Below are 72089 nucleotides of genomic sequence, written 5' to 3'. Positions count from 1 at the left end.
AAAGTCCTTAGCTCCATTTCTTCATCCAGCAAGCCACAAAGTTGGTCCAAACAACACTTTATTCCAGAATAGTCAATAATACAGCAATGTCTAAGAATCCACCCTCAATACTCGAATTGAGGGGGTATTTATACAAAAGATATTTACAAAAATATCTCATAACAGAGTGAGATATATTCTAGTGATGACTAATTATTTTTACAGAAAAATAGAGACACTTAGTCTCGAAGATAGGAGAAAGGTGAACTGATGTTGTGTTGTTCCTATTCTTGCTAAATGTGCTAGAGGTAGGCCCTTTTATTTTTCTTGTTGTTGTCCTATTTAGTAACTTTGTGTTGGCTGCCCTGTTTTGACCAATAATTTTCACCTGTTATGATACACTTAGACTTGTTTGACCCCTTTTCATCTTTGTTTACCTTTATTTATCTTACCACAGCAAATAGCCCAAAATTTACATTTTACTGAGGACAAATTTACAAAATTTCCAACATGTCTTCCCACCATTTTTGCTCTGGAAATCTATGTTTCTGAAGTTTCTTGAGAGTCTCATCAGTTTCTGTATATCTGAAAAAATTAGGCTGGAGTTGGAACAAGTGCTTTACCTCATGTTCAATATAGAATAATTTCTCTAAGATGTCATAGAGAACTCGGCCTGTGGGAAGTTCTTTTGTTCTTGATGCACTTGTTGATGAACTAGCTTGATCTCCAGCATACTTATTCATTTTATCTACATAATCAATGTGCTTAATTAACCTGTTATTGATGACCAAAGGACTTGGTAGCCCTTTATTCTGTAAGACAGTGAACTTCTCCACAAAAGAATTGATTTCCACATGCATATATTGACATCTTCTCTCTAGATTCTGCATCAAAGTTCTCTTAGTTAACACCCTTTAGATTTCCAAAATAGTTTATGTCTTGTGTGGGATGCCAAGTGCTTCCAGTTGTTCCTTATTTTTGGTATTCAAAAAATGTAATACTGGTTGGCTTGTTCAGGCATCTGTCCTAACTATGCTTTTGTCTGTTGAATTGGTCCATGTGCTGCTTTTACTAAGTCCATTTGCTCATAGATCGCTTGGATGGATGGCCAAACATCATTCATAGATTGAGTGATGTTGGTCCACAGGATTTTCTAGATCTTTGCCGGAGGCTTGTCAAAAGTGAGATCCCTTTCTAATGCTTTAATTTTGTTTTCTAATGCTTTGATCTCCCTTGCTTTTTCCACAACATTTATCTTTGAAATATTATAATCTGTTTCCATTGTAGCCTCATGTCTTCCATTACCTTTATTAGCTATTTTGTGCTTAAATTGGTGTTGTTGTCTATTGTTGTTTCTGTTGTTGATGTACCTGTGACCACCTCTGCTGTGGCTACTAGGTTGTTCGGAGCTAATGTTGTTCCAAGTGTAGAAGGGACTGCTGTAGGGACTATGGGAATTACTTCAGGAGGCTGAGAGGTCGACTCTCCCTACCTGTCCTTCAATGCCTTTTTTAATGCCTACTCTGTATCATTCAATCTTTCATTGAGTTTAAAGATTAGCTCCATCATTTCTTCTTCAAATTTCTGTTTGATAACCTCAACAGTCTGTGGATGCTTTGAAGGAGGCAGCTTTAGCTATTTCCACAAGGCAGAAATGTCTTCTACTTTTTTCTTAATTAATGCTTCTACATCTTTCACATCTTTGGGATCATGTCCCAATCTAATGATGATTTCTTCTAGTGATTTTATTCTGTTATCCTTGGCTAGGGAGGAAGCTTTCTCTAAGTGGAGTTGAGCAGCTGTATTATCTAAGGAATTTTGTAGCTTGTGGGCCATCATTGCTTTGTCAGCCAGTGTGGAATAAACCATTTCTCCAGTCTCCTTCTGAAGTTCAATTTGGTCCATAGAATGAATATCTTTGGCTAGGACCTCCAAGTTTGTTTTGATGTAATCTGCTACCGATTAGGGTTGCTGCACCTTTGTCTTAAAATAACTCATTAACATTTTTCCTTCTTTAATATCATAAGCTGACATTAATCTCTGTTGGTTTGTGGGGGCCATCTTCAGATACTGATTATAAATTTGAAGCCTTACTGTATCATTCTTGGCTTTTATCTTTGTAAATTTCTTCTTAATGTCTGAGGCCTATTTACTTTGTGGCCTGGTGGATGACACTTCTACATTGTGGTGTATTTCTAGCTCTTGCCTTTGTGAGCTAGTTGAGGTTCCTCCCAATGTGGGAGTTTGCTGGCTCACTGCTCTTTCTTCTCTATGGCTATCTATAGTGTCTTTCATCATTTCCACTTCTAACAGAGGGTTCAGTCTTTGTCTTTTAGTACCAGGCTGTTCCATGGGTCCACTGGCAGGGGTAGTGGTTTCCATGTCCCTGTTTTTGCCTCTTTTCCTCATTTAGAGGATTTTGTAAGGCTGGGCTTTCTGATATATTGGTTTGAGCTAGATGAGTTGGCCCTTGACCCTGTTCTTTGGAAATTCCAGGGTGATCTGTCATTGTGGGTTGTTATGTAGTACATATTTCCTTGCCTTTGGTTGTTCCTATGGCTAGTATGTTGATTTTCTATGTAAGTTGTTGAGAAGTTCCGACAGAAGATATACCACTTTATGATTGTTGAGGTAGCTTGAATGATACCTGTGTTAAAGAGGAAAACCGTACAATGGCAAGTTGGTTGACAGGCTGCGAAGCTCGTGCTATAGTCTCTTGGCTAGATGGTAGGCTGAATGTTCGAACAATTGACTGGATATTAGTTTTCATGGGAGCACAGTATGCAGAGAATAATAATGAAAATGACATTTTATCGTTATATTTAAGGAAATTCAGGTTGGCAATACTTTTTGCATTTGTTGGGCGGATGACGTAAGCTGGATGTGACATCTTGTCATTACTCGGAGGGTGGTAAGCAGTTTCGATCGCACCGCTTTTGAGGCTAGGTGGTTTTGGGCCGGTGACAAGTGAACATATTGAGCGAGTGATGATTGGCAGAGGTACGGCAGAAAACTGCCTGGTGATTGCGAGTTAAGGCGCGGTCACCAGGGGGTCTCGATATCGCCGTCAACCATTGGATGAAAAGGCTATGATCAGATGGCTAATGGGCATGGGACATGGCATGGATTCAACGCAGCAGGCCTAACACAATAAACAACAATTTAATCGTATTGGGGGCATTTTGATTAGTTGAGGGTAGGTTATTAATTAACTAAGAGAGTTAACTAATCCCTTTGCGCAGCGGGGAGTTAGAGTTCTTAATGAATTATGGGTTAATTCATTAATCCCCTTTTAAACATTAGTTATGGTTGTATTCAACCGGGGTGGGATATATTAAAAATTTGGGTTTTATGTATAATTAAATAATACGGGAAGGGTTCTATGGTGCGGGAGTTATATAATACTAGTTATGAATTAATATGAAAAATGTAATGGAAAGGGCTAAGCAAAAACATTGAAGTATATATTCAAACTTAGGCTAAAGTGGAAAAAGGGGTCTTTTTAGAGATATCGTGCATTATTTCTAAGAACAGCTTTATGAAATGAAATGAATGATTTATGGGTGATATTACGTACTTAGGCCTCTAAATCATTGGGCCGAGGGTCCGGTCCCTCATGAAGTTAGAGAAATGCTATGAGCACCTTTGATTTTTAAAGACCTTGATACTTAGGGAAAATTAGTGAATGATTAGGGAAAAATGCAAAGGGGAGTTAGTTATTTAACCTTGTTTTTACTTGAACTGCATCAAGTAAAATGTCTGCCTTACACTTGTGATAAAAGTAAAGGTTAACACATTTAGAGACATGATTCATCACAAGTAAGTCTGCAACATCATCTACCTACCCTACCTACTTTAGCCTAACATTTTTTCTTCTTTATTAGGGTGCATCTGAACTGGAAAACCCTTATCACACTTTTTCTTTTACATATAGAAATCTATCTAAGTCTAACCTTCTTACAACCAAGGGCTCAAATTACACTGTTGAGCTCCTTTTGATTTACTCTACTTATCTACTTATCTACCAAGATTATAGTGTTTGGTCAGATTTTATTCTCTATCTCTACAACATGAAATTGAGAAATGAATGAGCCAAGTATAAACAGTTTGACTCTTCATGAATTGTGGCATAAATGACAAGCTTCACACAACTGTTTATTACAGAAAATGATAAAGTAGTGACATTTAGACTTGCACACTTTCATGGTCTATTTTCGTTTGGGGTTCATTTCTTCTCATTTTTTGACCATTTTATTCTTTTCACCCTTTGATTTTTCTTTTAGTGTATACCCTCTTCACATTCTTTTTTATTTTTATTTTTGAAAATATGGAAAACCTTTGCAACAAGAAAAGGTATGAACATATTACAGAGCTCATCAAGTCAATCATGAATTATGACACCTATTAGTATAGGAGCATAACAGATGTGATAGGAGGACTTGCATCCGGTTCAAATAAACTAGTAGATAGAACATTTTATTGAAGTTGGTTCCTTGGATTGTAGTGTTGAGTCCTTTCTTTTTCCTCAATATGATGACGTTGCCATGTGAATGCATCTTTTTGACAATTTTTCACTTTCCCTTTCAGTTATTTACCACTTATCCCTATACCACTACATTCCCATTTTGAAATACAAAACCATCAAAGATAAATAAATAAGAAATAAGGTAAAATTCAATGTGCTCTCAATTCTATACATTTTTCTTTGTAAATTTGATTCTATTTGCATGAGTTATGGAATTTGACCCTTTTTGCAACCTCACTAACATTCTATAGTTAAATCTAAGGTTGAAATATATCCCATGGGAGATCAATCAACCAAATCACATGCGAAGGTGAAAAATTATTCCTACATGGATTTCAACCTATTAGTTGCAAGCACAAGAATCCTAGTTGACCATAATCTCAAAGTGAAACATGTGGTCAAATAGTGACATGGAGCATTTGCATATACTAGGCATCATAACATAGTAACAAGCAAGGTTAAATCCTTATCAAGTGACTAAGATCATGAATAATTTGAAGAAAATGTTGTGTTTGTCACATGATTCCCTTCATAGACAAAAAAATCATGTGAGAAGAAGTCTTAATAGATTTTCTAGTCTAAGATGTTGATCTGTAGAGCTAGCCATTAACAATAAATCTTAGTTAAGTAGATAATTCAAAAATATATACAAATGTTGATTAAGGAATCAAACTATAGTTTTGAATGTTGAAGGTTTCTCAACATGCTTGGATATGATCATTACTTCTCAATATGGTTGAAGTTCATGCACTTTTCAGTTAATACAATCCTTTTATGTGGTTATGTCTTCAGAATGAAATATCATTTTTATTCAATAGTTTCCTAATTTTTCCATTTTTCGTGCACCGTACGAGGGCCCCGTGATGAGTTAAAGTGTATTTCAAGTTTTCTTTATGTTTCATTTATTCAATATTGACTAATTTCCTTTATTCATCTTTTGAGAAAGATTTCTTTCAAGTACTTTGTTTAGATTCTCTATTTTGTAGGCACTGTCTTTAGATTCTCCTTTATGCTCATTTCATTTTTGTTCTTCTTTATATGAACAACTTCAATAAATCACTAAAAACAACAAAATATTTATTAGTTGTTACCTAATTTAAGTATTTTACTTATACATTTAAATACTCTATAATTTATAGGTAATGTGTAGAGGTGAATGACTCTAAAATCTAAACATGCAAATCAATAATGTTAGTTTTCTTTGATCTCATAGCTAGATGTGATTTCAATTCAATTTCTTAGAATAATATTATGTTTATTTTCATAGAATAAGTTGTCTTTGTTTTTTCTTAGCATAGAATTCATTTTCTTCCTTAGAATCAAAGTTTTAAATGTTTTCTTGAACACAATTTTCAATTGAGTTTTCATAAAATAGGTTTTATGACTTTCATAGAATAGACATATCTCTTGTTAATTAGAATCTAATTTAAGGAGTTTTTCAGAGAATATACCTAGGAAGAGATTTTAAAAATATTGCATAACATCAGTTTAGAATAATCTTTTATAACATACGAATTTAGCATAAGAAGTTTATTAGTTTCATAGTATAAGAATCTAGTTATCTTTCATAGCATATGATTGATTTCATAGAACAATGTTGGATTTATTCTTCATATATTAGAATTTTTACATTCATTTCAAATAGATTAAAATTTCATTGCTTTCTAGTTTAGAATTCATTGCTTTCCATATATCAAATTCTATTGCCTCTATAGAAGCTTGTATCTTGCATTCTTATGATAAGAAAGTGTGTGTTCCCATTTTAGATATACTCATGATTAGGATTTTATTTTAGTCTTGCAATATTTTTTGATAGGTTAGATTTATTTTTAAGTTGAAATTCAATTTCCAAGCATATATTGTGCAAGTGTGCTTCACAAGTGTACGAACTTGGATGGATAACTTAATGCAAAGTAATTTAACTCATAATTAAATTACCCAACATTTTTGGTGCCATTATTGGGGAAGTATAAATAGGTATTTACTTTCAATTTAGAATGTCTTTTGACTTACATAAATTTATTTGGGAGAAGCAAGAAGAGAGGTAAGAACCTGCAAATCATGATTGTCGAGTTCTTTCTATCCAAATCCATTGCAATTGTGTCTCATTATAGTTGCATTCATTTATATATGAGTAGTTAAAATTCATGTTAAAAATAATTTAGGATGCATGTATAGGGAACAATATTCTAGGGGTTTATTGATTAGAGGATGTATTTAAATTCCATCATCACCAACCACCCCCACTAGACAATGTGGTGTTGTAAGAGACACATCATCATTTATATCATCCATTCCATCTTTTGCAACTAAAATAAGGCTTTCCAAGGTATATATATTAGAAATTAAACCTAGATAATGACGAACTTCATCTATGAAAGAAGGGGCAAAATAAACTAAATCTACAACTATAGGAGTCATCTTCCTCTCTTCAATAGGCGAACAACTTGTTAGAAAAGAATTAGAAGTAACTAGAAAAGAAGAAGAAGAAGAGGAAAAGAAGAAAAATTTCCTAAAGAGCCATTAATAGAATAATCAAAGGAACCATAGGAAGACAATCTAGGTGAGGAACCATATATAAAACTATTCCCATGTCATAGCGACGGTGGTGTCCCGAGCATGTATCATTGAAATAAGCCCATGGAAACTATAAGTCGACTTAAAGCATGATTATGATCCTTTGTTTGGGTTTCATAGGATCAAAATCACATTCAAGGGTTTTCTCATAAACTTTTGGAGAATATGTCTTAAGATGCACATAAAAATCATAAATAACACTTAAATTCCTAAACCTCCACATGCATGTAATAAATAAGTGGGGAACCTCATTCATAGAATTGATAGATTTTTCCCCAAGCCAAGCCCTGAATGCATCTCTCAATGAAGCACTAAAACAAAAATATTTAGGCTTAAATTATTTCTAGATAATATTACACACTTGAAAAATATAATTGCAATATAGAAAAATGTGCAAGTGGCATTCCTTGGCAAGTTTACACAAGGGGCATCTGTTTGGCCTTGACCATCCCCATTTTAGTGCATAATCCCATGTAAGGAATTTTCCACTTAATCCTAGTTAAGATGTGATTTTTTATTTTAATGGATCACCCACACCCGATATAACTTTCCACCACCACACCTTATCTACACTAAAAAGTTATTTTCTCGCATATTTTTATGTAAGCTATGTTGTGAAGTTGCTTTTATGAGGATTTTTTAACCAACAAAGCTAGACAATGATTGCATGTCTGATGTATGCTCATATTGATAATATCAAATCCATAAGCATCATCCATTCCTTTGCAACATCATCCTTGAGCCCAAGAGCTACAACTAACTTCCAACCATTTTTCCCTCTTTTTTTAGGGGTTGTAGCCTAAGTATTGGCTAAACAAATAACATTTTGATGTCCAAGCACTTCAATCAAGGGATCCAAAAGGGAAAATAAATTTCTTACATCTTACCAAGGTTCATGCCTAATTCTACCTTTCCTTCCATCACCCACATGCTAAGATATTCATTTTCTAACCAAGAGAAATGTCCTCACTAGTTCTTTACACAAATTTGAAACTATAGAATATTTGTTTAGGAGCTATAAACACACACCCATAGACATCCCTAAAAAGTTTATTGATTGAAAAAATAGAAACCATAGGGAGGATTCCTGAGTAAGTCTCCATGCATTCATACTAGATAAATATCTAGAAACTAAATTCATTTATTTGATTCCCCGTCCTCCCAGCTCCTTCGTAGCTACAACATGAGGCCATTGAACAAGGGAAATACCCTTTCTGTTGCCACCTCCATGCTACAGGAAATGTAAACAATATTTCCTTATCAAAGTAACCACTCCTTTAGAAACAAATAGAATAGTTGTCTAATATGTTGTTATATACTCCATTATTGACTTCAAACACATAAGATAGCCGACATGAGAGAGAATGTGATTAGGCTAGTTAGAGATACAAGACTCTACATTTTTCACAAGCAATAACCAATCCACCATTTAATACTTATTTTGCTTAGTATAAGTCCACGAATATCATAAGCCATCCTCTAAAGAATTTGTAGTGAGGGGCATAGTTTTCGTAGTCAAAGTGATTGAGGCCTCAAAAAATCCATTTGATATCATTCATGATTTTTTAATATTGATTTCCATGCCTGTGTCTTTTCAAGGAGATCTAGAGAGCTCCTAAAGAAATAAAAATTCATTCTATTTCCCAAAATGAAATTAAGGACATCATCCACAAATAGTAAATGGTAGGCTATATTTCACTCATAGGTTATGATACTATGGAGAATCCCCCAGATTTAAGATCTTCCAACAATATACACATAGCATTCACTATCAAGAAAAGATGGGGAGAAAGGGAAAAAATTTGGTGTAGATCTGTAGAATATTTTAAAAGCCTCGAAGGGTATCCATTAATCAACACAAGAAATTAAATATATTAAATGCAACTCATAATACAATTGTAAAATTATAGAGAAAAACCCATCTAAATAAGAACCAAGTAAAGAAAGGTCAAATCCACTTGATCACAAGCCTTGGAAATATCAAGTTTAAAGATTGCTACCATCAAATTTGACACTTTGACAGAATGAAAAACATCTTGTTCTAGGATTATGACATTGTAAATATTTGTATTTGGAAGGAAGCTAAATTACTCCTTAGAGATGAGAGAGTTGAGGATCAACTTCAATCTTCTTGCAATAAGATTTGATATGAATTTATAGATGAGATTTATTGAAGTAATATGTATGTAAACTATGAATATGTACCTTCATGAGACTTTAGAATGAGACATAATACTCTGGAATTGAAGAAACCTAGAACCTTACAAGAAGCTTGTGACTCTTGAATGACTAAGAGTAAATTATCCTTGATCAAATCATAAAAACCCATATAGAATTCTATTGAAAGGCCATTAGGACCCAAATACCTCAATTTCTACATAGATTTGAGTGTTTCATATAATTTCTACTCAAATACGTCCTCTACTAGAATATCATTCATATTTCTAGTGACCACATTAGGAAATTTTGTGACAACTTGGAGAATTTCGTGAATGGGGTAGCCTTGAGGGGCTTTGAAAAGAGCATGAAAATATTAAACTAGTAATTCTATGTTTTCATTTAAGTAAAGGAGAGAAGTCCCCTTCGAGTTTATTATAATCCAAATAGTGTTTCCCTACTTCTTTGAGTTCACATATTGATGAAAAAGTTTAAAAATATTGTCTCCAAAATAAAGCCAAATGGTCATGTTTTTCGACCACCATCACTTATCTTCTTACAAAGGGACATGATAATTTTTGGATTCCAAGGCCTTAAGAGTATCAAAAAAATCATTTGTGATAGGAGAAGTCTCCACCAAATACTATATTTAACCATCATGTTCTTCACTTCAGCAAGTCCATCTTGTTTTATGGAATAATACTCCATATCCCAAGCATTGGAGACCTATTTAACTTTGGCCAAATTATCCACTAGTTGAAACATCAAGGAAGAGAAGGATTAATAATTTATATGACCCTAATTAGAGGATATGAAATACTAATAATACTCCTCTTCCATTCAAGGAGGGTTGAATCAAAATGGAATAGACTACCCCCCACCCCATCACAAGGCTAACCGAAATAAAGAAGTATGAGTTTGTGATCAAATAAACCTCCAACGTCCATTAATGATTTAAAATAGAGACCTTTTATCATAAAGGATTTAGAGACCCAAAATCCATCTAGCATCCCAAAGATTGACTCATGCCTAGAATGGCATTTTTAGCATGCTGGATGAATTTTAATTAGCTCCAAATCCATTGGGAGATTATTGACTAGATACTCGACAAAAAAACAACATTGAATGTCCATACAATTATTTTCTCCTGAAATTTTTTTGAGGGACATGGTGAAGTTTACATCCCTTCCGATAATTGTGCACAAGTCTACAGGAGCCCTTGCCTTTGCCTATTCTAGCCAAATAGTCTCACAGTTGGAATAAAAGCCATACACATTGAGAATGGACAAGGGAAAGGAAAAATAATTGAGGGTCAAGTTGGATAAGATGTTAGAGGATAAGTGGGAATAGTAAATGTTTTTACACTCTATGATCCAACCGCTAAGCAAGATTTTTGAAATACCGCCCAAATCTAAATGATGAAATGACTAATTTTGTAGTAGCCACTCAAACAAGGATCTTGTTTTCTATCTAGAGAACAATGTTTCCTATAGAATTATGATATATGGCTTATTTGATGAAAAAATACCTCTTGATAGCTAGCCTTTTATACGAACCCCCAATATCCCTCGAATTAAAAGAAGGAATCATAATAATTCACCATTAGATAGGGTTATGTGTTCTCTAAGTGCCCTTGAAATGGAAAATTATTTCCCTTTTATAATCTCCAACTTGACCTACTCCTAAGCATTATGTAAGATGTACTTCCTTCCTATTTTGTTGGCCAAGGGAAAATAAAATGTTAAACAAACATAAAGTATAGGAATTTCACTTAACGTTTACCCTAGGCATAGAACATATGATTTCTTGTCTTCTTGGGCACATGGAGAGGAGTATGAGTAGTGTAGAAGGCTTGGTAAGGTGAAGAAAAGCGACTTTGAGGTAGAAATAATCAGATGAGCATGCATAAGAGGGACAGGAGAATAAGACAAGCTAGTAGGGAGATGCAACCCATTGCAGAGGGAAATGGAGGAAGTTCTCACACCATAAAAGGAAGGAAATTGAGTTTAAAGGAGGATTAGAAGAAGAAAAAAAACCATATAAATCAAAGGGAATCCATCTAAACTCATATCTCATGGAGAATACCATGGCACCACAATGTGTAGCAGATATTTTGAACAAGACAAAAATGAAACTTCTCCACGAATATCTATTGACAAGGTATGAGGGGGGTACGCCAACCTAAAGGGACCTACAATCAAGAAATTTCACTAAATATGTACAAATTTATGGCATCTAAAACAACTAAAAGCATGATTCTATTTATAATCCTTTTGATGCCATTAAAAACATCCATAACTAGCTCCAAATATACCACTAGGCCACGCCTTAAACTGACATCAATTTGAATATATCAAATCGGTCGATCTTCCCTTCTTTTTTATCCTTATTCAACATGACAAATGAACCAAAATTGTTTCCAAGGTATTTAAAGATATCCAAATACCAAAAATGTAATGGAACCAATGGAAAATGGAGCAAAACCTAAGCTCATTGATGAGCTCCCTAACTTGGTTGAAGGCAATAGTCTAGGGTTTTAGCAGCATGCCATGTTTGTCCCAATTATAGCATTAGGATTGAATCTAAGCACAATTCATTGTAAAGTGAAAGAAAAAGGAGATATAACCCCTAATCAGAATATGAAAGGTGGATATATACCCAAGGATAGGATCCTAGAAACTAGGAACACATGATTAAAGCATTGAGGCCTTGAAATATTTGATCCTAAATTTGCCGACCAAGATTTCCATGATGAAATCCATAATTTCCTCAATATCTATATCCATTACAATGACAATATTCATTAAATCATAGCACATACAAATACATTTTCCCTTACTTTTGGAGTGTTTCCTTCTTGATGGTGTACAAAAATAATCCACTTTAGTCTGCGAATGACAAACAACCCTGAAATAAAAATGGTTGTCAAACAGTGTAGATCTGCAACAATTTATAGAAACAAAACCTGCCAAAGCCCTGATCTATGCAACAGATAGTTAAACAACAAAATTGAATAGTAAAATAAGCACAAATAACTCCAATAATCCAATGGAAACAAGATATATAAAGAATATATTTTATTAAACAACATCTCTGAAGGAAACAAATAATGTTACCAGTCCCCCTCTATGGGATGGGTTCTTGGCTATCCTCAATGTCTTCATATTTTGTAGATTCTCTCTCCTCTATAATGTGTATAAACCAGCAAACACAATGTTTGAGTTCAATGAGAACTCAAATGAAAAAGAAGATGGTGTGCTACAATGATAATAATCAGAGATGCAACAATGAAAAATAATCGAAAGTGAATAATGAATGTAAAACCCTTGTATTTATGGAAAAAGATTAGGTTATTGTTGAATAGTGGGAAATAATAAAATATTATTAACCAAATTCTAGAATTAACCATTTCGAATATTTAATTATATTTACTTAGAGGCAAAGAGTATTTAAAATTTTATTTAAAAATAATAAATAAATAAATTATTTATTTATCATCTCAAGAAATATGGTTAAGGAATAATAAAAAAATAATGATTTATTTAATTATTCCTAAGGGATTTGGTCAAACTTGACAAAGAATAATAAATAATTAATGATTAATTAATTATTCCTAGAAAAAATAATATAATTAATGAGTTATCTATTTATTTCTCATAATTGGGCCAAATGTGATAAGGAATATTAATTAAACAATGGTTTAATTAATTATTCCTCGAATATAATTAAATAAATATTGATTTATTTAATTATTCTTCATGGGTTTAATTATAAATAGCTTAACAAATGTCGTTTATTAAGTAATTTCTCAGAGTGAAAGCAATTGTACTATGGTAAAATTGGCCCTACATAGTGTACTTCGATCCATCTAGTGAAGTATGTTAGATTATCATTTTTTGTGATAACATATTTCCCCCCAATGTACGAGTGTTAGGAGCAAAACATATTACCGAAGTACGTTGTAAGGACACAATCACTACATAACATAGTGGAGTCGGAGATAGAGAGAGAGAGAGAGAGAGAGAGGGAGAGAGAGAGAATCAATGTTTGAGGGGCAGGTGGTATGCAAAGTACAAGCATCGCATATCAATCAATTTGATTTTAAGAGGCGACAAAGTGACCCTTCATGGAAAACTGGCTTCTAGGTGAAGTTTCAAATCATCAAAAATGAAGAAATACCCATTATAGTACCCGATGAGATATTTTCAATGGTGATTATGGTTCATTAAACTAAGCTACAGTTTGTTTGCAATGCATGACAAAAAAACTTTGAGTTTTCGTATAAAAGGGTGCTTTCTGATTTGAGAGGAGAAGAAGGCCCTAAATCTTGTGGAGATCATAGCGGACAATTCAATCATTGGAATCAGGGTCTACGACTTTCAATCAAGTGGGCTTACTTGTTTAATGATGGCCTTGATGTTTCTTGGAACGATGGTTTGTGGGGAAGAATTAAGGGAAGAGGAAAATGAGAATTAACTACTAGAAGAGTTCTAGAATCATCCTCACCGACTAATTCAAACATGGGGACTATGTGGTAAAGGTGATATGGCATAGAGTATAATACTTGAAGATATGGTATCAAATATCTGTGATATGCAATGTGAATATGGCTCACCGGAGTTGCCAGTAGGACAAACTATCCAAGGAATGGGAGGATAGTCTACCATACCTAGATCTGATGGTGATTTAGGCTGAGACTTATGTTAATCAATTGAAGAAGATGCCCAAGGGAAAGCCATCATGCCCCCAAGCATGGGATACTGCTCACAAACATATGTGATGGAGGGGACTGATCTGGTATACAAAGGTGGGAATGATGCCCCTCGGTAGGAGGGTTCTCTATCAATCCAATTAGTCCATCCAGCCAGAAGGATGAATATTTCTACTGGTGGGCATTCTTAGTTCCATCAAGCAAGCAGACACTCATCAAATCAAGTGCCAAAGGTTATAGTTTGAGCTCATCAAGCAAGCATTGGTGTGGGTGATATTTTCTTCATCGAAAGGTACAGATCATAGTTGAGATATGCCAACTTCATTCCCCGATCTACCATAGCTAGTACGTCTCAGTGGTATCGCCATTCATGGGTCTGCTCTTACTACTATTGTGGAGTGCCATTATGTTTTGAGATCTCAAAAAAAGGGATTCAAGAATCTTACCCCAACTTTGCATGAGATCCTTCAAAGGATGATAAGGATATGTAGGGGCCTACGTGCCCCCAGTATGCTGTGGGTGTACTAAATGTATTTAGAGTGGGGATAAAACTTCTTTGTTCGCAAATATGGTAGGGAGTACGCACAATGGTGCATATCATCCCAAGGGTAATCATGGGTAGACACAGATTCCATGATGTGCTCATTAGAATGGAAGATGGGCAGATCGGAGGAAGACTAGCTACATTATGTGGCGACTGTAATTGGTGCATCATCATGAGAAAGCAGGTTCACATAGGCATCATCTGAAATGGTAGATCATGAGCTAGTAGATGGAGAATCTACCGATGTTGAGAACTTGGTTTTCGATGAAGGAGGTTCGATACAAGTGCACGCAAAAAACATCAGAAGGGTTTTCTTGTGAGGAATTGAAGGATGAAAATAGGTAAATGATATGGATCATGGAGTCCACCATCTCAACATCTGGGGGAGGGATCATGAGGGTGGGACTAGAGTCCCCCTGTTCTGGTGTACTAGCCGTACAAGAATCCACATGTAGAGGAGTAGGTGATCCACTACGACTGGCCTTGTATTTGTAAACTGATTGAAGGTAATCACAAAATTCATCAAGACAAGGGAAACAATGGGAATAATTCCCATAATGATCGTGCAAGGCATAAGGTTGATTTGTGCACAACATTTTGAGTTTCTTGGCTAGTCCCGCTAAGGTAGCTTAGAATTCAGGGATATTTGACTCATGGAACATTTCATGAACCGAAGGTTTGAGATGAGGAATTTTAGGATAGTGATTGGTGGCATGCCCAAAAACCTCACTCAAAGCTCATAGAGGTGTCAGATTTGGAGCTCTCGGGGTTGGAGGAGCTTGGGTAGCCTTGTCCTTAGGTTCTTTCCTCTGCGATTTTCCACCCTGTCCAGATGCTTTTGCAACAGTAGTGGGTTCCTTTTGAGGGTGTGGTGGAACTTGAGTAGTGACAGGGGTCGTAGGGACTAGTTGAAGTGGGTTCAAAGCATGATAGGGTCTGATCTTGCGAGGTGTAATGCTTGTTGGGGCATCAATGTCCCAGACTAGGATCCCAAAAGTCATATTAGGGAGAATCAATGAAGCCATGATAAGGAAAAAAATATTCCATGAGGAGGAAACAATAAATGTATTTGTTGTGTAGGATAATTTCCCCACGGAACAAATCTTGGATGGTTAAGACCTGGAGTAACAGTTCATAGTGGGAACAAAGGAGAAGCACCCACAGAAGGAGGAGGTCCTAGGGGGGTGGACTGGATGGCTTAGTTGATATTGTAACAGTAGGGTGCTGATGAGTTGGTTGTTCATCAGAGGTACCAAATTGCTTTTGAGTAGCCTGTGACGCTTGTAACATGTAAACACTCAAAGAGCTAGGCTCAGAGATAGGAGGGGGGGGTGGGACTAGGGAAAGCACCTAATAATAAGGAATATTGTAGACTCTAGGTGAAACACTAGTGAGAGGGGTAGAAGACTATTTGTTGGACATCAATGAGATAATGGACTTAAGGGAGGTAGAGGATGACAACTCATAGTATGTCAACTGATCAATAGTGATGATCTTCCCTTCATGAGGAAATTATATTTTGCGGAAAACTATAGAGCAACATCTAACATGGCGTATGCGTAACTACGACCCAATAGAATGTTGTAATCTAAAGGGAAATCAATAACCTCAATGTCTACATGAATAGTCTTGCCAGCAAGAGTCACTAGACAATTGCAGTAAATGTTGAGAGGCTAGGAGGAGTGAGTGTCCAAAGCATACAAAGTGATGGTGGATGGGGATAGTTCAGATGATTTGAGTTGCTTCCAAATAGTAGGGGACATCACGCAGGTGGATGCACCTTCTTCAATAATGCATCAGGAGATGATGGCATTGCGGACTTTGACTGGTATTTGGAAAGCAGTGGATGGAGGTAATGGAGGATGTTCTAACATATCAACAGGAAATACAATCAAATGATCATCTGAACGATATACTACACACAAATAAATTAATATATTTTTCTTTTGATATGGGCATGACTGGACGACTTCCAGCATCGACATGGTAGGAGGATTTTGTGCCCATTCATCTACTATACTTTATGTATGGGTAGCTCAGTTAAAAGGCATGTTACGATGTAATGGTCCCTTGGGGATCTTAGGAATTGACTCAAATTTAGGTTGAGGGATCTATAGTGGACCATTTAGAATCATTAGGGGATCAATAGATTCTTTGGTTTTGGACTCAGCGGCGGATGAAGTTGATGGCTTGTCATATTAATGCGACCGTGTTCGCAAGTTGATATCAGAGGTATTGATATTGTCAAAATTCATCATGAGGATTTGGTAATCACTACGACTAGAAGGTTGGGGAGGGTGGGCTACTTGACCATGCCGAGGTTGAGCAACAAAAAATCCTTGTTGAGGGAAAGGATTTGTGAGCATGACCGATTGAGATGGCGTAAGATTCTGAGGCAGATGTTGCATGGGTGATTAACCTATGGAAGTTGCTTGGGCTTCCCAGATTTGGTGCATATGGGGTAAGAGGAGACACCCATGAGTATAATGGTCATGTACAACACAACATGCATAAGGCTTGTTCATATGAATAGCCTTTTCTTGCTTGGGTTGGTCACCCTGCTATTGGTTGTTGGTGTTAGGTTGGATACCCTAGGGTTGATTAGGTTGATTACCTTGATTACCTTGGTAACCCTTGTTACCCTTCCCCTTATTTTTTTTCTTCAAAGCTTAGTCATTGGTGGCACTCTGCTGTGAAAACATCTAACCTTGGGGGGGTGGTAGCTGCAAGGGCTGAGGATGCATGAGAGGCTGTGAGGCTAACACCTGGGAGGTTGGAGTGCTCAACAGTGCATAGGTATAAGATGGTGAAGGGGAAATGTTCTGGTAGAGAGGTTGAGCACTATCTTTCCCTAACATCTGTTGACGTGGTTGGGTAAATGTATAAGAGGTGGTTTATCCTTAATATAATTTGCTGGCAAGAGGGGCATAAGCGTTGGAGGAACTAATGCCCCCCTATTGATATCCATAACCTTGTTGAGTATATGGTGAAGGATTTGAAATAGATCCAGTGATACCATTGATGACGTGATATGCCCTGAGTAAATCAAGTCATATCTCAGAGCAGTCTGCAGAGTTTCTTCCTCTATCTAAGGAAAGCGAGATGTGCGATCTTGAGAAATACACACTAAAAGAGTCTTAAGAAACCAATTGAGGTAGAGATGACCTTCGAAGGGTGGAGAATGAAAAATTCTCCTCCTTCTACACCATTCCTGGACATGATCAGAAAGACGAGTGGCAGAGGACTGACGGAATGTAGCTAAGAGCTTTGTATTGGTGTCATATTGGAGAGGTAATTGAAAGTATCAACGGAATGCTTTAGAAAGTGTCATGAAAGTGGAATGAGAGGCAGAAGGCTGGTCGACATACCAATTCATGGCATCTACAATGAACGTGCATTGGAACAAGTGAAGACGAATGGAATCATCGGTGATGGAATTGGATGAACAATAGATATCGAAGCAGCAGACACGATTGGTGGGGTCTTCTCCAGAATTACCCTCAGACATGGGAATGTCGGAGGGAATCTTAGTCGGCATAGCTAGCCAACCAACATTGAGGTGTATAGGGTCATTAATCAAATGGCTTAGATCTAGGACGCTTAACCCAACAATCAAAGGTAGCATTGGAGCTGTCAGAATGCTTCCTATAATGGTTATTCTAGATGTGACCACTGGGGTAAAACTAGATCCAACACTAGGTTGGTTTCCTACACCTACAGTGCATCCTAACATGATGATAGTATATGGTCAAGGAGGCTTCGAATCGGATGAGGAATGAGATGAAACAGAACAAGAATCGGTATGGGCACTCTAGGCACAATTATCTAGAACCCTACGGGGAGGAGTAATATGTCTAAGAGAAAACTAGGGATGAAAGCCTAAGAGTGTCCATGACAAACACCTTGGTGGTGGAATGGTTGTAAGACAAAAGTGACATGGAAATGGTAAATGGATATTAGCAAGATGTTTTGTCCCTCTTTGTGGAGATACATTAATTAAGTCTTAGTTTGGCAGTGTAAACCAAGTGCCCTTCGCTTAATGCCTACCTGTGTGTGTAAGTGTGTTTATTAACTAAGCCCTGATCATGTTTGAAAAACGATAAAGATTTCTGAAATAAATTGAAATCAAAAACACAAAATGAATAGAAAATCAACTCTCTAAACCCCACCCAAACTGGGTTTGCAAACACTATGCTGGTTTGTGTTGAAATCAACTGAAAAAATATGAAAAAGGGTAAGATATCTAAGCATCAATGTGATTGGGATCAAAGGACACTATGCTACTGGAAAGTGGCCCAACAACAACAAAAAACTAGGGAGGAAAATTGGTCCAAAAAAACAGCGATATAGGTGTGAAAGCTAGGGAAAACAATGGGACCCTAAGGCAAATGACCAAACTAGATTTAAATTGAACTTTGAATAGAAACAACCTACATTTGAAGATCTGAAATAGGAAGCTATAAATCTGGAAAATATGGCTGAAAGCTCTACAAAAACTTAGAATTCTTACTCAACTAAACTCCTCCTATAAAGGTGGAGGCATACTAAAAGCCCTAAGGGGTGAAATTCCACTTTGACGAGCATAACATAATAGATCAAGGCATAAGAGAGCAAAGGTAGTGGTCCATCAACCCAGGTTTAGGGTTATATCACACCTTTTGGGCCAAAAAGTGTGCATTGCACCTACAGATCACACTTTTGGGGCAGAAAAGTGTGACTTCTACTCCTCAGTTCTTGGGTAGCAAGTCTCAGAAAAATTTGTCATCTCTGTCATAGCTAGTTCCTGTGACCTGTGGAAATCTGAGGTTAGAATGCTAGTAAACGACATTAACAGACTGAAAGATAAAAACCCTAAGCTGAAAACTGAAGGCCACCTAGGTTTTGGAATCAGAATTAAAAACACAGTGGAGTCACCAATTTTTATCAATATTCAGAAAATCATCAATGGAGTCATCAATTTGTTGGAGTGTTCCCTTCGTTGATGCAGGAGAATAAGGCTTGAAGATGAATTCGAGGAATTATTCCAAAAGTACAAAAAATATTACAAGCAAAGGAGTGGGATCCTTTAGCCATCAATTTCCATGTTTTTCTAGTTAATCATAGACTTAGAATATAGGATTTGATCATGATGTAATAAATTTTAGTGAGTCAGCTATAGTGGAGATTCTTGAGGAAAGTGTCTCACACGACAGATAGGGTCAATAAATTTTAGCCTTTGAATTAGGATTTGGTTGTTAGGATGAACTAGTACTTATGTAATTTTCACACTATTGTAAGAGGATTTTGACTGTTGAAGAAATTTGGCTTTTCAGGAGCAAATCCGGTCAATTGGGGAAAATTAGTCTCTATGTATGTGAATGAGAAATTCCTATCAAATCCCGAAGGATAATTTCCTTCGAAACCTCTGTGTTTATAGCAAAATTTGAAGTTATTTGGTGTTTTGTGAGATTGAATGAAATTGGGTTGACTGTGTCAAATTTTGTGTTTTAATTGTTTCTCATGAATTCTGAGTGTGTTGAGCGGATGTTCGAGATCAATGGAGGAAGACCAAGGATGCAGCGGCATGAAGATTGAATTTGGACCATTATATCTTCGTTAAGATAGATCTACGGTGTTCGGCGAGGAAGTTACTTGATAGTTAACGAGTAGAAGCAGGTTGGAGAAACCCACAAGTGGATTTTGGACAGAGGAAAGGTTGTAAACGGTAATTCCCCATTGGCCCCGATTCCACACACACAATGACAGGTAACAGTGAGGTGAGAGAGGAAAACCGCTGTTCAGGTGGATTTGGAGTGTGCAAGTTAACCAGCTGAAATACATGTGAGCCGTTAGATTTGGTGGAGCAGAATCAACGGTTGACAGACGTGGAGCAAGTTTCAAAGTTGGGAAGTGGTGTGATCATCGGATCTTGAATCAATCAATAGTGAAGAAATGCTGATGCATTTTTAGTAGGACGGACTTCAAACTTTATTGAACTGTGGTTTATGTTACTGTCAGGCTTGGATTAGTGGAAGTTTAGTAGAACTCTACGATTTTTGGAAGGGTCTGCTAACTTAGTGGAAGCTCTAAAGTTGTCAGTGGATGACAGGGAGCCCATTGGACCAACAATTACACCTGCAACTAAAGGTAGAAGACATAACCTCTCAATTTGATAGATTAACACTCCTGCCTGTAGCCAGACCACCATCATTAGTGGTATCAGAGCGACCTGTTGACACTAAATTTAATCTCAGAAGGAAGAGAAGGAAATCCAATATGGCTTTCAGAGTTGGAAGAGGACAAGGACGTGGTATAAGAGGACGTCCAATTGCAAATGTTGATGTGATGGAAGCTATGAAACAGATGCAGGCTAGATTAGAAGCATTAATAGCGGGGAGAAATATAGATGATTGAGATGTTAGTGAGCCTAAGGTTGAAATTGACGAAGAGGGGGAAACTATAGTAGTTACTCCTGAGATGAGATTCTTCCAATCAGTGTTGAGATCCACAACTAGCCCAAAAACTGAGGTTTCAATATATGAAGGAGGATTGAATCTAGAAGAATTGATAGACTAGATTAATGGTATGGAGAAATTCTTTGATTATGAAGAAACAGAAGATGAGAAGAAAGTAAAGTTTGCTGTCACCAAGCTAAAAGGACATGCAACACTTTGGTGGGATGGAGTGCAGGAAGAAAGAAATATTCTTGGCAAGCAACCAATCTAAAATTGGAATAGGATGGTAGCAAAGCTAAGAGGTAAGTTTGTGCTAAGTAATTATCAGCAAACCTTGTTGAGATAGATGAAGAATCTTAGACAGAGGTCTATGACAGTGAGAGAATATACAAAGGAATTCTATAAGGTAAGATAAGAGATGGACAAACTTAGGATATAGATGAGGAGGTGGCTAGATATGTGAATGGTCTTAGAATGGACATTCAAGATGAGATAAGTATATTGTCTCCTAAAATAGTAGAAGAAGATTATGAGATGGTACTGAAAGCTAAAGAAAAACTCATGAGGAAGAGGTACTTTCCAAGGAAAAGGAATTCAAGGTGGTAGAGGAAGATCTACAGCACCTAGAGATGGAGCTAGCAGCAGCTCAAACCAACATGCAACGATAGGAGGTGATGCAGGTGGCAAAGGGAGTTTCTATAGAGGAAGATGAGACAAAGGAAGAGGAAGAGAATTTAGATGTTACAGGTATAACAAGCTGGGACATAGAGCTTTTGAGTGCCTGGACAATGTAGGAACAAGTCAAAGGAATGGAATTGTTGCTCAAGTTGAGGAAGAAGTAGCAGTAGTGACAGAAGAAGAAGATGTACCAAAGAGAGGAGAATCTTTGGTAGTCAGTAAAGTTTTGCTCAAGCGAGCAAAGAAGATAGTTGAACCATCACAAAGGAAGAATTTGTTCATAAGGGTGTAAGGTTCAAGGGAAATGCTATCAGATGATTATTGATAGCGACAGCATTGATAAGTTGGTCTCTACAGAAGTGGTAGAGAAATTGTAGTTGAAGACAATGAGACATCCAACACCTTACAAGGTGTCATTGTTACAAAACGAACATTAGTTGTTAGTGAATGAACAGTATGAAGTGGAGTTGCAGTTGCGAAAATATAAGGATAAAATTGTATGTGATGTGATGCCTATGGATGTGTGTCACATATTGCTTGGGAGACCTTGGCACAGAGGAGCTATGCATGATTGGAAAAGAAACACCTACAAGTTTGGTAAAGATGATGTCAATCATTGTTGCCTATGAAAGAAGAGGATGCATCAAGAAAGAAGACTGATCCAAAAACTCTATTACTAAGAGGGAAGGAATACTTACAGCAAATTGAAGAAAATGAGGTAAATTTTGTTGTAATTTGCAAGCCCAAGGTAATAATGACTTCTACTAAAGGTTCTAATTTACCCATTGAAATTCAAGAAACGTTAGACAACTATTGTGATATCATTGTTGATGATTTGCCTAATGAGTTACCACCCATTAGAAGAATTAGCCATCATATAGATTTGATTCCTGGAAAAAATCTACCAAACAAAGTAGCTTACAGAATGACTCCCATAGAAAATGAAGAGGTTAGAAAGCAGGTTCAGGAACTACTTGACAAAAGACTGATCAGAGAAAGTTTGAGTCCTTGTGTAGTACCAACAGTGTTGAGTCCAAAGAAAGATGGAGGCTGGAGAATGTGTATTGATTCAAGAGACATCAATAAAATCACAATCAAATATAGATTTTCTTTACCTAGAATTGAAGATTTGATGGATTGTTTGAGTGGAGCAAAGTATTTTACAAAACTAGATCTTAAGAGTGGGTATCATTAGATAAGGATAACAGAAGGGGATGAGTGGAAAAAAGCTTTTAAGGCAAATGAATGAGGTTCTTAAGGAGTTTATTGGTAAATTCGCAATAGTGTATCTAGACGATATATTAGTTTACAGTAGGTCTAAGTAGGAGCACATGAGATATCTAAATTATGTCTTACAAAGGTTACAGCAAGAGAAATTATTACTGAATTTGAAGAAATATTCATTCATGAAGAGAAATTAGTGTATTTGGGTTTTGTTATTTCCATTGAAGGATTGAACATGGATCCAAAGAAGATCAAGGCAATCATGGAGTGGCCTTCACTAAAAAGTATCTTTGAGGTAAGAAGTATTAATGGTATTGCTAGTTTTTACAGGAAATTCATAAAGAATTTTAGTAAGATCAATGCTCCTATTGTTGAGACTATAAAGAAGGATAAACAACCATTTAGATGGACTGTTGAAGAAGAAGATAAATGAAAAACCTATTTTGATTCTACCTTATTTTAGTAAACCTTTCCAATTGAAATGTGATACCAGTGGAGAAGCTATTGGAGGTGTTTTAAGTCAGGAAGATAGACCTATAGCTTATTTTAGTGAAAATATGAATGATTCAAAGAAGAAGTATTGTTCTTATGATAAAGAGTTTTTTGCAATTGTGCAGTCATTGAAGAAGTCGAGAAATTATCTAATGTCAAAAGAGTTCATATTTTATTTAGATAACCATGCATTGTAGTATATTATGCAACATAAGAAACATGCCAAATGGGTAGAGTATCTTCAAGGCTTCCATTTTGTCTTGAAGCATATAAATGGCCAATCAAATGAAGTTGCAGATGCTTTATGTAGGAGAAATACATTATTTCAAGAGAGTCAAATTCAAGTGTTTGGTTTTGATTTTCTCAAAGAATTGTTTGAGATAGATTTAGATTTTAAAGCAGCATTTGAAGTTTGTAAGAATCTTTTTTTGATGGATAGGAATAAATGATTGGATTATTTCTTACAAGATGGATTGTTGTTTAAGAGAAATCAACTGTGCATACCAAATTGTTCTATGAGGGAGAACTTAATAAAAGAGAACATAATGGTCAACTTGCAAGACAATTTTGGTATAGATAAGACTTATGAGCAGTTGAACAGATTTTATTTATGGCTGAAAATGCGATCTGAAGTGGAAAAGCATGTGAAAACATGCAAAGTCTATCAATATGCAAAGGGAAGAATCCAAAACACAAGTTTGTATGTTCCATTACCAATTCCAAATAGGCCTTGGGATATGGCAAGTATGTATTTTGTTTTGGGCTTACCAAAGATTCAAAGAGGAAATGATTCAATTTTTGTTGTAGTGGACATATTTTTTTTAAAAATGGCACATCTTATTCCATGTTATAAAACTAGTGATGCTACTCACACTGCTAATTTTTTTTCAAGGAGATTGTAAGATTGCAAGGGTTGCCTAAGAATATTGTCCTAGATAGGGATTCCAAAGTTGTTGGACATTTCTGGAGGACACTATGGAAAAGGATGGGAATTAAACTGAGTTTCAGATTTTCCTATCATCCACAGACTAATGGACAGACTGAAGTTGTGAAAAGGAGTGTAGGTAATCTTTTAAGGAGTCTTACTGGAAAAAATCCAGAGCAGTGGGATCAAGTATTTTCATAGGATGAGTATGCATATAATGACTCACCTAATAGGAGTACAGGGCAAAGTCCATTCCATATAGTTTATGGAATGCATCTAGGAGGAGTGTCTGAGTTAAGAAACTTGGGAAAAGATGAGATGAGAAGTGCAAAAGGAGAAAATTTTTCTTCAGAAATACAATCAATACATGAACAAGTGAAACAACAACTACAGGATAGCAACATCAAGTACAAAAACAAAGTAGGCATGAGAAGAAGAGAAGTGAACTTTGAGGTTAGAGATTTGGTTTTAGCACACCTAAGGAAGGAAAGATTTCCAAAGAGGGAGTATAGCAGATTGAAGTTCAAGAAAATTGGACCATACAGAGTATTAAGGAAATTTTTCGTGAATGCATATGAAATTGAACTACCCCATGATGTTGGAATATCTCCAATTTTCAATGTTGCTGATTTGTACAAATATGAAGGTTAAATTGCAAATGATATAGAAGAAGACCAAGAGACACAAGAAATTGACTAGGTAAAACAATTACCTACAGCAAAGGAATTACAGCCAGAAAAGATTTTAGACAAGAAAGTGTTTAGGAAAACCATAGGAGAGGAATACTTTTAGTATTTGGTCAAATGGAAGGATCAACCAATTACTGAAGCTACTTTGGTAACAAAAGACATGCTACAAAATTGGGCAGTTCTGTAGGAGCCCATGGAGAATTTTGTCCACAAGAATTTGACACAGGAGCATAAGGCTTGAAGACGAATTCAAGGAATTATTCCAAAAATACAAAAAATATTACAAGCAAGGGAGTGGGATACTTTAGACATCACTTTCCATGTTTTTCTAGTTGAGAATAGAGCTAGAATATAGGATTTCATCATGATGAAATAAATTTTAGTTAGTTAGCTGCAGTGGAGATTCCCAAGGAAAATGTCTCGCAAGACAGATAGAATCAATAAATTTTAGCCTTCCAATTAGGATCTGGTTGTTAAGATGAAGCAATACTTATGTAATTTTCACACTATTATAAGAGGATTTTGACTGTTGAAGAAATTTGTCTTTCCAGGAGAAAATCGAGTGAATTGGGGAAAGTAGTCTCTGTGTATGTGAATGAGAAATTCCTATCAAATCCCGAAGGATAATATCCTTTAAAAACTCTATGTTTATAGCAAAATTTTAAATTATTTGGTGTTCTGTGAGATTGTGGGTTGACTGTGTCAAATTTTGTGTTTTAGCTGTTTCTCGTGAATTCTGAGTGTGTTGAGCGGACACCGATATCAGTGGAGGAAGACCAAGGACATAGTGGCATGAAGATTGGATTTGGATTGTTAGATCTTGGTTGAGATAGATCTACAGTGTTCGGCGAGGAAGTTACTCGATAGTTAACGAGTTGAAGCGGGTTGGAGAAACCCACAAGTGGATTTCAGCCGGAGGAAAGGTAGTAAATTGTAATTCCTCGTTGGCTCTAATTCCACACACAGTGACACGTAACAGTGAGGCGAGAGAGGAAAACCACTTTTCGAGTGGATTTGGAATGTGCAAGTTAACTGGGTGAAACACGTGTGAGTCGTTAGATTTGGTGGAGCAGAATCAACGGTTGATAGACGTGGAGCAAGTTTTGAAGTCGAGAACTGGTGTGATCATCAGATCTTCAATCGATCAATGGTGAAGAAATGCCAACGCATTTTTTTAAGGGCAGATTTCAAACTTTATTAAATTGTGGTTTATGTTACCGTCGGGCCCAGGTCAGTGGAAGTTTAGAAGAACTATGTGACTTTTGGAAGGGTTTGCTAACTTAGCAGAAACTCTAAAGTTGTCAGTGGATGACAGAGAGCCCATTGGGCCAACAATTACACCTGCAACCAGAGGTAGAAGACATAATCTTACAATTTGGGAGATTAACACTCCTACCTGTACCTAGACCGCCATCTTTCTCGAAGGTGCACGAAAAGAATCCACTTTAGTTTGTGTATGACCAACAACCCTAACAATAAAAATGGTTGTTAAACAGTGTATATCTACAACAAATGATAGAATCAAAACTTACCAAGGTCCTGATCTATGCAACGGACATAGTTAGACAAGAAAATGAAATATAGCACAAATAACTCCAATAATCGAATGGAGACCAGATATATAAAGAATATATTTTATTAAACAACACCTATGAAGGGAACAGATAATGTTAGTAGTCCCCCTCTATGGGATGGGTTCTTGGTTATCGTCAATGTCTTTCTCTTTTATAGAGTCTCTCTCCTTTATAATTTGTAAAACCCAACAAACAAAATGTTTGAGCTCAACGAGAACTCAAATGAAGAAGAAGATGGTGTGCAACAGTGATAATAGTCAGAGATGCAACAGTGAGTGCAACAATGAAAATAATCGAAAGTGAAGAATGAATGTAAAACCCTTCTATTTATAAAAAAAAATAATGGAAAATAATAAAATATTATTAACCAGATTCTAGAAGTAACCATTTGAAATATTTTATTATGTTTAGTTGGAGGGAAAAAATATTTAAACTTTTATTTAGAAATAAAAAATAAATAAATGATTTATTTATCATTACAAGAAATATGGTTAAGGAATAATAAAAAATAATGATTTATTTAATTATTCCTAAGGGATTTGATTAATTTTGACAACGAATAATAGCTAATTAGTGATTAATTAATTATTCGTAGAAAAAATATGATAATTAATGATTTATCTACTCATTTTCTCATAATTGGGCCAAATGTGACAAGTAATATTAATTAAACAATGATCTAATTAATTATTCCTAGAAGATAATTAAATAAATACTGATTTATTTAATTATTCTTCAAGGGTTTAATTATAAATGACTTAACAAACGTGGCGTATTAAGTAATTTCTGAGCATGGGGAAGGAAGGGAACCATACTGCAAATGGGGAGAGGATGTATGAATAGAAAGAGTAGGGGGATAAAGTTGCGGGAGAGAAAGAAGGTGGATAATACCATTTGTTCCAAGACAAAACACACTTGTCGTTCTTGCTGAAACATATGGGAGATCTAGACAGGCCCCCACATTAACAATTGTAGATATGACATGCAAGGAAGAGTATTTTTCCTCGCTACGAATTATTTGGACCCATGGGGGGCTGATATCATAGTCCACTTGTTCCTCCTACTAACTCACCGTTTGGCCATTGATAAGACCACCATAAATTGTCAGTCCACTAGACAGAGAAAGTATAAGGAGAAGTTGAAGTGACAAATAGAAAGAACTCGAAAAAACAAAGAAAAAGAGGAACAACCAAGTGAGAATGTTGCAGCCATACAGGAAGAAAAAAAACTCATAGACATGAGAAAAAATCCATTAAAAAAAACAACAACAAAAACCCTAACAATGACATAATGTCTCATAAAACTTCAAAACCCATTCTCCTCCACCTTCATTATTTATTTTATATATATGTATAAATATATAACTCAATAATAAAAAAATGCATATAAAAATTAACATCTGTTGAACATTTAAAAAATTTGATGCGCAACTTAAATCATTTAAGTCTATTAAAAAACTAACATTTAAAAACGTCCAAAACATATAAACAAACCTAACAAAATATCAAAATATATAAATTTATGATTTATACATTTCAAAATATATCATACTATTGTGTTTATATAAATTTACAAATTCAAATTTTATCAATTTAAATATTTACCCATTTATCAAACCTAAAATTTCCTCATATAAAAGTTCGAGTTTGATTCACACTGATAAACATTATCATATTTTAACATGCCAAAACATTCTTATACTTCATAAATCAATGTCTCGTCAACCTGACCACATTGACCGCCAAATCAAACCTAAACAAACCACATAAAATCGAACCTGCAAAATCAAACGTACACCCAATCTCAAATTTACACATTCGAACTCTACCAATTTAAAGACTTGAGCATCTGAACTACATTCAATTAAAGACTAATGCATTTCAAGCTATCTTTCCATGGAGCGATATTGTTTTAAATCTTCATATTGAAGGGCTAAATCGATATCTATGAATATTATACATAAAAATTGATAATTATATACGTGAATATTTAAATGGATAATAATAATTATTAAATTATAAATATACTAATTATTAATTAACTAATTATATTTTACAATCCTATCCAATCATGATATATATCCATCACATTTGTGTTACATATTTTAATAATAATTTTAAATATATTATAAGTTGCAATAAGAATTGAAAGTTACGAGCGATTTGACATCCATTTCCCTTGCATAATCTACGATTTTCATTAGTCAATGTTTCCATCAATTAGCACCGGGAATTTTATTTACAAAATTAAGGTTATTCCAAATATTGGTAATAAAGATAGCGCACAAATCGTTTAACTTATCTTTTCTGCGGACGGCAGCGATATGTATTACTGTGGATGATGCTGATTTCCGTGTGATATAATCTATCTTTGTTACAGCATGTAAACCATTTGGAAATCCAACGATGACAAAGATGAAAATGAACTTGCAAAACATGAAATTCAGGTAAATTGGAAAGTCAATTTTACAGAGTGGAGTGTCTATTTTTTACTTTAGAGAATGGAGTGTTTACTCTTTTCATTTTTAAATGTGTAATTTTTTCTATATTTAATTCGTAATCCACACATATTTTTTAAAAATAAAAAATAAAATATTGATTAAATAAATATATATATCTAGTAGGAAAGAAATAGTGGTAAAAATATTTAGTTTCTATTAATATATAGAATTAAGAATAAAAAAATTATAAGTTTTCAAAAAATATATAATTCTATTTTCAAAAAAAATATTTCAATACAATACTTAAATAAATTGTTTAAATATTTTTTTAAAAATAAATAAATATTTTAATATTTACAATAACAAAATATTGGAGAAAAAAATTATAAGTAAAAAAATAATACTTTTTAATAATAAAAATAAGGTTTATAATACATTACATTTTTAATATAATATTTATTAAAATAATTCTATGTCGTTATATTAACTGGTCATAACTGGTCATCAGGATCACTATAAGTTTATTAAATTCTTGCACACACATCAGATATAATTTACATATGGTTATAATTAGTAAGCTATGGTTTTATCTTAAAAATCGACATCATCACAACAGTAATCTAAGTTTAGCTTTCTTCATTAATTCCAACAACTTTTTTAGGGGTTATGGCTATGGTTGTGAATGTAATATTATGGCGAACATGCAAACACAAGCCATAGTTTTGGGAAAGCATCTGAACAATTTCTTGGGCGCTTCTTTTTCGTTCAATTTGAGCCTTTTCATTTTTTTCCTGGATCCTCTTTCTTCATCGCAAGTTATTGGACATTGTCCCTGTTCTTTCTTTGGTTACTACCAAGTCTTTTTTATTATTTTCCACTTTGTTTTTATCTTTTCTCATCGTCATCCCTCCCCATTTTCTTATACATGCTCCTTCCTTTTTTTTCCTCAATCCCCTCTCTTTTTTCCTCAACCCTCCCTCGTAGGTATCTTCTACTACCACTCCCTCCCTTCTCCATAATGGTTGAGAGCAGCTATAGAGTGATATAAAATATTATGTTTGAAGAAGAGAAATCTCAGATATAGAAGGACAAGTGAAAGAAACTCACAAGTTTATTCCATACGTTTTATGTAAAGAGAGAATAGAAATGGGATCTCTGATATCTTCTTATATGAAAATTATTAACTTGTACTGACATGTTAAGACTTTCATAGGAAGAGCCGTCACTCAGAGAAGGAACACTCGGCAGGAACTTGTAAACTGCATGGTCTAGCTCCTTGGATAGCGTAAACATGAAAGTCACTCTAGTGATCAAGTGAATAAATGGCACCGAACCATCTTCCTCAAATATTGATGGGGATCCATAGCGGCATGATCGAGATATTTAGTGCTTCGGCTGAGGCCATAGGTTAGTTTTCATTCTGGCTATGTTTACCCATTTATGCATTGCTTTCTATATAGTTTTTCTTTATGTTTTATGCTATTAGATGAGCATTTTTGGTTCCTGCTAATATTTTATTTTTCCCATTTATGCATTGCTTTCTATATAGTTTTTCTTTATGTTTTATGCTATTAGATGAGCATTTTTGGTTCTGCTAATATTTTATTTTTCAATATGGCTATGTTTATTTTTGAATATGGTTATGTTTATTAGTTTATGTAGTGTTGCTTTTTTATAATTATTATTATATAATATCAGTAGATTTTGAAAAATATAAACCAACAAAAAAATTAAGAGTTTATGTTATTTGTTTGTTTGGTTTTTTAAATAGAAGTTAATAAAAAATCAATAATACAAATATTTTTTTTGCAATAATATAATATTTCTAATCTTACTCTATATATCGCTAAACAAAAAAATATCTATACATTATATAAAGCAATTGAAAAATATAAAATCATTTCAAATAATTTTAGTATTTTACATTTTAATTTTTTTTTTATGTTTTTCTCTATTTTGTATGAAATCTCATAAGAATTACACAATTCAAATATCTATATAAATTTCATCTATACATTCAAAAATGCAATTTAGATAACAAAAAATATTTATCTATTTTAATAAGTTATAGAAAAACAAATGAAATCAAATCTCTCAAGTAGAAATACATCTATATTAATTTTAATGAAATCATAACAAATAAAACAATTAAAAAATTATTTATACATTCCAAAATGCAATTTAAATAATAAAAAATATTCTTCTATTTTAATAAATTATAAAAAACAAATAAAATCAAATCTTTCAAGTAGAAATACATGTATACAAATTTTAATAATATCATAATAAAACAATTAAATTTTTTTTTTGAAATTAACGTTTTCTAATATAAATCTCGTTCTTCCATTCCAATTACTGGTAAGAAATTTCATGCCATCTGAAATCCGGACGATCGAGCTATTATTTTTAGATAGAGAAAAATACCTAAATTAGCACATCGAAGTAAACAATTTTTTTTATTATAAAAAAACCCAAATTCTGAAATATGTAGGCGTTAAAAATACTACTAGCATATGTCATCGAAAACATGAACACAATCAAAATAATGTAATTGGATGGATTAACATATTCATTTACTGCAGTATCACCAGCCCGACCAAATTTGTCCTACCCAGTGCAGCCAGGGAACAGGCAAAGTGACCATAGATTTTTTCTCAACTTAGTACATGGACAGAACGATCAGACATGCATATTGTTTATTCACCCTTTCACTCATTTTTCTTCCTGCTCCTGTTGACACTCCACACTGCTACAATTTTTGTCAAGTGTGATGAATTTGAAAAATCACTTTAACGGAACGAGCAAAACGCTTATTTAGAGAGCATGTAAGGACCAAGCGAGTTACCATTAGAAGTTCTGAAATAACAGTTTCGAGATAAATAAATTTTATACAAATTTGTTAAAATAAGTTAATTACTCCCAGGAGTTGGTTAAAGTTAGAGAATCACTGAACTAAGCGTTCTTCAAGTTCTTCAAGTTGAGATAATTCATAGTCGAAGTGATAGTGTGTAGATAAAAAAAACCAAATTCGGAAATAAATCAGTTCAAACAATGCCAATTTTTGTCCTATGTTATGAATTTGAAAAATCACTTAAACGGAACAAGCATAAACGTTTATTCAGAGAACATGTAAGGACCAAGCGATTTATCATTAGCAAAACATAGGAGGTCTGAAATAATAATTTTCAGATAAATAAAATTTTTATAAATTTGTTAAAATAAGTGAATTACTTAAATTTGTTAAAATAAGTGAATTACTTTTGTATGAGGAGTTGACTAAAGTTAGAGCCCCGTTAACTTAGTGTTGAGTCAAGTGAGATAATTCATAGTGGCCACCATAGTGTGTGGATGAATGTTAAGTTCTGTAGTTGATATTTTAGGCGAGTTGTTAGTTGAAAAATGTTAAATACCTTTCACCATGTTCATTGCAAGTATCAAGCTTTGTGTTATCAGTAGAATAGCCGCAGCTTGTGTCTTTTGGGGTGAATTTTGTGTTTAAGCTCCTCTGCTTTTCCAACAAATTGGTATCTATATTGGCTGATATATTTACCATGTCATTAGCAAAAAATGTGTTTAAATTTCATAGATTTTTTCTCAACTTAGTACATGGACAGAACGATAAGACATGCATATTGTTTATTCAGCTCGTGTAGACACTCCACACTGCTACAATTTTTGTCCTATGTTATGAATTTGAAAAATCACTTAAACGGAACAAGCGTAAACGTTTATTCAGAGAACATGTAAGGACCAAGCGATTTATCATTAGCAAAACATAGGAGTCCCAAAATAATAATTTTGAGATAAATAAAAATTTTATAAATTTGTTAAAATAAGTGAATTACTTTTGTATGAGGAGTTGACTAAAGTTAGAGCCCGAGTTAATTTAGTGTTGAGTCAAGTGAGATAATTCATAGTGGCTACGATAGTGTGTGGATGAATGTCAAGTTCTGTAGTTGATATTTTAGGCGAGTTGTTAGTTGAAAAATGTTAAATACCTTTCACCATGTTGATTGCAAGTATCAAGCTTTGTGTTATCAATAGAATAGCGGCAGCTTGTGTCTTTTGGGGTGAATTTTGTGTTTAAGCTCCTCTGCTTTTCCAATAAATTGGTATCAGATATACTAAGTCATTAGCAAAAGATGTGTTTGAGTTTCATAGAAGAAACTTGGGTGTTGTAAGCCTAGCTGAGACGTAGACCAGCAATCATGTTTGAGTTGTCATGATTCTGGTCTTAGTTTAGGGGTTCAAAATAAGCTAATTAGTCTTGAAGGAGGAGTTGGCTAAAATTAGAAAGTCACTTAACTGAAACATGAATCAAACTAAATATCAAACTGATAGTGTGTCCATGCATGTCAAATCGTGTGGTTACATGTCAAGATATTTTAAGAGAGTAACTAGTTGGAAAAAATTAAATACCCTTCATAGTGCTCATAATAAATATCAAATTTTACTTAAATTTTAAATGAATTTTAGGTTTAAACTCCTCTCCCTTCCCACAAAATTCACAAGATCTCCATCTAAATTCATATAAATCAAGGGTACCGTATGACGACGACATATAAGATATGTATATAAATTCATATAAATCATCGGCCCCGTACGGCGACATATAGGCTATATATATACAATTTGGGAACCTGAACCAGCACAAAGAATATTTTGTGAAAAAACAGAGTTTTGGCTTGTTATAGTACAACCTCAGCCTCATAGTGCAAAAGGGCGGATCGATTCATGATTAAGCGCTGTGAGAATAGTAGTTGGAGGTGACTCTCGGGCGAGAGAAATTGAGCTCTGTGAAGAAAGAGGAGACATTCGGCAGATTCTTGCATGCAGGCAGAGCCATTGGTCAATGAAATCAATGTGGAATATGTGACTGCAATCAGGGATAATTCTCAAACCACTGACTCCTTGTAATCGCTCAGGCAAATCGAACAAGATTTGTTATCCTCTGATTCGTATAATTCATTTCCTTCTGCAGATTTGAACGTTTCGCAGACTTTGTTGAAATATAACATCCTGGGAATAAATCCAAGGTCTCCTCCTCGATCCCAATTACAGCGCCGTCGTGGTTCAAATGGGCGGTATTGAAAACCGAATGCGCGATCGTTAGCCCATATTCGTGGACCGAGTAACGAGTTTCCGTAGCGACAACGTACGAAGAAATATGAAAGTGACAAAAGGATGGCAGTTATGGTCACACTTCCCAACAGCAGCAGAACGCCAGACGTTCCACCAAAATATCGTGTACATGGTGAAGTTGATTTTTGATCCATCTCAATATGTAGTAGTAACTATGCGTGCATGTGCTCTGGAGTAATTATTATATCGCAACACAGCGATTCAGTGTTCGCTTCCCTATAGTCATGTAATGGATTTGTGGGGGCGAAATGCAATTATGAATTAGGCGTTCTTCCTCTACGGTCCTGAGTTTGTCGATGAAATGGCTGGTTGTAGTTGAACTTTTCTGGTTGCGAGGATATTTGTTAGTCGACTGGGACAAAGGGGGCCAGTTATAATCTCCGTCAATTTCGCCCTTGCGCATCTCATAGTTGTAGGGAGGGAGTCAGGAAATACATCATCACAAGAAAGCATGTGGCAGTGCAATCGGCCTGCCCAGGTAAGATGCATACGCCCAGCCCACACCAGCAAAGAGAGTGACTTATTTTTTTTAATTGTTTTATTTCTTAATTAAGGTGGGAAGAATATATTATAATTCAGTTGTCAAACCAGTGGTAAGGACAATCATCTCTGGCTGCTATCAAGGAAGGCAGGCTGACTCGTCACTTTTATTAAGGAAGACCACTACACCTGGAATAACTCAGTTGTCAAACCAGCACTGAGGACAACATTGACGAAAACCATCTCTAGCTGCTAACTTATCACTCTTATTCAAGGAAAACCACTACTCCCAATAACTAGCTTGATGTCAGTGAGGGGCAGAACCCGGTGGTGGTCTTTCATGGCGCTGACTTTCATTCTTGTTAGAGGCCTCTCGGCCTTGGGCCATTAACCTATTTCCTTAAGTCTAAAAAAAACTTCTTAGGCCATTACCTTGTTTCCTTAAATTCAACATAGACAAACTAGGAACCAAACAAAAGCAATTTTCATTACAACCACTAAAATAACTCATTATTATTAAACAACATTCATACATTTTAATTTTAATTTTATTTTAAATATAAACCACACAAACAAAACCAATAACCCATTATTATTAAACGTCATTCATGCTTTTCCATTTTTAATTTTATTTTAAATAAAAGACATTTCAACAACTGAAACATCACAAAACATCATTTCAGAATTACCTTAAATTTAGAAATTATATTTTCATTTAATTATTTTAATTTACATTAAATTAATAAAAATTTACACTTCATTTATTTAAATCATAATTTATATTATTTCTTTCCACTATCAAATTATTTAATATACAATATAAATATTTCAATTAAAATTATGTATTTAATTTTAAATTAATATTCCACCGGAATAATATTCCAGTGGAACAAGCCGTGTCACACGAAATTTATACACTCTAAAAAAGCCAAAAGTAATTATGAATAGATTTTAAATGAACTATTTATGATCTATAGAAATAAAAGTTAGATAGTCTAACTTTTCGGGTAATTAGTGTAATTTAAAAAGCTCTATAAAAGATTTAACAAAGATTTAGTTAGATAGATAGTCTAACTTCTATCGGTATTACGGTAATTTAGAACGTTCTATAAAAAATTTAACAAATATTTAGTTGTTAAAGTTGATATTTTTAAATTACTTAGCTTTACATTAAAAAAAAAATTAGATATTTGGAAAAAAATATTTTTGGATTTTTCTGAAATAAACTATATGTATAAATATTGTTGAAAAATGTAATTCCATTTGTCTTAGTTGTGACTTTCTATGTAAAGAGTCTGTTCCTGTTCTATATTAGTGGTTTCCCTAGTTTGGTGTGCGGTTGAGATATTCTCTCAACCAACTAATTGTGTGTCCAAGATAGTTTCTCTATCTTGAGACAACACTTCCTATATATGTAATATCATATTTGATTAATGAAATACATATTTCATTTATGAAAATTTAACATGGTATCAGAGCCCTAGAGGACCTAGGCCCTCTTGGGCTTGGCTCCTCATAGGCTGAGGGAAATAAATATGGAGTTAGATTAAAGAATTTGGTGAATGTTTATTTGTCCATCAGATTGTTAAGTGATTGTGATGTTGCGATATCACCAACTCAAGATTGACCAGGGATAAATTGTCTGCGTAAAGATGAGTTTGGCATTGTTCTATGTAAAGAGAGCCCAAGGCTGGGTTTGTCAAAGAAATGAATCAATCATGTTGCATTGTTGACGAGTCGAGACAGTGCGAGTGTGATTTTGGATATCTATTTGAGATCTATTGGTGTTGTTGAAGAGCTGACACCTGTTGGAGATTTTTGACTGGGTGAATGAGCTGAATCCTGGTGAACTCGAGTAGATATCTTCATTGTAACTAACATTGTGTGGAAGTGGAGGAATTGCTGGTGGCCAAGTTTTGACTATTCAATGGAACTGGTACCAGATTTTCATGGCGGAATTGCTCACTTTATTGTTTTGTCTCTTTTTCTGTGCAATGCATGCAATGCCGGGCACCGATCATAAGGATGGATTCATTGACGGGATCATACGTTCTGGCGAAATTAGAGCCCACCTACTGCAACATCTCGCAATTTTTGAACACTCTGTTGCTGTCGAACAACACCGCTACGAAGAATATTCTAAATTAAAGAGCCACTGCTCTATTGTGTAGTTGTGGACCAGTGTTAGAGACACAACCATGTGGAGAAAAAGCATTGCTGGACTATGATTCTACCTGCAATGGAGCCTGTAGAGCAGAACAATGTGTGGAAGACCCATTGTGAGCGACAACCTGAGGTGAAGAGTTGTGTGCAACAATGTGCACTTAGTTTTTCGTATTGAGATGCTATATTAGTAGGGTTGATTTACAGGCAGGATGGTGCTGAGAATCACGAAGGTTCTCTTAAAGAACAATGCAAGATATGGAATCCTTGTTGAACAGAGAAAAATAACACTAGTGATGTTCATAGAGCCGAATATAATCTACTAGGCGGCCTCAACAATCAGGCCCTCCTTTCCGATGGGGAAATTACAGTAGTTGTGGACACGGACCCTATCAAGGTCTTGGAGAATGCATCGTTCAAGATTTAGAAGTGCTAGTTCAAAAGTGAGTTGGCTGTGGGATCTACAAAGAAGAATCATGGATAAGCCCAGATCAACATGGATCCACATAGTGCAAGTGTGGAGGCTCGAATGGATGCAGGTCGAAGTGTGTGGCTGCAGAGGTAGCGTTGAAGCAGATCTGCCTCAAGGATCAACAGAAAATTCGATGGTGGTGGCATCCAGGCCATAGTGGCTAGCGTCGTTGAGTTTGCAGAGTGGGTATCCTATAGAAATCACAAGAGCGGATCTATTCTTTTAGCATGGAAGTCAATCATTGGAGCTATTGTTGCCTTGGTATAGAGGCATTGAGAAATTCTTGTAGCCTGCAAGTCTTTATTCCTCTAATATTATGAAAGAGAGATCTAAAGTGAGAATTTAAAGGCGGCTCGCAGTGAGATGATTATGAGGGAGTGTGATCTCCCTATTATTTATTTCTCTTCGACGACGGAGAAATTTACAAAAAAAGTGAAGGTGGTGGTTTTCTTTTCTGTGTTCATGTCGATGGTTCCGAGGAGGAAGATGCAACATTGTATAGACAACTGGTTGGGAATCTAATCTATTTGACTACAACTAGGTCATATTTGGCTTATGCAACCAGTGTATTGACCCCATTCATGTCAAAGCCGCTTGAGTGTCATTGGGTTGCAGCAAAAGGTGTCTTAAGCTATCTACAAGAAACTTTAGACTTTGGTATTATTTATACTGATTCGTTTGATGTTAGATTGACATGTTTTTCTGACTCCAATTGGGCTGGAAATGTAGATGATAAATGATCCATAACAGGTTATGCATTTAGCATTGGGTCTGGGGTCATTACATGGAGCAACAAAATGTACAACACATTATCCTTGTCTCCATCAGAAGCTGACTATCAAGCGATGTGTGCAGCAACTTGTGAAGCAGTTTGGCTGAGGAGACTTATCCATGACGCTGGCAAAGAATAGAAGGTTGCAATAGTTATCAAATGTGACAACCAGATCTCTATCAAACTTGCAAATAATCTAGTATTTCATAAAAACACAAAGCACATTGATACACAATTTCATTTTGTCACAGAGAAATTTCAGTCAAAGGAAATCCATATTGACTATTGTAATACATGTGACAATGTTGTTGATATTTTCACTAAGCCTCTTGGTAGAATCAAGTTTGAATTGTTTAGGGAAATGTTAGGAATACTTGTGAATCCCTTTATCCATTAAGGGGGAGTGTTGAAGATAATGGAGAATATGTAAATCTGGAGAGATTCGGTTCACTAGAGCCTTATATTAGGAATTTGTTCCTACTTCTTAAGCAATTGTTCTAACTTCCCTAGACATGTGAACACTATGTTGCCTAGCTTCTTTATAACTAGAGGGTTCAACAAAACTTAACATACTAGTTATGAAAGCATTCTCCCTATATCTTGTTGGCAATTGAGTTTTCCTACCTGATCTCCTGAGTGGTGGAGTGGCTTCAAACATGTTTGGTCTCCCCTCTGTGGACTGGTTTCAAACCTGATTTGATCAACCACTTCTTCTTTCTCCTACTGATATTGTTGCTGTTGTTGCTCACCCACCCCTATTTCATCACCTTCTTCTAATAGTAAAGGCACATGCCATTCTTCATCATTATGAACAATGTTCCCATCGTCAACCTGTTCTTGGAATACCACATCTTTGGTTGGAAACACCTTTTGAGTAGAAGGATTAAACAACTTATAAGCCTTAAACTCACTGCAGTGTCCAACAAACGTACACTTACCTTCTTTTGAATCTAACTTCTTTGTATCTTCTTTCGGGACGTGAGCAAAAGCCTTACATCCAAATACTCTAAGATGACTTACTGGAGGCTTGAAGCTCAACAATGCTTCGAAATCAGTTTTATAATCCAAACACTTAATATGAATCCTATTCTTAAGATACACTGTGCTATTTACAACTTCTTCCCAAAAACCATTGGTCAAGTTCTTACCTTTCAACAACATACTACGGGCACACACCACGAGGGTTCTGTTTTTCCTTTCCGCAACCCCCTTTTCCTCAGGAGTGTAAAGTGTTGTGAACTGCTGCTATATTTTGTGTTCTTTGTAGTATTTGATGAAGTCACCATTCTTAAATTCTCCACCTTGGTCTGAGCGAAGAATTTTGATGAACTTCTCAATCATACTTTTAAATTTCTTGAAGTATTCAAAAACATGACTTTTCTTCCTGAGGAAGTACACCTAGGTGAACCTTATACATTCATCATCAAAAATAAGAAAATAGTAGGCCCCTCCTAACGACTTTGTCTGCATTGGCCCACATAGATAAGTGTGTACAAGTTCAAATATATCCCTCTACTTCCTATCAGCGATAGCAGGAAATGCATCTCTATGTAATTTACCAAGAACACATGCTTCACAGTCAAAATGCATACTCTTCAAAACAGGAAGACCATTCACCATACATTTTTTCTGAAGCATTAGTAGGTCACTAAAGTTTATATGCCCAATCCTGTGATGCCATAGATTCTCTGCAGACATGGCTAATGATGCCAACACTTAATGTGACACACTTCTCACATCTAGTTTATACAATCCTCCTACACTTAAATAGATGCCTAACTAAGGGTGTGGAAGAGAGAAGAAACACATTTGCATTACTTAATGGATCTCAATGCTCCCCGATATAATATCATTTAAAATGTTTTAAAACATCATCTTTAATCATTTTTGGAGTTGATTATCTTATGATTAATTTTTTTTGTAAACATTAATTTTTATATATTTTTATACTTATTAGTATTGGTACCACATTTGAACCCAATCACATAACGCTGAATCAATAAAAGGTAAAACCATGTCCAAGCGACAATAGCTTAACAACATTTGAACCCAATCACATGAGGCTCAATCAATAGAAGGGAAGACCATGTCCAAGCAACAATACAATCCAAGCTAGCCTTAATGGGTCTTTGTAATGTGTTAGGCCAAGCATTCAAGTAAGAAAAAACTGCCAAATCATTTGATGATCCTCATTATAAACTCTTTGAAATACAGAATATGAATTGATATTTGTTCATATCATCTATTTTGGGATAAATTAAAGAAATGTGAAGCTATACAAGAATATTTCCCAAGATCATTTTGAAGGCATAAAAATGAGCACAAATTCGTTTATTATAGCTTCAAAAATACCTTGCTTTGGCATTGAGAGAGTGAAGCACTGAGGCTAGCCCGTGACAACGCTCTACTGTTCCCACCCATGTAAATAGAGTAGTTCGGTAGACTACTGAAGTTCCTTTTTTATACTTGCTGGCTGCTGTCTCCAGGAAACTTATTGGTATAAAAAGATCGCTGTGGGTAAACAGCCTTAGAGAAAAGGATAAAACCCAAACAAACATGAATAAAATAAACTAGGGTAAAAGGTAAATAGAATGAATGATAAATTCTGAAATATGGAACTCCTGTGGGCGTCAAAATTGATCGAAAAAATGAACCCAATCAAAATGAAGTAATCGGATGGATTAACATATTGATTTAGTACAGTATAACCAGCCCCATTAAATTTCTGCTATTCAGTCCAGCCACGGAACTAGCAAAGTGACCGTAGATTTTTCCGAATTTAGTACGGGGAGAGAACGATAAAACATGCATATTTTTCATTGGCTCTAACAAAAAGGTTCCTACAAATTTACATCCATCTAAGTTTACATAAATCACGGTTCTGTGTCTCCGTGTTATGAATTATAAGATATCTATATAATATGGAAACACAGGCAAGCACAAAGAATTTTTATGAAACAAGAGTCTTTTGGGTTTTGTTATAGTACAACCACACCCTCATACTGTACAACTGCTTACGCGAGGGAAATGGCGCTCCGGGAAGGAAGAGGAGCAGTTCGGCAGATGGAGCATGTTGCATGCCGGCGAAGCCATTTGTCGATGCAGTCAATGTGGAACATATGACCGCAATCAGGTATAATCTTCACGACCTCCGATCCCTTGTAATCGCTGAGGCAAATCGAGCAACACGTGTTATCCTCTGCTTCGTCTAATTCCTTTCCTTCTGCAGATTTGAACGATTGGCAGACTTTGTCGGAATATAACATCTTGGGGAACAAATCCAACGTGTCTTCCTCGATCCCAATCACAGGGCCGTCGTGGTTGAAATGGGTTGTTTGAATTGGGTGGTTTAAAGGCCGATCGTTAGCCCATCTTCGTGGTTCAATTGGGTGGTTTGACGGCCGATAGCACCAATTTCCATAGCGGCAACATACAAATAAACATGCAAGTGACAAAACGTTAATAAACGAGCATAATATACGAAGAAGAAATGGAATTCCGTAGCGATAATATACGAAAAGACAAAGTGATATATTCATGGCAGTTATGATTGCAGTTCCCCACGACAACAGCACGCTATACGCTCCGCCTTCAAAAGAATTTTCAGTATTGGGTGAAATCGAATATTGGTCCATCTGAGTATTGGGTGAAGTCCAATTTTGGTCCATCTGAGCAAGTAGTAGCTATGCGTGCATCGGCTGTGAGACTAGTTATTACGCTATTCAGAGGAAGGATTTGTGGGGGGCAAAATGTAATAAGAAATGAGGCATTCTTTATCTACGGTCCTGATGTTGTCGGCGAGATGGGTGGCTTTAGTTGAACTTTTCTGGTTGGAACGATGGACATTACTAGGGTACCAGTTATGGAATCTTCCTCGATTTCGAGCTGCAATGCGATCGGCCTGCCCAAGAATACCTTTGGGTTGAGGTTATAGATGCAGCCACGGCACTTAACATTCCAATTGTAAGGCGGGGTCCAAAAGCTGACCTCACACAAGCCAAAAAGGTCGCCCATTGTTACTTACATCATTCACGCTTTTTTATTTTTTATTTTACATATTCGTCATTTCAAGAACTGAAACATCACAAAAGATCATTTCAGAATTTCCTTGAGAATTATAAATTATATATTTTATTATTATTATTATATATATAGATATTAAATTAATTAATTAAATGAAATTTATAATAAATTTATTTATCTTATAATTTATATTAAATATTCAATTTTCATTTAACTGCATTCAAATTTCTCTAATATAAAATAGAGAAATTTCAATTAAAGTTATATATTTCTTTATAAATACTTTGGAAAAGTTTTCACAAGTTTTGTAACCTTTTAAAAATTTAAAATTAATTTTTATTAGATTTTAGATTAATCTAATATTCACAATTCATAAGAATGAATTTTATTTTAAATTAGTTAGATTAGATCATTCTTGTTTAGATATTTGAAAAAATACTTTTTATTTTTCTACTACATATGTGTGTTTATGAATCTTTAAAGCAATCTGTTTAATCAATTTTGGGATTGATTATCTTATTTCTTAATTTTAATATTTCATGTTTTAAAAGGTAAAAAAAAAATAATATTTCATGTTTGTTTGTGTTTGTAGGAGGATCATTCCAATAGTATTATAATAGAACAATTTGGACTCAAACTTTAAAAAATCTTAGTCAAATATCATCTCCATTTCCCAAATATATAATTTAAAAATTTATTATTTTTTTCTTACCATTCTACTTAAAACTATGTCCCGAAAAACCAAAAAGCTAAAATGTATAAAAATTACAATACCAATTAGTCACTCATGGATTTAAAAGTGGAAGCTCGTATCTCTTAACACATGACTTTCAGAGGACTCTAGAGAAACTAGAGTTCATGCATCAAGAGTGAGTGCCTCCTTGGAGAGCTTGTGAGTTGCCTTGTTGATTTTTCTTTCAATATGGTGAAAAGACTCCACTTGAAATTTCATACGGTCTCTAGATTTTGAGTTGAACATGGATTGGAGGCTAACCACCCCAATGTTATTTTTACATCAAGCACATTCAATTACCACCTCATAATCACCCATAATCTAAATCTTAGAAATCCCCATAGATTTGGAATATACAACAACATCCAAGTAGGAAAAAGTTGAACTTTCATGTCAAAGCCGCACTAGAGAAATACGAGACAACGAAATAATGCAATGCAAAAAGGTGCAAGTGGGGCACAACTAGACTTCCTTAATCCCTTACTGGACCCTTCCTCTTTGTCTCCTCTACTTGTGATTTAAATTTTCCTTTTTAATAGAATTCATATATAGTTCTGCAAATTCCAAAAATTCTCATCACTTAATATTGATCATTAAGTCATCTTCCAAATCTTATCTTTTACCTTTGTTAATTATCCATAAGGCTACTAATCAAGAGTTCTTAGTTTCTTTCCTCTTTAGAATCTGATCTAGCTGTCAATTAACAGAACAAAATTTCCAATCACTTTCCATAATCATTTACTACCTCATGGGGCAAATTTCTCGTCACTTTCCATAATCATTTACTACGTCATGGGGCCACCTGACCACTAGAGGAAAAATAAGTTGGATATCATTATTTCCACTATCTTAGTTGATCGAATGTCGACTACTAAACTTAGCTCTACCAAACATTGCTATGTGCGTGCCACTGGGGAAATAAATACGTGGATGTATGGACATAACGCTTCTCATTTTTTTGGTTGATGAACATTAACAAACAAAACCTAATTACTTTAAGTTCCATATGTTAATTGAGCATTAAGGAGTTTAGGATCATGAGGAATGAATAACAAAGGTTTCTAGTATATGGAATAAACCTTAATTAATTAAAATGGTAAGAAAACCCATCAAAATATGTCTCTACTAATTGAGATATGAGGTATAATGTCATCAGAATGTATCAAATCAATATGATTATTTTCCCTTTCGTCTAAGGCTAGTTAATTCAACTGTAACCCACTAAAAATAGTAGTTTTTCCAAGCCTAATTTGCAAAGAGGCCTAAAATGTATTAACCTCTTATTAGAGTAACTATTTGATCCTTGCAATTTTGTTTATAAATTACCTATTCCACTACATACTAGAATCAACACGACATGGATATATGGATAAATAATATATAACATAATTAAGAGTATCGAGTTCAATGACAAATATCATTCACTATATAAAAACCAAATCTAAACAATACAACAATTTCCTTTAATATTCCTTCCATTCACACTACTCCCACTATAATGTTTTCATGCATAGGTGTTTTAATTATACATAGATAATCTAAGTTTATAAAAATATATTAGTATCCTTTAAACTCAAGAAAATTTCAAATAAATTTCTAACTTACCTTAACATGCTAGATAGAATGCAAATATTTGTTCATTGCATGCAAAAAGAAAGACTCTTTTAAAAAAAATTGGATTTTATAGAACCAAGTCAATCTTACGAAAATAAACAAAATTACAAGATTTCATGACCTTGAAGAAACCAACTTCCCCTCATAAATTTCTAAGACGTTCTAGAGGTAAGCAACTGAGTTCGCTTTGAAACATACTCATGCATTAAAATCTGATTGAAGGAAAACTAGTTCATGGGATCTATCCCATGAGTAATTCAATATTCTTTCCATAATTAAATATTTGTGTTGCTATCATCCATATGGATTCCTCAAGTGGCTCATTCTTAGATTTGATTAATATATGCTCAAAACTTTTGAATGAAGATGAGAGGCCACATTATTATAGGTTAAACATTATATTATATATAAAACAGGATGGAGAGAGAACCTACAACTTAGGACTTGAGGGCGTACGAAGACCTTTGTTCATCAAATTGGAGCATAGCATAAATGACCTTCCATGCAGTTAGAGAGAGAAAACATTTGATGCCTTAGTGCCATAACTCATTGTCTCCTAGATAAAAAAAAAAATAAAAATCTAAAAGGGATAAAAGGAGATAAATCTATGGAGGACTAACATCTTAGGGGTACTCCCTACCCGATGATCATTGAATGAAAATTATATGAGGTTCGTCATGTATTCCTTTCTCTAAGTGCTGAAACCATAGGGTTTCCACTCATTCAACTTGTGTCAGAGTGCACCCTCTAGTGTAATATTAAAGAATATCTCTTATCTCACTAGTTATTGATGAATACCTCTCATCTTACTAATTATTTAGGAAGTGTTATGAGTTATTTTGTTACATAAATATGTGCCTATGGTGTGTTAATATTTCATTCTCTATTAATATTATGTCTTTATTCGTAATAAATTTCCAAATTTTATTAATGTGTAAGAAAATTATAATAATTAATATATTGAGAGTTTTCAAATATAATTCTATTGTCCATAAATACTTAAATTTTATAAATTTTATGTTTATTATATTTTAAATAATTAAATACATAAATTGAGATATTTTTAAAATATTATATCTTTATTCCAAATAAATTTCCAAATTTTATTAATGTATTGATAACTTTCAAATATAGTTGTATTGTCCAGAAACACTTAAATTTTATATATATTATATTGCAATTATTAAAATTAAATAATTAAATACATCAATTCAAATATTTTTTAAATAAAGTTATTATATTTCTATTCACTATAATAAATAAATTATAATTTCAAAAATTTTAGAAATAAATAAAAAAATCATAAGCATAATAATAAACTAATATAAAAAATTATAAACATATTAATATAAATTTATTTAATGAGGGATAATTTTTTATTTATTTTTCCATAAATTTATTATAATAATTTCTCTAACGATAAATATAGCTTATTAATATAAATTAAATGTATATTTATTTCGAGATAATTTTTTTCCATAAATTTAGTATAATAATTTCTTTAATGGAAAATATAGTAGAATTAAGAATATATATTTAAATATACAAATATGGGTTTTTATTCTATATGGTTTTCTATAGTATTAGTTATTATAATGTAAAATTTTATGTCGTATTAATGGGTATAATGTAAAATTTAGTTATATAGAAATAATTTTAAGAATGTCAAAACATTTAATTTTATTTAATTTAAAAATTAAATTTATAAAATAATATATATTAATATGAGAAAGAAATTTCATAAATATTATGATATTATTAAATAAAACAAATATGTGAAATCATGTGTATTATCTCATTTTTATTATATCGTGATATTAAAGTGAACATAAACTAGACGAAAAAGGTTTCATGATTATAACTTTTGTATAGATGAAGATAGACTGTTTCTTGAGTATATGATATGCTATGCTTATTGTTGTTTTTGTATTGTTGTGGTTTGTCCATATAATTGTGGTGTTTGTCCATCATTTAACAAGGAAAGTTGTTGAGCAACAAGTTATTGCCAAAGCATTGAATGTAGGCGGCAAGGGAAGGGTGACACAATAAAAAGATAAACTCATGCATGTAGTGGATGAAGTGAAGGTGAGGTCTGGTGAGTGACGTGGGACGGAAATCTTTGGGAGGTCACTGCGGGGGTAAAGAATGTAAGGGAGCTTCAACGAGGTTGAACCCCAATAGTAATTTTAGGCCACACATTGCGGTCAACCATGCTAACATCATGGTCAACTGCGGGAGTTGAGCTTTAGTTAATCTTTGTGCTCATTGCTTCCCCACAGCATGTAGTTATAATATAGGTTAGTGATCAAGAAAGAAGGTTAAATTAACCAAGAAAGAGAATGCAACTGAACATAACCCTACAAATAAAAAAACTCAAGATTTATGTGGTAAAACCCTAACACGGTGTCAAGGAAACAACCATGGGGCAAGGGATTGGAATCTCTATTCAATCAATAAATGACTCTCCTTATAATAGTTTGAGCATTCATTAGTTTTATATATGAGCCTCCTCAGTTACATAACTACTGATTCGGTATGAAACTAACTTGTCAATAACTAATACAATTTACCCAAATTTACATTAATTAGTTGTCAATTCACCAACAAACTCCACCTTGACAACAATTTTCCTAATCCCTTGCCCATGTCCATTCATCATCTCTTCTGCAAGCCAAGAGAAACTAAACACCAGCACAGCTTCTCTACTGTAATTGGCTTTGTGAATATGTCTACATAATTCTCTCGTGTATGGACCTTTCGAAGAGCTACTTTCCTACCATCAATCACATGTCTCAGAAAATGATACCTTACATCAATGTGCTTGGTTCTGTTGGGATAAGCAGTATTTGTAGCCAAGCGAATAACACTCTAACTGTCACAAAGTACATTCACTTTCTCCTGTGTCTTTCCAATCTCATCAAGTAGACCCTTTAACCAAAATGGTTCTTTATTGGCATTTAAATCAGCTATATATTCTGCTTTGGTAGTGGACAACGCAACTGTTTCTTGAAGCTTTGACATCCAACTAATTGCTCCACCTGCAAGAGTAAAGAAATAACCTATAGTAGATCTCATTTTTTCCAAATCACCTGCATAAACAACATATACATATCCGTGGACTGATCCTTCACTACCATTAAAGATGATGCAATGGTCACTTGTGCCTATTAGATATCGAATCACCCATTTCACTGCTCGCCAATGTTCTTCACTTGGATTTTCCATGAACTTGCTAACAACTCTAAATGCATGTGAAATGTCAAGTCTTGTAGATACCATCGCATACATTATGTTTCCTACAACATTTTCATATGGTACATGAGACATATATTGCTTTCCTTCATCAGTTATAGGCCTCAAAATTAAAGAAATCTTAAAATGGGAAGCTAATGGAACATTAACAGGTTTCACATTGTTCATACAGAACTTTTCAAGTACTTTCTCCACATACTTCTGTTGTGATAACCAAAGCTTACCATTTTTCCTGTCTCTGTGTATCTCCATACCCAAGATATGTTTTGCTACTCCAAGATCCTTCACATCAAACGTCCTAGGGAGCTGAGCCTTTAACCTGTTGATCTCTTCCATGCTTTTGCTTGCAATAAGCATATCATCAACATATAAAGCTAAGATAATGAATATGCCACTGAAAATTTTGAAGTATACACAATGATCATACTCACTTCTAATAAAGTTCTAGCTCACCACGAAGGAGTCAAACTTCTTGTACCATTGTCTGGGCAGCTGCCTCAGACCATACAATGATGTCCTTAGCTTGCAAACTAATCTTTTATTGCGACCTTGTACAAAACCTTCTGGTTGTTCCATATATAACTCCATTCAAATCACCATGTAGAAAAGTTGTTTTAACATCTAACTATTCTAACTCAAGGTTAAGTAATGCAGTTAGTGCCAACACAGTATGAATAGAAACAAGTTTTACAACTCGTGAAAAATCTCATGAAAGTCGATACCTTCAACCTGAGAATACCCTTTTTCTACCAGTCTCACCCTATACCTTTCGATACTTCCATCAAATTTCTATTTCAGTTTGAAGACCCATTTGCATCCAACAACACTTCTCCCTTTAGGAAGTTCTACAAGATCCCAAGTATTGTTCTTGGCTAAGGAATCCATTTCTTCTTCCATAGTTGTTTTCCATTTTTCACTATTCGTATCATCTACTGCTTCCAGATAACAAGAAGGCTCCCCATCTTCAGTAATCAAAGCAAAAGATGAAGCAGAATATTCATACCTTTTGGGAGTTTTTCTTTCCCTTGTAGACCTTCTTAGAGTGACTGGTTGCTGAACTGGTTCAGAAATGTCAGCAGTTTCCTTTATATCTTCAACACTTTTTTCTCCAGAAGTCTCTTCTTCCTTTTGACTGTCACAAAAGGTCTAGCCTCCAACTAAATTTGTTGATTTGGCAATACCTGTTCCTGTTCAATTCTTTCAACATTTAATTTTAAAAAGGAAGATTCATAAAATGTTACATCCCTACTAATGACTATCTTCCGCGATGTAGGATCCCACAGCCTGTATCCTTTCACCGCATAGTCGTACCGAGCAAAGACATAACATTTCAATTTTGGATCTAATTTTGAACGTTGATTTTTAAGAATAAGAGCATAAGCGTCACAGCCAAATATCCTTAAAGGTGAATAATCACGAGATTGACCTGACCAAACTCCTTTAGGAATTATACAATTAATTGCCACTGAAGGTGATCTGTTAACTAAATAATAAGCAGTGGATAATACTTCTGCCCACAACTCCTTTTGCAAGTTAGCATTGCTGAGCATGCTTCTAGCTCTTTCCATAAGAGTCTGATTCATACGTTCAGCAACACCATTTTGCTGAGGAATATAAACAATAGTTTTGTGTCTAACAATTCCTTCATCCTTACAGTATTGTTCAAATGATATTGAAGTGAGTTCACCACCATTGTCAGTTCTTAAATATTTAATTGATTTTCCTATTCTTTTCTCTACCATTGCTTTAAATTGTTTAAAGATATTGAATACATCAACTTTCTCTTCAGCATAGAGACCCAAACTTTATAGGAGAAATCATCAATAAACAATAAAAAATATAGAGCACTTCCATATGATACAATAGGAGATGGTCCCCATAGATCAGAATGAATATAGTCTAAAATATCTTGACTATTATGATTTCCAGTTTTAAATCTTTGTTTACACTATTTCCATACGCACGATGTTTACAAAAATCCAACTTCAAATATTTTCAATCGGGAAGAGATTTACATTTCATCAGTATCTGAAGACCTTTCTCACTCATGTGACCCAATTGTTGATTCCATAAGTGAGTATCTTCTTCTTATTTCTCTAACACAAACACTGCTTCACTAACCTAAGTACTTCCTTTGAGTCTATAAATATTTCCAACGTTTTCTTCTTTTGTAACAACTAGGGCACCTTTAGAGACTTTCATCACTCCATTATGACCTGTAACCTTATAACCATCCGAATCCAACACTCCCAAAGAAAACAATTTTTTCTTCAATTCAGGTACATTTCTAACACTAGTTAATGTTCTAACTATGTTATCATACATTTTAATCTTGATATTTCCCATCCCAATAGTCTGACATGATACATTATTACCCATAAACATAGAACTACCATTTACATCTTCATATGAAGTAAACCAATTTCTCTATGGACACATGTGTTGAGAAGCACCAAAGTCTAACAGCTAACTTTCAAAACCCTGAGAGACATTACATATAGGTGAAGTTTCATCTATCATACATAATCCTTCAACAGATAAAACTTCATCTATCAATATGCATGAATCAACCTGATTTGCTTCCTTGTTTGGGTTATCAGACTCTTTTCCTTTCCAACAGTCTTTCTTCAGGTGTCCAATTTTATTGCAGTGCCAACATTTTTCCTTACACTTCTTTCCCTTTGATTTAGATCTAGAAGATCCCCTCCTCTTTCCTTTGACTGACCTCTAGCTATCATGGCTTCTAATGTTGTTTTTCAGTACTAGATTTCCTTCGCACTTTTCAATACAAGAGAACTCCCACAACTGATTCAAATTTCAAAGAATCAGTGTTGCTCAAACTGATTGAAGTTACGAAGCGGTCCCATGAGCTGGGTAGAGAACACAACAAGGTTATAGCTTTGTCTTCTTCCTGAATTTTAACTTCCATATCTGCTAATTGGCATATAAGTGTATTAAGAACATTGAAATGTTCTGTAACTTCTGAACCCTCCTTCATTCGAAGACTGTAGAGCTGTCTTTTCAAATAAATTCTATTGGTTAAAAACTTTGTCATATATATTATTTCCAATTTTCCCCATAAACCTGAAGTTGTACTCTCTTCAACAATGTTGAAGAGAACTTCATCAACCAGGCATAACCTGATGGTACTGAGAGCTCGGACATCCAAGTCCTCCCAGTTTGAATCTTTCATGCTTTCAGGTTTCTTATTTGCCCAGTCCAAAGCTTTGTGCAACCCTTGTTGCATCAGTAAATCCCTAACTTTTAGTTTCCATAGAGCAAAGTTGCTCTTGCCAATGAATTTCTCCACCTTGAACTTTGCATTTGACATCTTGGCCATTTATTTCCTCCTAGGGTTTCCTTTTTTTCAACTAGCGGTTTCCTTTTTTTCCAACTAGGGTTTATTATTGGATTCCCTTTCTTTGAAAAAAATAACCGAGCCCCCTTTTTAAAAAAACAAATTCCTTTCTACAATTCTGAGCCTTTGTTTTTTTCTTAGTCTGTTTATTTAAAAAAAAAAAAAATTTAAAACCTTATTTTAGTTTTCTTCTTGATTTTGTTAGAGAAACCCTTAAACATATTTTACTGAAAAATAAAACTTATTCTCCTTTCCTTAATGAAACCCTGCTCTTCTCTCATCAATTTTAACAACTTTCTAAAGAAAATTTCCACTTACTTTTGAGCCCAAATATTCTGGGGAAAAAAATTGTTTTCAAAAAATTATTTTAAAATTACCCGGATCTTCCATAGCGAATTGATGAAAACAAATCCTCTTCCCATACTTGCAACAATGGCCAAACACGATTTCACCTCTGCATTCACCTCCAAAAAATATCATGCAGAGGGTCTTTTACTCTCATGCACCCACAAAAAATTTGGTACGTAGAGCAAAGAATGGCCTGGCCATACACATGGGTTCTGTGCTCCTCTAGAGTCTTCACGCACTTGCCTTTGGTAGCTCCTCACACACAGAGAGAGCAGAGACACAGGCTCGGTAGTTTCGCATAGTCCATGCAGAGACTTAGGTTCACGGGCAGATAGTGGCGGTGGTCTGGCACTATAGAGGGCTGGCGGCTTTCACAGCAGCACTACTTCACTCCAGTTCTGGACAGGTTCTCGTCACTAGTCCACGCAGAGACACAACCTCTTGCTTCATGCACCCACCATTTACAGCACTCCACAACATGTCCACGGTAAGCTAAATGACACTTCAATGCGGGAGAGATGCAACTCCTCTTCAAGTTTCCAGTTCAAAAAGAATCTGATCAATCCTCTTCTCGGTAGCTTTCTTTCAGCCCCTCTTCAAAAAAAAATCGGCGGCGTTCTTAAACGGAGCTCGACCATAACCACAACGGGCTTTTCAACTCACTTCCAACAATGGCGTGGATTCTGTTGAGAGGCCTAGATTTCTTAAAACAATCTGTGTTTCCGCCTTCTTTTCCTCCCATAATCTTCTGCTACTTCCTTCATTTAAACCGGTGTCTCCTTTTCCCCTTCGCAACTGTGGAAAGGTTAATATGACAGGCTCTGATACCATTTGCAGTTATAATATAGGTTACTAATTAAGAAAGAAGGTTAAATTAACCAAGAAAGAGAATGCAACTTAACATAAGCATACAAGTAAAAAGACTTACGATTTATGTGGTAAAACCCTGACAGGGTGTCAAGGAAACATCCACGGGGCAAGGGATTGGAATCTCTATTCAATAAATAAATGACTCTCCTTACAATAGTTCGAGCATTCATTAGATTTATATGTCAGCCTCCTCAGTTACATAACTACTGATTCGTTATGAAACTAACTTCTCAATAACTAATACAATTTACCCAAATTTACATTAATTAGTTGCCAATTACCAACACAACACAGCTCAACATACTTATCAAGCTATCACTTTATTGTGCCTCTTGAACCTACATGACCTTTAGACAATGGAAAACCTTCAATTACCATTGAAATCAAGAGAATTAATACTCTGGTTCATAAACCTGTCACGTCCGCCTGAGCTGTACACGATCACCATCTGATCACCCCTTCAATGGACGGTCTGATCCTTTGGAACTCAACAAAACTTTAACGATGTTGATCAAAAACTTATCGAGTCCACTTTTTCAACGCCCCTTTGACTCTCATACAGACTCGATAGGAAATAAAAACTACTAGTTATTGATTTATCGGGTCCAATTTTAAAGATAAAACCCAATTACTTTCCAACCTCATATCCGTCGGATCTTGTCACTTTCGATGGACGGCTGAGATTAGCTCAGGCTTCCACGAATTAAATTGTATTTGATACACCATCGTGTTCGATATTTGAAAGAAAATTCATTCTAGTTACTGACACGATTGTCATTGGATGTGTGGCCTGTTGATCGGACGACCCTTATCTTCTCGTGGGTTTATCACTTTGAAAAGACGTTAATAATATAAAATCAACCATTTCTTTCAAATCTTCACATTTTTTATTATTTCTGTTATAACATAATATTTGGTTTTTCTTTCATTTTGTGGTAAAACTGAAAATAAAAGTTAAATAACAATGGATGCTACAACAGGGTCCAAGATTCATTTTAAAGATTTCCTCTTTGGTGTCTTTTGATCTACAATAGTCCTTGTACTTATTGTTAACGAATCACTACATTTGAGGCTAGGTAGTGATGTTATCCCTAGGTAGACCCATGAACCAACGTAAGGTTTCATCCTTAAGGGTGGATGGGAACAATTTTAGCTTCTGGTCATCAGAGGTATAGTCATAAGTCCTAAAAAAAACATCAAACTCAAACAGGAAAGTATATGGGTCTTCTGAGGTTAATCCATGGAAGTGAGGAAGGGTAGAAGGCATTAGATTCTTCATCCCAACATATCCATTAGTTTCTCTGATGGGAAAAACCTCCTCACTCCTTTCTTCAGGCATGGTTTGGGTATGTGGAATGGGTTATTCTTCTTCCCCAATAGTTTCTTTTCAGATCTCTGATTTTCCACCTAAGGGGTCTTTTAACTCCCTTGTAGTCAGAGAGGGAAGTTGAAAGTCATTCAAGAAAAGTGAAGGTTGACTGCTTGATGTTGTGGGATTATTTGGAAAGAATTTTCTTAGATTGTCTCTACTCCTATGAGGAATGAAAGAAATTTTTTCCTTTTTATGTGATTTTTTCAAAACTAAATTCAAAATAGAAATAAATGTAGAAATTACAACTACCTAGACACCTCCTTGGCAGTAGAGCCAAAAATTGGTGAGCCTTGGTATTTCACTAAGAGTGTTGCAACTTCCAGAGGCTCTTGAACTTTACTTATCAAACCGGGTTTTGTACAAACTTCAAGGTGAAAATTCTATATACACAGTAGATGGATTCTACTCGTATCATCCTCTAGTAGGTCACTTGATAATTAGGGTTCCAAGGACATTCCTTTACTAAACTTAAAGGAGATTAGCTACTAAAATAAGAATGTAAAATCTAGTGCTAGTGCAAAGAATGTAAATTTGTTTTAACTCTAACTTGTAAATGTTGTAAACTTGTAAATTCTAATGATTTCATTCATGAAAAACAAAACAATTATGCTAATTGTAGAAAGGAAACTACTCTAATTTGCAATGAATCATGTAGCTATTAGTATTTCATGAAAATAGAATATCATCCTACCAATTCACAACTCAAGAATTCATGTGTTATTTATCTAATTCACACTTGCAGATTAAGTAAGGTCCTAATTGCCAAATTCAAAATGAAAGAACTAATGTTGTTCACTGTTGCAACAAAGAAAAAGGAATGAAGGGAATGACACAGGTGGTACTTCTGTTCATGGGATCCAAGTTGAGGGGTTAACTAAGATATGTTATCATTGCAGGTCAAAACAAGGTCAACACATGCTACTACAGGTGTGCTACAAGATGTTGCTATAGGATTCCTGTAGTGCTACAAGGAGTCCTGAAATTCCATAGAAAGTTGGCTGAGAGGATTTGAAGGGTAATAATTATGGGATGAAGTGATGGAAAGCTATATGAATTTTATGGATAATGTAGGGAAGGTGAACAACACACCTAGCCAAGCCCAACACTTCAGGAAGGGTGGATTTGGTTAAGAGGGCTACTTATGGTGACCAAAAAACAAAGATCAAGAACATGGGTTGGCATTCATCAAAAGAGAGTGGAGAAGTCTTAGATGGAGTTGGTGAACAAATTCCTTGCCTACGGATCCAACAACCCTACAACATCACATGCACCTATTCCTCCTTTCATTTGCAAAATGTTATAATTAAGGGTGGAAAAGATGAATTGGATTTAGAAACTATCTAACTAATTCTAAGAAATTGATCTACACAATTAAATACCTTCTAAGCTAAAACAATCATATGTGAAGCAAGATATGAAATGTGAACCTTTCAAAGAAATCATAAACAGAAAATCACACACTATTTTTGGGTTGTGATGGTGGGGTCCTCTAATCATTCTCCCATGAGAGAGATGAGATAGGGATCATAGTCACAGAATTTTTGATTGATTATAGTCTAGTGAACTACAACAACTAATCACCATTCTAAGTTAAGAGAAATATAAATAAACTCTACTGAACTGTAGCAACTATTCAACATTCTAGGCTAAAAGAAATATGAATAGACTCTACTAAACTGTAGCAACTAATCAACATTCTAGGCTAAGAGAAATATAAGTACAAAAGAGGGGCATAGTCTTCTGGGGTCGGGCCCAAACCCAAGAGCCTTAACCCTCTGAACTAACTCAGTGATGGCTCAAAATAAAACTTATCATTATCATTCTACAAATGTCAAATACATCATCAAAATAACAGCCAAAAGTGCTTCAGCCTAATGGTCTCTTGGATATAATAAAACTTCCAATCCTAATGAGTTTCTTAGCCTGTTTATTTATACAAAATAGTAGCTACCAACAATTCACTATAAAATAGGGACATTTGACTCCCTAACTCAAGAATAGGTGGATCTAGCTCTTCCTTGAACTACACTAGCTTGGCTTCCAATGATCTTAGCCTGCTTGGCTGTCAGTGACCTCGAGATGATGAGAGATAGAGTGGTGATATTTTTTTGATTTGAGGAGTTAAGGAGGTGGGAAACCTCCTAGAATCTCTCTTTGTTGTTCATTCTGAGATCTTGCACTCAAATTATCCCAAAATTTCTCCAATTCCCATATTTAACACACATTAGGCCACATGACATAGCAACACGTCTTTTTCTCCTCACACTAAGCATAATATAACCAAATTTGTAGATAAATGTGAGAAAAAGATAATTTAATAAGTTGGAAGGTGGAATTGTGAACCCTATGATATATCTATTAATGAGCCTCATCAAGACCATCTCTTTGTAATTCACCCTATTTCTTCACAAATTTGGAACCTGATCTATCAATATCTTAGTATCCGTATCGAGTGGAAGGGTGAATAGTTTAATAAAGCATGGAAAAATTGGTGGTTTGAAGTCAATCCAAAAAATATTTGGAACATCTCTTGGTTTACATGATGGGTATTTGGATAGGTATAAATAACTAAAAAATTTTAGGACAAACCTGTCTTTCTTGATCAGATTAGTGCTCCGATTTTAGAAATATATGATCCTCTTCTGGAAGAGGATCAGAGATTCAGTGCCACAGTGATTTCCACAGAATCCATTGATTAATCCAAGCCTTGGGCTTACTTTGATGGCTTGGCTCAAGATGGACGTTGTGGTGGTGGTGCAGTACTTTACCTCAACAATTACTTCTATTACAAAATGATGGCAGGATTGGGTCTCAGCACAAATAATTCTTTTGAACTTTACACTTTAAATTTACTTCTTCTATTTGCATTAGAAAAAGATTGTTGGAAACTATTGGATTTTGGGGACAAAAAATTTATTATAGATTTTTTCAATCCAATTTATATATGTCACTCACACACTCTCAGGAATTTATTCGATGAAGTTTCAATGTTAAAATCACTATTTGATTTCATTTCTTATGAACATGTTTACAGTGAAATGAATACACACTCTAATCAACTTTCCAAGGAAGGTGCGTAATAGGACCGTGGTACTTGCAGGATTATAGAACATAACCGTGGTACTTGGGGGATTACAGAACATAATGGAATTGGGAATTATTAGTATTATCATTGTCCTTTTATTGAAAATTTACAGGAGATCACAGAGATATAATGACTTTATTGCTACTGATTCGATATGAACAAATAGAATTGATGACCTTATGAAAACAAAATTTTTGATAGAACTTTGTTATTATAGTTGGATTTTGTTGTATATATTTAGTTATGAAATGGTATGATACATCATATTTTTCGACAATATATGCACCATACTATTTCATATGATGATTGTAGATTTATTTCAATGGACAAGTTTTTTATATTCTTCACAAAATCTAAAACATGTAATTTTCACTATTTATTAATGGAAATTATGAATTTCTTAGGGGAAAAAATTATTAAACTTAGTAAAATCCTTAATTGTTAAATTTTATTATTTTAGATTAGTTAGATTTAGATCATTCCTCTTTATATATTTCAAAAAGAATCTCCTTAGACTTTCCTACAGTATACGTATAAATATGTGTTTTATGAACCTTTAAAGCAACAAGTTTAATCATTTTTGGGATTGATTATCTTATTTATTAATTTTTATATTTCATGGTTCAAAAGGAAAAAAGATTTATATTTCATTCTTGTTAGTGTTAGTAAGATGATGACTCTAATAGTATCCTTGTACAACCATTTATACTTATAGTCTAAAAAATCTTATGAAATATCATCACCATTTCCCAAATAGATAATTTAAAAATATATCATTTCTTTATTACAATTCTATTTAAAAATATGTTCCAAAAAATAAAAAAATATGAAACATTATCAAAATTATATTACAAGTTAGTCACTAAAGGATTTAAAAGTGGAAGGTCATATCTCCTAAAAGATGACCTTCAAAGAACTCTAGAGAAACTCGAGTTCCTCCATCAAGAGTGAGTTCCTTTTTGGAGAGCTTGTCAGTTGCATTGTTGATTTATCTTATAATATTGTTAGAAGAGTCCACTTGAAACTACATATGGTCTCTCGATTTTGAGTTGAGAATGGATTGGACTCTGACCACCAGAATATTATTTTTGTATGAAGCTCAATCAATTACGACCTGAGAATAGCCCATAATCTAAATCTTAGAAATCCCCATAGATTGTACAATGTGCAACAATAGCCAAGTAGAAAAAAAATAAACTTCCATGTCAGAGACAAACTAGAGGCATACTGCACAAGGACATAATGTATTACAAATCGTAAATAGACCTCAATAGTGAATAGACCTCAATTAATGAAAATGGTAACAAAACCTATCAATATATGTCTTTATTAACTGAGATATGAGGTATAAGGCCACCTAGATGTATCACCATCAAGCTAACTACTTTCTATTTGGGATAATGTTAGCCAGCTAAAGTGTAACCCACTAAAAGTAGTAATTTGTCCAAGTGTATCTTGAAAAGAGGCCTATAATGTATTAACTTATTATTAGAATGATTATTTGATCCTTCTACGATTTCACTTATAATTCACTATAAATTAACTATTCCACTGCAGACGAAAATGAACACAACATGGAAATATGGGTAAAGAATGTGTAAAAAATTACGAGTATAAATTTCAAAGAGAGAGATCATTCAACGTATGAAAACAAAATTTAAACAATATAACAATTTCCTTTAATACTCTTACTATTCCTTCTATTCACACTACTCCCACTGTCAAATTTTCATGCCTCATTGTTTTATTTATACATAGATGATCTAAATCTATATAAATATATCTATATCCTTTAAAGTGAGGAAAATTTCAAATAAATTTGTAACTTACCCTAGCATCATACATAAAATTTGAATATTTTTTCATTGCATGGAATAAGACACTCCTTTCAAAAACACATTTTGAATTTTATATAACCATGATAATCTTAGGAAACTAAACAAAATTACAACATTTCATGATATTGAGGAAACCAACTTCCTTACATAAATTTAAAATACCTTCTAGAGGTAAACAACTGAGCTCACATTTGAAAGATGCTTCTGCATTAGAATACCAATCAAGGAAAACTAGTTCATGGGATTTGTCCCATGAGTTCCTCAATATTCTTTCCATAATAAGATATTTGTGTTGTTATCATCCATGTTTCTTTCTCAAGTGGTTCATTCTTGTATATTATTAAATGTATGTTGAAAAATTCAGAATGAGGATGATAGGTGACAATTTTCTAAATTAAACATTATACATACATAAAAGAGGATGAAGAGAGGACCTTCAACTTAGGGCTCAAGGACATAATAGGGCCTCCATTCATCCCATTGGATTATAAAAGAGAATAAATAGAGAACCTTCATTTTAGTACTTGAGGGCATAAGAATAGAAAACTAAATGAGTTTCCCTCCATCTAAAGAGAGAAAAAATTCATTGCCTTAGTTGATATGAAATTTTAGAGGAGAACTTCTCCTTCCTAAAAAGTGATCGTTCCCTTTACTCTTTGTGAGGAAAAATGGGTCTTATGACAAAACTCATTTTCAAAGGTCTCTTCAAGGACTATGAGTTAATTTTTTCATGTAAACTTAAAACATAAGAACCATCTCATCATTTAACTCATGCAGGCATTCATGAAGAGCAACAGTAAAGAATTTGGTGATGGATTTCACCACTCTTGGGCTACATCTATGGGCCTACCAACATAGATAGATTGTTCCATATATTAAGTGAAAAAGAGTACATAAATTTTGCTAATAAAACAAATGGCTAGTCTCCTCTTGAAGGAAATGTTGTGCTACAAAGAAATCTCACTACAAACAACATGAAAACCTATAGCTAGTCATGAAACCATCAACAATAAAAGGTATATCCTACAAAGACCTAATACCCCATCGGAAAATGAGCATACATGATCATACTAGTACTTCAATTCTACATTGAGGTACAAAAAGAAAGATTTCCTCAATAAGACATAGTGAGAAAAATATAAGATGAGTTGCACCCTACAAGCTAGAGCTGTTGCAGTAAACTTTTGAAGGTAAGAAAACCCCTACAAGGCATTGTGCATGCTCAACCACCTTCAATGACTACTTCAAAACACTGATTGACCCACACACACATGGATTTGAACCTGCAAAAATTCTCTTCATATGTGCTCCAATCAACAAATGTTGGTCACCATTGGATCTAAAATGTCCAAAACCCCATATCTGGACTCTTCTTGAGCTCGAAAAGGCTAAAAACTCATTGAGTTATGGCATTAACAAGATCTGTCAACTCCTTCTCTATTATCCATGCTACAAAATGGATAAACAGTCTAACAATGCTACAATTTCACCCTGTTTTCCACTGCAGAGACAACAAATTCACCTGCTAAATGTGCAATTTGTTGGACCATTAATTCGTCTAATAGGATTCACTTAAATTTCACCCCTTTAAAATGAAAACCCCTTAAATTTCTCCCCTGGGTTAAAATTCGCCCTAAAATTTACCATGCTCCTCCCATATATGCACTCCAAAAACCTTAAATAGGCCCGAGACCCTTATCGACTAAGATTCACCCCTTTGGTGTAGTGGCAAGGTGATAGGTTGCTGGATGTAAGGTCGTAGGTTCAAATCCTACTGAGTTCCTCTGACCCATACCAAAATTCTGGTCAACAGTACGATGCCATGTGGCAGCTTATAGCTTGACCAAAGTTTTTAGTTGTTGCGCCAAACGATCAGAACATGATAACTTAGGAATTTGATATCAGATTGAGGTGAAATGAGTGTCATTGGATTCTAAACAATGAACAATTCGACTTGATGTCAATTTCTGGGCACTTTCATTTTTGAGCTAAAATTTGATCACTGGAACATACCTCCGCACTAGGAACTTTTGGTCTCCAAAAGTTTACTTCTCCTAGTAAATAAAATGAGGTTGAAATGAAAAGTTACCCAACAAAAATCAATAATTCTTTGTTTTGTATTAGTTCCCTTCAAGCTCCAATCAAGTTACTCCACCTATCCTCTTCATGAATACCTACTATCCTATTAAGAATCGAGCCAAAATTCTTATTGCGGATGCAGGAACCAAAACACTAATGAGTGGAATCTGAACTATCTCTTTAAACCCATATTTCACGGCACAAACAACTTCATCTTGAAGTTCCATTGTTCAAGACAAACTTGAATTTCCATCTTAAAAATCAGAAGCAATACAATTCCTATCATGCACTTATTCAAATTCATTTTCTTGTCCTCAAATTGAGCTTGTACACAAAAGTACACTGCCACAAAAATTCATTGACATCATTGGATTTTCCTACAAAAATATATTCAAATCATTCGATCTTAAACAAATATTCGATTCACAATAGGTTTCATCTTAAACACTTGCATCGGCGAGTATAGGACAAACTGTACACAAACTTGCAAGACAAACATTGTACATCCTAAAAGTCCTTAAACATTTGGAATTATAAACAAGATAATGATAGAACATGTCAATGAAAAACATACTTGTGCACATAGTGATTATTCTTGTTCACTTTACACAATTACCCAAAATAAGTCATGAAAACAACAATTATTTACAAATTACAAAGCAATAAACTATACAAATAGTCTACCCAATGTTTGCCTCTCTTAGGCTTATGGGTTCTCTTTTTGCATATAATTTGCTTTGAAGGTTTCCTTAGGAATGTTGTGATTCCTATTTCCCACCTCTTGATTCCCTTACATTGGTTTACATAATATCTTTTCCCTTCTTGGAACGAAGCTATGGATGTAGTTTCCAGCATTGTTCATCCCCATGCCCATGCAGCTTCCAATGGGTACAAAAGTAATTTCTCTTTCTTGACGACAAGGAGGTCCTCAAGTGTTAAGGAGCTTCATCATGATTTATTGCAAGGCTATGATCCATTATTTTTACCATTACCATGTGTTCTCACAAACAACCACACAATGGTCAAATGCATCACAGAAAGTGTAGCGACACATATTCCACAAATAGTCAAAATTACCAACATTTGGAAAACACTGATGAGATTTATACATGTCCCTTGGGCTGCAACTTTGATGATGTGGAGTGGATGATGAAATGCAAGTTCTATTAAATAAGTCATCTCTCTTAGGACACAAATGAACATTGTCACCACCATCTTGGTGTGACATATCATCCTCTAACGATTGATTTGCCTCAAACCATTTAGAGCATTATCCAAACTCTTTTTTACCATATCCCAATCCTTGATATTTTGGTGTGTCTTGTATCATAATTGGACTACTGGTCCCTTGGCCATTGATGTCAAGGCCTCCTCCTTCATAACCCATTTTATAGAGCATATTCATACCAATGCTTATAGTATGTTATTCAAATGTTATAAAAGCGGTGTTATGAACATAAAAAAAGGATTTGAACTCGAAATGATTATGACCTCCTTAAAGTTTCTATCCACCTTCTCTTCCTGAGATGATGATGAAAAATTTTGTAGATGACCCTAGCCAGCGACTCTAACCAATTGTCATATGCTGGTAATCTATCATATGCATACAAAATTCACATGCATCATTTTCCTCATAAGCTCCATAACCTTTGTTTGAACCATGCTCACATATTGGCTTCGCTTTGGAGGTTTCCTTTGCTATCACTATAGTGGAACTTTCATCAACATGTTCCTCAAGCCTTTGTTGCAACTAAAGGTACATATCCCTCTTCTCCTCTTCATCCATTCCAAGCATTGTTATCAATTCAATGTTCTCCATTCGATGACACAAATTCATCTCCCCAAGCTCTTGGAGACTCTTCTTGCCAATTCTTGCAACTTGGTAAAGCCTTGCACTAATACCAATTTGATATGGAATTGGAGGACAGCTTCTCCTTCCTACAAAGTGATCGTTCTCTTGACGCTTTGGAAGAAAAAATGGGTCTTATGACAAAAAATGTTTCAAAGGTCTATTCAAGGACTATAAGTCAGTTTTCTCATGTAAGCTTAAAACATAAGAAACATCTCATCATTTAACTCATACAGGCATTCATGAAGAGCAATAAAAAAGAATTTGTTGATGGAGTTCACCCATCCTAGGCTACATCTCTAGGTCTGCCAACATAGTTAGACCACTCCATATATTCAGTGAAAAAGAGTACATAAAGTTTTCTCATAAAACAAGTGGCTAGCTTCCCCTTCAAGGAAATGTACTCCTACAAAGAAATATCACTATAAATAGAAAGAAAACCTACAGTCATTCATGAAATCATTAACAATAAAAGGTGTCTCCTACAACAACCCAATAATTCATCTGAAAATGAGCATAAATGAGCATATAAGTACTTCAATTCCACATTGAGGTACAAAAAAAATCTTTCCTCAATACAACATAGTGATAAAATAAAAAATGAGTTGCACCCTACAAGTCACAGCTGCTGCAGTAAAATTCTGAAGGTAAGAAAACCCCTACAAAGTCTTCTTCATGCTCAAACAACTATAAGAACTACTCCAAAGCATTGATTGACCCATACACCCATAGACTTGAACGTAAAAAAATTCTCTTCATATGTACTCTAATAAAAAAAAAAAATTCCCCATTGGATCCAAAATGTCCAAAAACCCCTATCCAGACTCTTGTTGAGCTCCAAAAGGCCAAAAACTCACCAAATTATGGTTCTAACAAGCTATGTCAACTCCTCCTCTATTATATATCCTACAAAATGGATAAGTAGTCTAACAATTCTAAACATTTACCGTAGTTTTTGCTACGCAGGCGACAAATTCACGCGCTAAAGGTGAAATTTGTCGGAACATTTATTGGTCCAATAATTCTTAATTCAAAAACTATGGCCACATGGGTGATGTGACTAGGGGGCGGTGCTAAGCACCCACCCTCGCTAGCCTAGTTCCTTAATTTCCCAGTCGGTTGTCCTATAGTGCCCACACAGCTGAGGGTTGGGCCAATGGCCCACCCTTACTACCATAGCCCCCTCATACTTTTTCGTGTTCATGTTTGTGTCCATATGGCCTGGAGTTGGCCCCCATTCAAACTCCCTCTCGAGTGTTGTGTCATGGTCTCTTGCAGGTGACAAGGGACTGTAGGTTAGGGCCAACCCTAATCCCCCTCCTATCGATGCCCATACTCCGCTCCCACCGGTGGTCATGTGGAGTCTCATGAGTAGGGGTCAGACTAAGGTCTTGAGCTCCTAAGTCCTTACGCCTATGGTCATATTATGGAAGATGTGTTTCTTAAACCTTAAATAGGCGCAAGGGACCTATGGCATAAGAATCACCCCTGTGGTGTCATGGCAAGGCACTAGGCTACTGGATGTAAGGTTGTAGGTTCAAATCCTGCTCATCCTGTCAGAGCCATATCAAAATTTTGGCCAAACATGGGGTGCCACATGGTAGCCTCTAGTTGGGCCATGTGGAACACCCTGATTGTTCCACCACAACAAAATGAACTAATCACAATGAGCTAATTCACCCAATACGAGGCTACCACTTTATAGATCCTCATTGGTCCATACCTGCCCAGTGAAACTGATGATGTCAACAGCATGGCTGCACAGTGAGTTGCCCAATCAACAAACTTGCTAAATTTTTAATTATTGGTTGTGACAATAAGAACGTGATAAATTGATCATACGATATCAGATTGAGGTGAAAAAAGTTTCATTAGATTCAGAATGATGAATACTTTGACTTGATTCCAATTTTGAAGGATTCTAGTCACTTTCATTTTTGAGCTAAAATTTGATCATCGAATCATTAGTAGCATAATGCATTATCTCCTAGATAAAAAATATAATGTCAAAGGGATAAAAGGAGATTAATATGTCGAGGGCTAGCATCCTAGGGGAACCCCCTACCTAATGATCATTGAATGAGAAATATATGAGGTTCCTAATGCATTAACTTCTATAAGTGCTAAAACCATAGGGTTTCCACTCATTCGACATGTGTTATAGTGCTCGCTTGAGTGTAATATTAAAGAATATCTCTTATCTCACTAGTCATTAATTAATACTTTTATTCTTACTAATTATTTAGGAATTGTTATGAATTACTTTGTTACATTAATATGTTTTTCCATGTTGTATTAAGATTTCATTTTATATTGATATTATGACTTTATTCTAAATAAATTTTGATTTTTTATTAATACGTAGGAAAATTATAATAATTAATGTATTAATAGTTTTCAAATATAATTTTTTTGTCCATAAATACTTAAATTTTATAAATATTATGTTTATTATATTGTAATTATCAAAATTAAATAATGAAATACCTAAATTTAGATACTTTCAAATCAAATTATTATATTTATATTGGTCATAATATAATAAATAAAATATAATTTCAAAAAATTAAAATAAATAAATCATAAGCGTAATAATAAACCAATATTAAAAAATATCTTAAGGTATCAACAAATATATAATAACAATATAAATTAAATCTGTATTTATTTCTCAATATTTAGCTAGAGATAAAAAAATTCATAAATTTAAAATCATAATGCCTCTAATCATAAATATGGTGGGATTAAGAATCTTTATTTCAATATATAAATATGGTTATTTATTCTATATGATTGATTTACAGTAGTATTAGTTCTTATAATGTAAAATTTAGTTATATAGAAATAATTTTAAAAATATTAAAATTGATATTAAAAAATTTAATTTTAGTTAATTTAAAAATTGAATTAAAAAAATAATATATATTAAAATGAGAAAGAACTCTCATAAATATTATGATTTTATTAAATATAACAGATGTGAAAAATCATGTGTACTCCCTCATTTTTTATTCTGTTGTGATATCAAAGTTAACATAAACTAGAAGAAAAGGGTTAATGATTAAACCTTTTTGTAAAGGTGAATATAGATTGTTTCTTGAGTAAATGATATGGCATGTTTATTGTTGTTCTAGTATAGCTGTAGTTTGTTCATGACCTTGTGGTGTTTGTCCATCATTTAATAAGTAGGGTGTGATCAATAAGCTAGTAAAGAGTAAGCTATAAAAGTTAATGTGCGAAGAACACTATGTGTAGATCTAATAAAAGTTAATGATGGTTGTTGGCTTGTTTGATAATGACAATAGTATAAGGTTTATTTTGGTAGCGTGTTCATTACATTTGACTGCACAACATTATTGGATGCGTTACTCCAATGAAGATCTCATCCATGGATATGGTTGTGGTCTTGGCATGAATACAACTTGTTATACATTGAAGCTTGGTCTGTGAATAAGCCCTGTCAATGAGAACTAGTCCACATATAGTCTAGTCATGACACTTGTACGTGTAGAGGCTAAGAGTCGAGTGTAAATGATTACATGTCGTTTTTTATCAATCTGTTATTCAACTTGTTTCAAGTCACGGTACAAAAATATTCCAGTTTTGTAGATGTGTGTACAAAAGAGGAATGTTATGTTTTTGCTAGATCTATTAGTAGTGATTGGAGAATGAATATCTGTTGGGATTTTTCTATCCACTCTCGTGTTGAACTTGAGGAGATTGGTAGAAGTGTTGTATCCATTCCACTTAGTGAGGGAGTGACCTTCTTGTGCAAGAAATAAATACGTGGTAGAAAAATATATCTCAGGACTACAAGGACATATGGTGTGATATCCCTTAGCATCCATGTGGCAAACTTGTTACTTATATGAGAAACTAATTTTGTTTGCTTAAGTGAAACTATAGATTATAGGTAAAATGGTCATAGTTATGGATTTGTATGTAAGCCCATAATAAGGATAGGTTACATCATCTGCAAAAGAGCCAAACATTATGACAAAGAGTCTCATATCTCTGAAATATCGATTTTTTATGAAACATCTTAAGATCAGGAGATTTATTTTATTATGAGCGATCTCATGGTAACGACATACATGCGCTACAGGTGAGATGGTGGATCTTTTTAAAAATCAAGAGATAAAGGTTGTGAAGCTAGAAAGTGTTGAGATAACATTTTTTCATCTTTCTAACCATTTGAGACACCTTTTTCATGATCGATTTACCTCATCAGTTCAATCCTTCATCACCTCTTCTTACCATTTTTTTTCACTAATATATTGCGACAAGATTGGACATAGTTAATTGTTATTATTTTCCTTTATTTTTGACAAATTACAAATGATTATGCCTATTTTTAATAACAACAATTTTTTCCTAATTAAGTTCTATAACTCCTATGTAATCCTATAGCCGACTTCCAAGGTTGGAATATCTATGCAACTCTAGGTGGAATTCTAAGATATGGCTTTTCTTGTTGGAGTTGATGCCATGGATTCATGTTTTATAGAATGTACCAAGGTTGATTGCACAAACCTACTCATGCTCAATGTCTCAGTCAAAGTTTGTCAAGAAAAAAGGAGCAATGAAGTTCAAATAGGATTTTTGGAGGAATGTAAAACAATCCAAAAATTCTACGAAATGGGATGTGTTTAGAACATCCCTAGTTGGACGAATCATGATATATTTCCCCGAAAAAAATTCAATATCAAGATACATGCATTTATTTCAAGGGTACCTTTTTGTTGTAGTTGTTGTCCAGTTGAACCCAAAACAAAACAACCAACAAGCAAAGGAACCAACTTTGATCTATTTTAGTTGATTATAAGTCAAATGGATGAAGCATAATCATATATTTAGTTTTTATACAACTATGATATTCCAAAAAGAGGAAAAACATAAAATTTTGTTTTATATCCATAGTTTGGCAGTCCATATTTAGGGGAATTGGTTTCAATTTGACCCCTTTCTTCTTTGTATAAAGATATGGAGAAAAAGGGTTTTGAGATTTTCAATTTCTAGCAGTTATATTTTCTAGGGGTTCCCATTTTCAAGTAATCTATTTAACCTCATAATTTGATCATTTAGAGTTGTTGGAAATTATGAAACTTTGATTTTATGTCTTGATTAATGAAAATTTGTTGAAGTTTGTGCCTAATATTTTTAGCTGTGCAACTTAAGATTATATTTTTTGTTTTTGGAAAATGTGGTGCTTGTTGGGAGTTCAGACCAACTTAGCCAATGTTTCCCTATATTCATTATTGTTTTAGAATATCTTATAACATTATTTTATATTGTAATAAATTTCTCCTTCATTATCATAAATCATTGTCTGTTTGTTTCTTGGTTTGTTTTTCTACTTGCTTGGTTGCATGAGTGAGATTGATCCTTGAAGAGCAATGATGGATGTTGAAACCCTCTTGTTTGCATGATCATTTAGTCCAACATAGGTGACAAATTTTTAGTCTATCAAATAGGGTTTTTTTGTACAACCCATGGTGAAGGGGCCATATATTTATGTCTCAAATAGCACAAGTCTCCTATATTTCACCTTTGTATTTCCATCCTATAGTATATTTTAGAAATCATACCAATGCTTTGAATTATACACATACTATGTGGCATCCCTAATTTTACAAACCCCTGATTGATAATTTATGTTGGAATTACTAAATAATTATTTTGGCCAACATTTCATCACTCATGCTAGGGATGTCCTAAAAGGGTTATGGAATTAATAGTATAAATTTATTTTTTTTGCAAATGATTTTTCTTGATTTCCCCAACACTTAAGACTAGGAGGAATGATAAGGTAAGAGATGATTTATTAATTTCTGCAACCACTTTGATGCATCTCTATGAGCCCTTGTCATGTTGGTACAATGTGTTTCTTTTATGAAAATGTGTTTTCTTTTAGTTTGATTCATGGAAAGGAAGAATGTAACTCATGTCAACAAAGAAGTTGGTGACACAAAGGCCTTTGTAGTGTCATGGCTTCCAAGTACGTTATAAAATAGGCTTTTAACATTTCATTTTAGCTATTTCATTTATTTTTATAAATTATTTATTCTTAAGGTTTTGTAACAACCCCTTCCTCAACACCACCCCCCGCCCAAGTGTACTAATCTGTATGCAAGGAATTGCCTACAAGACAAAGGAAAATGGATACTAAAGAGATTGTGGAGAAAAGGAGGAAATGATACTCCAAGAAATCTCTCAAATCCTAGAAGTACTTGGAAACAAATTTGAATATCAGGAGGATAAAATCTTGACCAAAAGTTATAGAAGACCAAAAGTTACATGAGAAAAATTAAGAAGACCTAGAAAAAGCCAAATAATCATGGCTTGCATTTAATGGAGAGAAACCAATAGACCCAAGATCGATGAGTCCCTATCATAACTATCATCATATCCTTTATGCATCCAAGAGAGCAACCATTCAATAATAGAAAATCTAAATGGCATAGTAGAAGAGGACATGCAAAGTATTCCAAATGAGCAAGTGATCCATAAGTATCATGACTATATTAAATTACGGTTATAGACAACTATCATACCACAAAACTCGTTCACTCTTAAATTTTCCTTGACATCATCATTCGAGTGGACAGTTTCTCATGTTTTGGTATACATTAAAGTATATATTTTGAACTTCAATATGAGTATATTTGTAATCATGTTACACACATGGATTGACTAGAAATATTTCTACACTTGAGAATATGATTTATTTTCATGAAAAGTAAGATTACGTAGGAGAAAAAATAAATAGAATATTAAAGATAAAAATAAAGACTGATTATCAAAACTAGGAAATTGGCATAGTTAGACAAGGACTTTGCTTAAAAACCATGTTATTGGTTACCAGATTTATCAATAATTTATACATCCTATTGTTAGTCTTCTAAAATTATTTCAAATTTTTATATATATTGTCATGTTAGCTGATGTGGGATGCATTAATTCAATCCTAGTAATGAGTCTTAATCGATCAACCTCAACACATTATCTAGGTTCAAAACTATAGACCTCTTCTAGTGCCATGGGGATTGCATATAATAATGGTAGGCCCTCTTGTTCGAGATAGTCGAAATACATCGATGTCCATTGATTGTTAGAAATTTTAGGTGACTCGACTTTAACACTTTCATTTATACCTAGAAAGAGTACTAGGTACCGTGATGCTCACTCATATCAATGGTGAGTCATCTCAATTTTATTACGACATAGAAGAATGGTTGGCAATGAAATGATATATTTCCATACTCAAATTCAACACATTCATTTGCATGGCAAAAGTTGTACCATGGGTTCTGGATTTGATGAATATTATGTGGAGTACCAAATAGCATGTCATCCTTCCATTTTTTTTAATAAGGGTAGATTGAGCATTGGGGAAAAAATAATTCAAGCCTTCATTCTTTCAAAAACTTCAATAACCATTTCAAATTTTCCATTCAAAGAAAAATTTTATTAGCAACCTTCAATGAAACATAGTTCTCATTCATCTTTCTTCATCACAGAAATCATCCTCATATAATCAACATACGTCAACATTACTCCATTTTGGATCAACTTTGTGCTACATATATATTAGGATAGATTTATTTTCATCATCATGCATGTAAACTTTAACATATAGGTAAAACTTGAGGTAAATCCCTATTGAATATTTTTAATTTGTTAAAAAGTTATGGATAATGATAAGGATATACTATAATCTTGCATTCCTACCCTACCATTTAATTTTGTCTTCGTACCTTTCCAATATTTTTTTCCCGATATTTTATCATCAGTATAATATATCATCATTAAACCATTTCCTTAATCCATTAACCATTCCATTTTGATCTACCATGATCCAATAAAAATAGACAGGAAATTAAGGTACAAATGTTATGATAGTAATAAAAATTGACAAGAAAATTCACTCTATGGGATTACAAAAACTACTTGAGAAATGGGAAAATGAAATGGTTTTTTCCCATCACTGCCTATCCTAAAATGCGTCACATAAAATTTTATTATAGAGAGACAACAAAGAAAAGTATGCTTAACTCGTGAAAGAAGAACATAATGGTGTATGGATTGGATGGTGTTATAGCTAAGATTTTCCCAGAAGTTGTAAGAAGGGGAAAGGGTTTCGAGGTAACCACAAACCAATCTTTTAGATATAGGATCTAGCCAATCTATATCCAGAGAGGGCTCTCTCTTTCAAGTTTAGCTTTGTTTTGGAAAGGTTTTAGGCTAGTTGTGGAGTTTGGGAGTTTTGTTTGAGTTTGGATGGTGAGATTCAATAACAAAGGAGTAAGATTGAGTAGTTTAGTCCATTGGGTTGATGGAGTCAAAGAAGATGGCTTAACTAGACTTGGTTTCTTCACAAAGGATGGTTTAACCGAGCAAGGTGTTTGCATTATGATTCAGGTGTTGTCCTTGATGGCAACCCATTCAGGTGATAGATCACTATTCTTGATGATCAGCTCTCTATTTTTAAGAAGGACGCAGGCAATCTGTTCAGAAAGTGCGTCCCCGCAGGTATACCATGCAGAACCCGCGTCCAGGGACGCAGGCCAGCCGTTCAGGGGGTGCGTCCACCCAGTGCACACATTTCAAGACAGAGAAAAGCACGTGGGGGTTTCTTGTGTGGTTTCTAGCCGACGGTTTTGTGTTTCTATGGTGTCGGCTCATGGTATTGTTCCATGTTTTGGGGAGGAGCTTGCCTATATAAAGCAAAGGAGTTCATTTGGATTAATCATGTTTTTGGTTGAACATCTTATGAGGGTAAGATCTGGTCTAGATCTAAACAAGGCGAATCTGATGGACCGAGATCTCTTCGGCTCTTGCTCGGATCTGTAGATCTGATTGTCTGGGTTACTTCTAAAGTCTTGAAATCATCTTTGCCCAGAGGGACGCAGGTGCAGAAAGGGTTCAGGTGCGTCCGGGACGCAGGAGCGAAGCATTTCAGGTGCGCCGGACGCAGGTGCAGGAAGGGTTCTGGTGCGCCGGGACGCAGGCAGTTCAATAGACTCAGTGCGAGGGACGCAGGCTAGCAGTTGAGCAGAGTGCGTCCGGGACGCAGGCTAGCAGTTGAGCAGGGTGCGTCCAGGGACTCAGGTCAGCAGTTGAGCAGGGTGAGTCCAGGGACTCAGGCTAGCAGTTGAACAGGGTGAGTCCGGACTCAGGCTGGCAGTTGTGCAGGGTGCTTCCTTCTCTTAAAATCCTTGTTTCTCATTGTTGTGTTCTGGGTTTTGGTCCTATTATTGTTGATCTGGTTACTACAGTTGATTGGGTGATTCTCTTACACTTGATGATCAATTAATGCTTATGGATCCAGTTTGAAAATTTATGAAAAGTGGTCCTTGTATGAAAAGAAGTAGGGGGTTGTAGCTCCCTTCCAGGAGAGACTGGAAAACGAGAGAGAGTTGTAGCTCTCTGCAGGTTGCAGCCTGCGTACTGGTAAAGGACTGCACCAGTACAAAATCATTGTAAAAGAATTTCTAAATTGAAAGAAGATAGAGACATATTGCAGCAGGTGGTTTTCTCCCACATTGGGTTTCCACCTTACATCTTGTGTTCTTTGGTGTGACTGTCTATTTTCTTTGTTCATGCTCATTATTTTATGGTACTGATATGCAAGATTAATTCAAAAGATCAAATAAGGAAGATTTGTTAAATTGCTAGATAATACTGATT

At 34.6% G+C, this 72089-nt stretch overlaps 1 protein-coding gene across 1 annotated transcript; it reads right to left on the bottom strand.

Annotated features, from left to right (window-relative positions):
- Positions 1-40992: 40992 nt before the first annotated feature.
- Positions 40993-41613, bottom strand: LOC149142709 (RING-H2 finger protein ATL64-like). The gene has a single exon (XM_089451565.1). It carries the CDS (start codon positions 41611-41613, stop codon positions 40993-40995), a length of 621 nt encoding a protein of 206 aa, XP_089307691.1.
- Positions 41614-72089: the final 30476 nt, after the last annotated feature.

This window comes from Pinus tabuliformis, chromosome X (assembly GCF_031772625.1).
Source record: "Pinus tabuliformis cultivar Carrire ecotype Pingquan chromosome X, CPIR1, whole genome shotgun sequence".
Classification (NCBI taxonomy): domain Eukaryota; kingdom Viridiplantae; phylum Streptophyta; class Pinopsida; order Pinales; family Pinaceae; genus Pinus; species Pinus tabuliformis.
The sequence above is the reverse complement of the archived record's forward strand: the minus strand, read 5'-3'. Positions and strand labels throughout refer to the sequence as shown.

What these genes read in the sequence shown, in the direction of transcription:
- LOC149142709 (XM_089451565.1), bottom strand. Translation starts at nt 41,613, where the DNA reads ATGGACCAATATTCGATTTCACCCAATACTGAAAATTCTTTTGAAGGC.